Source organism: Alosa pseudoharengus, unplaced genomic scaffold, assembly GCF_046254945.1.
Source record: "Alosa pseudoharengus isolate Yale_2024_CS ecotype anadromous, Long Island Sound unplaced genomic scaffold, YU_APseudo_1.1 YU_APseudo_1.1_scf_10, whole genome shotgun sequence".
Classification (NCBI taxonomy): Eukaryota; Metazoa; Chordata; class Actinopteri; order Clupeiformes; family Clupeidae; genus Alosa; species Alosa pseudoharengus.
The window spans coordinates 39,899,569-39,971,657 of NW_027468565.1; the positions used below are offsets into that span (position 1 = coordinate 39,899,569).

General features: G+C 43.2%; 2 protein-coding genes across 2 annotated transcripts in view; both read left to right on the forward strand.

The window, feature by feature from the left end:
* The first annotated feature begins 13,511 nt into the window (after positions 1-13,511).
* Positions 13,512-56,393, forward strand: LOC143138926 (plasma membrane calcium-transporting ATPase 1-like). Its single transcript, XM_076299407.1, has 30 exons — positions 13,512-13,707; positions 18,541-18,738; positions 19,094-19,351; positions 20,120-20,245; positions 20,840-20,993; positions 25,077-25,222; positions 25,452-25,666; positions 25,856-26,098; positions 26,993-27,234; positions 36,841-37,078; positions 38,316-38,495; positions 38,582-38,669; positions 38,761-38,867; positions 39,141-39,332; positions 40,885-41,098; positions 42,892-43,103; positions 43,711-43,818; positions 43,996-44,184; positions 44,313-44,607; positions 47,188-47,250; positions 47,376-47,433; positions 47,631-48,279; positions 48,430-48,591; positions 48,992-49,163; positions 51,591-51,986; positions 52,176-52,251; positions 52,879-53,103; positions 54,338-54,647; positions 55,651-55,767; positions 55,993-56,393. Exons 1-30 carry the CDS (start codon positions 13,512-13,514, stop codon positions 56,086-56,088), a joined length of 5,925 nt encoding a protein of 1,974 aa, XP_076155522.1. The 3' UTR covers positions 56,089-56,393.
* Positions 56,394-61,455: 5,062 nt separating this feature from the next.
* The window catches only part of celsr1b (cadherin EGF LAG seven-pass G-type receptor 1b), a 61,245-nt gene continuing 50,611 nt past the window's right edge, over positions 61,456-72,089 (forward strand). The window contains exon 1 of the mRNA XM_076271752.1: positions 61,456-65,126. Coding sequence (XP_076127867.1) covers positions 61,607-65,126 — 3,520 coding nt within the window. The 5' untranslated portion in view covers positions 61,456-61,606. The remainder of the gene's footprint in view (positions 65,127-72,089) is intronic.

A 72,089-nucleotide genomic window follows, 5' to 3' on the forward strand; every position in this document is an offset into this window, starting at 1 on the left:
TGTTTTAGCATGTGTCAATGAATAGGCTAGTGTAGGCCAGTGGTTCTCAAATGGGGGTACGCGTACCCCTGGGGGTCAGTGTTGCGCGGGTTTGGTCACAAGCGGCCCGCGGTTGCCCGATATTTTAATCAACCCGACCGCAACTCGGACCGCGAATATTAATTAGGACAAAATTATACCCGACCCGCGATCCGACCCGCTTATTTACAAAATGTGTGCTTTTGGTTATAGGCTGCATGCAGTGTGACAGTAGGCCATTTCTGTAAAAACAAACTAATTTATTTACGAAACTTGATGCAGTAGAACTACACGCAGTAAGCATGCAGGACATAATGTTTGCGCAGGAGAAAGAATGAGAATAAGAGCGCAAGCACGCACGCAACGCACAAAGGATAAGAACACTAGGATAAGATTTGAAGGCCATGGACATACATCTTTCTTTCGAAAACAGAAATGGTGAGGCGAGGTAGGCAAGAGAGATACATTGCTGGTCAAAACGTTAGCGTAAGAACTGGTTTATAATGCTGAATGAAACACAAAGCTTTACTAAAGCACATCCACTGTTTAAAGTCACAAACACAACGAACTAAGGTAACTTTTATGCATGCGCGAACCTATACATACCGGTAGATATGGCTGTGTAGTCTGTGCCATAACATTTATTCCTGCAGGCTGCCCGTTTTGGCTGTCATACTTTTAAATGGCTTCGCAAGAAGTAGGCCTAGACCATAACCATAGCCTATATCGCTTTTCCTGAAGGGGTGTATTTATTATTTTAACTCGCGTCTTGCTTCTTTACTGTTGACTTTACTGTATTGATGCTTTACTGTATTGATGCTAGCTTTCTCGTGATATTTTAAGTAGGCCTATTTGTAGAAAATATATATTTAATTAATTTTAACTGACCCGCCCGCAAATGACCCGAATATCATTAAAATATTTTGTTTATGACTCATAACCGCGGGTGACCGCGGTCATCCGCGGGCGACCGCTTAATTTCGGGCAGACCGCGCAACACTGCTGGGGGTACGTGAAGGCACTCCAGGGGGTAACCCTTTTAACCTAGAAGCCGATTGACGCAAAGTGCGTCAAAAACACCCTTTCTTCTCTGTTACATTGCTCCGCAACTGTTCATAGCAGCGAGAAGCCTTTATTGTGTGACAGAGCAGAAGTGGGGCTTTCCAACGAGACCACGCACTTGTCTGTACGTTAAAGTATGAAGATTAAAAAAAAATCATGAAATTAAATCAAATTGCATCATATTTACAGTCTCTGCGTTCACCTGTGCACCCATTACTCTCTTTTAAATTACTCGCGAACCCGTGAACGCAGGGCTATCCATTGGTACCAGTATGTCGATCCTTCTGGCTTATGAAAACAGACAAAATGACTGCAAAATAATAGTCATGTACAAAAACCAACGCTGCACACCCATTACTCTCGTTTGAATTACTCGCAGACCTGTGATAGATATGCCACGCATGTCAGATGAAAGAGGAGACTGTTTTAGTGTCAATGAGTAGGCTAGTGTAGGCTACAGTATCTAAAGGTGTTTTAGCATGTGTCAATGAATAGGCCTAGTGTAGGCTTTCCTTGGTGATCAATAAAGTATCTATCTATCTATCTATCTATCTATCTATCTATCTATCTAGGCGACAGACAGAGTAGGCCTAATGTAGAACGGTCTGAGTTTAAACTGAGAAATAAATTGTGTATACAGTGGGCACACTTGGTAAATGCATTGGCTACATGTTAAATGTTTCAGAGATTGTGCGTTCAGAATCACTGTAATATATAGAACGATACATTAATGCTAAATTAATTAATCGACACAAATTAGACACAACCCAGTATCCAACATGGTACACATCTGGCCAACGCATTCAATGTTAACAAATACTTATTACTTATTGTAGCCTACTCTAAACAGCCTCACTAGATTTCTGTACTTATTGTAAGGTAATCTGTGACTTACTGATTTGTTTAGGCAACAGATGCAGGCTCATATGTTCAGGTTTCATTAGCTCTTTGATAGAGTACACTTCTACTAGGCCTACCAATAGAGTACACTTCTACTAGGCCTGCCAATAGAGTACACTTCTACTAGGCCTATCAATAGAGCACACTTCTACTTGGCCTACCAATAGAGTACACTTCTACTAGGCCTACCAATAGAGTACACTTCTACTAGGCCTATCAATAGAGCACACTTCTACTTGGCCTTCCAATAGAGTACACTTCTACTAGGCCTATCAATAGAGCACACTTCAGGCCTACCAATAGAGTACACTTCTACTAGGCCTATCAATAGAGCACACTTCTACTAGGCCTACCAATAGAGTACACTTCTACTAGGCCTATCAATAGAGCACACTTCTACTAGGCCTACCAATATACAGACATTTTCTAAAACTGTTCACTTCCACAAGGCCCATTCATTTGCAAATGAGTAAAAAGGCAAGTTGGTGGATATCGATATTTAGCTCTGTAAATATGCTTTGCTAAATGTGATCTCCAAGCCTGTTGATGTTTGCTTTTCTCTCCTCATTAAGTAAACACAGGATAATTAGGTGTTCCAGTCTATTTGCTGAGTGAGAGGCACTCTCATTAAATAATGCACTATAATCTAACCTTATTGGCTGGTAAATAATGCACTATAATCTAACCTTATTGGCTGGTAAATAATGCACTATAATCTAACCTTATTGGCTGGTAAATAATGCACTATAATATCTAATAGGGTGCATCATCCGCCTTGACATATGCAAATTAATCTGTCCCTATGCTTATTATGTTCCAGCAAAAAAACATTCCTGGTAAATTTTGAAGTAAATTGGATAATATTTCCTTGAATTTCCCCTGGGGATCAATAAAGTATCTATCTATCTATCTATCTATCTATCTATCTATCTATTTAGGTGGCCCACCATTAACCTTTATAAATGGTCGAATTTGTTGCCAAATTCAGGAAATCGCCTGGCAATATGGGGGACTATGGGGGTATATTTCACATTATTTCACTATTATCAATTTGTTAGCCAGTAGTTATTTAAATAATAACTGTATTAAGGGCATAAAGCACACAGCTCACTGGATAAACATTGGTTTTCTTTATGTTGTCATACATATTTTGGTGATTTTTCTCAGAAAAACGTCTTTTTTTTCTATTTTGAATAATGTTATTTGATGAAAAACACCTTAATGTGTATTGTATCACTTGCCATTAATCTTTTATTTTAACTGTTGTTGCTATGGTGTTATAAAAATTCCAAATCAGATATAGGCTACATGCGTGGGAATGTTTTGTTTAGTGTAGAGTAGTATTTGTATCATACAGGACTACATGAACTTACTTGCAACATGGCTTTTAGTGGAGAGTGTATTAGTAGCCTAATGCCAATCCACAGTCTTCAAAATGTACTCTGTCTACAAGACAATCGTCTTGGATATTTGGTTTGGGCAGTGGCCTTCTTCAGGATGACTCGATTATCACTGGATTATCACTAGTTCTCAGGTGCTTCATGTGGTATCTTTCGGATGGTTCATCAGAAAACAGAACAAAGTGGGAATCAGCAAATATTGTGTGAATGTGAAGTGATAATGACTGATCGGATTATAGCATAAACGGCAACTTTTAAATATGATACGTATTTTACATCGACTTGGTGGGCCACATTGTTTTCCAGCCTTCAAATTTGGTACTGGGAAAACCCATGACAGCAAGCTTTTATTGATAGTTTACTTTCATGCTGTTTATTGAAAATGCCTGGCAAAGGCAATTTTTATTGCGTCTTCCAACAACATCAACACGTTACATTTATATAGCGCTTTTCTCAACACTCAAAGTGCTTCACATGGAAAGGGGGACCTCACTAACCACCACCAATGTGTAGCACCCACCTGGGTGCACGGCAGCCATTGTGTGCCAGAATGCTCACCACACACTAGATTGAGGTGGAGAGTGAGGAAGTGAATGAGCCAATTACAGTGGGGGATGATTAGGGGGCCAGATTGAATGAGCCAGGTTGGAAATTTAGCCAGGACATCGGGGAATCCCCTACTCTTTGCGATAAGTGCCATGGCATCTTTAATGACCACAGTGAGACAGGACCTCAGTTAAACATCTGAAGGACGGCATCTCCTACAGTACAGTGTCTCCGTCACTGCACAGGGGCATTGGGATCAATCTTTTTGGCCAGAGGGAAGAGTTCACCTACTGAACACCACTTCCAGCAGCAACCTAGTTTCCCAAGGAGGTCTCCCATCCAAGTACTAACCAGGCCCACACCTGCTTAACTTCAGTAATTCAGCTAAGACAAGAAATTCGTTGGTCTGGCTGCTTCCCCCAAAATGTACACTACTGCCATATCTTAGGAAGTAATAAAGATAGAGACACACAACCCACACCAAATGATGCGGAAAGTCCATATTTATATTCAACTTCCATTGACATTATAGGGCTAGACCCATTCTTTTTGGCGTTATTTAAGAAAAAATGATATTTTCAGCCTAGATTTATATGGACATCTTTAGTTGGAAACTTCAGAGGCTCGGTGGGCCACCTAAACATCAATTGAACTCAATAACATTTCTCATGGAAGTTTTATTTGGTTAATGTAACAAAATTATTCTAGGGACAGATTGATTTTCAAATTTTTTTCAAAAAGTGAGGCGGATGATGCACCCTAATATCTAACCTTATTGGCTGGTAAAGAGTCTGTTTAATCATAGTTTCTGCACAGCATGCCAAAACTAGACCAACAGTATTTATATATTACAGTGGAATTCCTTGTTAAATGATTTTAATGAGTACATTTTCATTTCAGTGTTAAATCTGGACATTCATTTAATGTTGATTTGTTAAGGCACCCCCCCCCCCCCCCCCCAATAAGATAAATCAATACCTGGAGTGCATTTGTCTTGTGGCACACCAGTTTATCCCCCACATTGTTTGTATTGATTTTTATCATTGTGTGTGCAGCAATGCTAATACCAGTCAGATTTGGGCGTTATTACTGTAATCTCTTCAATCTCTCTGTGAATGATTCAGGTCACTTCATTTTCTGTGTGAGAGAAGCGGGAGAGGGGGGAGCATGCCCCTCCTAACCATGTCGTCCGCTGGGGACTGGGGCTAATCTGTGTGCATATGTCCTTAAAAGCACTGATGCTGTTTTCCTCTTAAATTATTAAGCTTCTTCACAGGCTTTAAGCCATTGAGAAGAAGATTAGTGAGGTTATTTTGTGCTGGTACGTGTGTGTGTGTTTGTGTGTGTGTTGCATACGCACTGTGTGTGTGTATGCAAAAATGAAAGTGTCATAGAGTGCAATGCCACAAACATGGTTCATTAGTGGAGCAGGTGAGGGGTCAAGGGGGTCCCCTGCAGAGCCTCGTCCATCTGTGGGCTCTAATTAAGCTGCACGCTGCACCTCCATCCTCTCATGCCTCCCCCTTCTGCTCCGCCTCCTCGGGGCCCACGGGAAAGGTGTAGAAATGTTAAAACACCCAACAGACTCACTTAACTTGGGACAGTCAAGTTAATTGCTGGGAGGATCAATGATCTCTTTTGATTGGCACGTTAACAAAGCCTGTGACTAAAATAGCCCGTGAGTGCAGTGGGAGAAGGTTCCCTCTCTCTGTGCCTGTGGCCGCTGTATGTTTGAGATGAACAGCACGGAACATCATCCACGCTAAAGGGATTGAAATGTTGGTCATCTTTTGTCATATCACGGACTAGGGACTGCCTCACCACCAAACATCTTTAGAGGACTATTCGCTGGTGACATTACCCTCTTCTGCCATTTCATCATCGACAACAGGTTAGTGGAAAGTATTTGCATGTCAGCATGTCCTTGCTGTCCTCTCTCTGCGTGCTCCTTATGATGACCGCTATCTCTCTCATCTGTTTGTGTTTACTTATTGTTTTTGTTATATACTTCAGTGTGATATACTGAGACATTTAAGGTTTAGAGAATAATATGATAAATAAATAATGTGCATTCCTTGTATGATCTGTGCAGGAGAGTAGCCCTTTCAGTTTGCCAAATGGTTTTGATTGGTGACAGTATCGTGTTACGTGTTTTATGCCCCGAAGTGAACCACATAAACACATGCAAAGTGTACAGCAACAGGGCTTGCCACGGTCAGCTGCCAAACATTAATGTGTCTGTGATCTATGTCTGTTATCATGTGTAGAATATAAGCAAACATATTGTATTGTGGATGCTGAGTGAATTGCATTAGTAGATAAAGCAATTCCATGTAGGCTTGCTTTTCTGTGGAGCTGTGCTGGGTCTGCACTATAATCCCGGGTGAGTGTGTGTAATCCTGCTGTCTGTATGCTGAGTGTCTGTGTAGTTAGTGTCCATCTATGCGCCACAGTAATCTCGCTGTGTCGGCGTGCATGTGCACTAGTAATCCTACAGTGTGTGTGTGTTTGTGTCTATGTGCGTGTGTGTGTGCGTGTGTGCGTGCGTGTGTGTGTGTGGAGAGATACACAGGGAAAAAGAGACCCAGGGAGAGAGAGAGAGTGTGTGTGTCCAGATTGTAATCCTCTGTTAAATTCGAGCATTTCTGCACATGAGTGAGCATGTGTGTCCACATGCTGAATGTATGATACGCAGGCTCTCATAAAGTGTGTAGTAGCCCATGAGGAATAGAATGGAAGGAGTAGCTTATGTGAGGTGAGGCTGTTTGAGCAAGACAGTTTGCCTTCCTGGCATTATGGGGTTAAGAGGGACCAAACAGGTACAGGTACAGTGTGAGGGGAACAGGTGGGTTAAGAGGGACCAAACAGGTACAGGTACAGTGTGAGGGGAACAGGTGGGTTAAGAGGGACCAAACAGGTACAGGTACAGTGTGAGGGGAACAGGTGGGTTTCCAGCAGAATGCTGCTCAGGGAGGCGTGGTTATCGGGTGGGCCTGGCGTGAGCGAGCCGGAGTCTGCCACCAGCTGAGCCGTAGCCGCAGCCCAATCGAGTGGATACGCGGCACTATTTATAGCTAATCCTGTTTTAGCGAGGTCGTGCTCTCTACCATCCTCCCTGAGACAGAGCAGCGGAGTTAAGCGTTCTCGTGCCACCAGACACAGGACAGTGGCCAGCCCGAGGCCGAGGTCCACGTCAAAGGTGCTGGCGCACCTCACATCCATACTCTATCCCCCCTAAACAAGACAACGCTCACTCAGAGACATCCTACAGATCCCAGTTTACCAACATAAAGCAAAAATATCATCATCACATTTTGGGGGAAAAAACAGATCTTGAAGACTGAAACATCAGACTAGATATTTTACTGTTTATGTTTCGTATTGTGAGCCATTGATTTTGTTCTGTGCAGAGAGAACAATGCCATCTCGTTTGGGCTTGTAAGAAGATTTTAAGATTACTTCACCTGAGCGAACCAAGTATTGAACTTTGATGCCATAGATATATTATTGTTTAAACACTTTGCTTACAGTTTAAGTTCTGCTTACAGACAGACACAGGCAGTAATTGATAAAAGTTTAGTTGATCTCAAATGATTGTGTTCTGTAATGGTTGAGGAGAACAATATAAGGCATCTCATGTCTGAATGGACATTTCTGTCTTAACCCTATTTTTTGTTTCTAATGTGAAATTAAATAACATGCAAGACGAATGTTTTTTTCAACTTGTCAACAGATGCTCTGTCCAGCAGACAGATTAGGGAAGATGAAACAGATGATAATCATAATAATGCCAATATGGAGCCATCAGGCCCCGCACATCACAATGGGATGTAATACTTGGAGCATCTGTTTTGCTATGGCATAATAAGTAATGCTGCTTTCATATTCATTCCAGTCAATGTCAAAAGTTCACATCAACAAATACCCCAAAAGCCTAGGGTGAGCATACACACACACACACACACACACACACACACACACACACACACACACACACACACACACACACACACATACACACACACACACAATACTGTCTCCTGAAAGCACCAAGATATTTTGTACCGTGTAATTTTTTTGAACTTCCCTGTATTGTATCGTGACTTTTATCAATTTAGCTAACAATGACAATATATTGATTGATTGTGTGATCTTTACTTCAAGTGAATAGTGCATATCATTCAACTACAAATGGAAAGGCTCCTTTTTCTTAATTAGGCAGGTTGCACTCCAGTGGAAGCATCAGCACATGGTTATGGTTATGGTTATGGTTATGGTTATGGTTATGGATTTAGCAGACGCCTTTGACCAGAGCGACACACAAATACAAAACAACATAATAATATTTAAAAATGAACAGGGAACAGATTAGAATGTTGGTCAAATATAATAAGGAGAATATTGATAATAAACAACACAGGAGTGTCTTTAGCACATGATCTCCTAATGTTGGGGGACAGCAATGGAGAGCTCTGCTCTGTGCCCTGGAGTTCATGTAGATACACTGTGACATGTACGCACATTCATACCCGACAGAGGCTGGTGACTCAGACTATTAGAGAGTCTAAATGTGTACTCACCTGTGTGTGTGTGTGTGTGTGTGTGTGTGTGTGTGTGTCATCAGGGTCATGTTTGCTCTGTATTCACTGCATGGAGTAAAGAAACAGATGAACCCCCAGAGAGAAGTCTCAGACTATCACGATGTCTAATGTTTGTGTCCCCTCATGAAACAAATGTATTTTAGTGTTTATATCTACAGTCAGATTTCACCTCAGGCAGTGTGCATATTTTACTGGTAGTGTATACCACATATGCACACATGCATATACCATTTATTTTAGGAGGACCATCAGGTCAGAAGTGACTGTGGGGCAAAGGATTCAAATCTCAGCTAGAATGAGCACAAGGACCTGAGGTGTAACTGGAATGTGGTAAATGTCTTGACATTTCCTTCAGGTTTCCTTGCAGTTGAGTTAAATGTTGTGTGACACATATGCCTCAGAGGTGTGGGCACACATGCATATTTATAGTTGTGGTCAAACGTATTCCAAATCACATTGCTATTCATTCATGCAGTAATGTTATTTTTGACCTACATTATTATAATTGAGCATCCTCCATTTGTTTCAAACGGTATTTTTAGCCATTTAACAACTCACTATATGAATGTTTTCAAGCTGATGTTGTGATGGTGAAGCACTAATATTGAGGAGAAAACAGACTGTATGGCGGATGTATCCGTGCCGTCGGCTACATCCACCTGTCTGAGATGACGCACCTATTCCCGTTTATAGTCGATAGACGATGTAAGCCAATGAGAGTTCTTCTGTATGCCCTAACTGTGCCCCTTGACGCAAAACACACCCCGTGGAGTGTGATGGGCGGGACCTCTCAGCCGAGTTGCACTGTGAGCTCCATAGACATAATATAGTGAGCTCCAGTTGATGAGAGGAGAGGATGCATGGGTCGCTGGAGAGCGAGGTGAGACACAATGTCTTGATTGACCTTTTAATGGGAAAGGGAGTAATACGCGCTGTTGGCTAAGCACAACTACAGAATAACCTAGAGCGCTTTGCTTTTTTGTCAAATGCCAACTTAATTTAAGCACAGAATGTTACTGCCGCAGTTTGATATTATGGAAAATATATTTCTTGTCTAGAGTAGATGCAGTTTTCTGTGAGATTTTTTGGTGACGCTTAAACGTATTTAAGTTCAGTCTTTCTAACAGGTGGTCACGACTCATAGTGCAGCTTAGACGCTACATCTCTGTTTGGGCATCCTGTAAGCAGTCTGTCTTGTCAGCGACGCACCTGGCCATTGCTTAGCTGCCAGAACAAAACAACTGGACTGAAAGAAAGAAAGAAAGAAAGAAAGAAACCGCTTATACATTTACTGGAAATTAGATGCAATCGAAGTAGGTTGTGCGTAATGGTTAAACTGAAAGGATTTCTTAAACTTAGCGTCTGACTCTTCACAGAGTGCTGTAATAATATCAGCAATATAATTTGGCCTTCAGGCTACTTTAACAAACACTGTGTGGTGCATGTTTCTTTCATAATGTTAGTAGGAACATGCTATTAGGCTAGTTAACCTGTCATAAACTGTGTTCCATTTTTAGCAGCAATGTGACGCATTGTGAAGATGCTCAGGGGTCGATTCATCGTACAGACGGTAGTAGAATGTGGAATGTCAAAATCATTTCAGACATTTCAGACATATGCATGACTTAGACTTGAGTTGGTGTAGTGGATAAATACACATGTTTTACGCATGGAACGCTAAATATTTCTTCAAGCAGATTCTAAAAGGGGTAACATACTGAACAAAATAGTGTCATTAGGTAACGATGTGTACATACAGTAGTTCACATGTAGTGTTTTGCAGCTCTTTCATTACCAAGTAGACATGTATGGCTGAAGTATGAAATATTTCCCAATTTACGCAGTGACAGTGGTAACCCAAATACAGTTTTGAGGCAGCCAGAGTGCTGTTTTTTCCAGGTAACACAAAGTGACTTGGACATGCCTTTGGTTTCCTCCACATGCCCTCAACACATGGTCTAGAAACCACTGCTGCCAGCCTGTCTGGAACCTTCTGCCCTGTATGTGTTTGTCATTTGTGGAGACATCTTGCATCATTTCAGCAACATTTCTAAAAAGCTTTGTGTGCGGTGTGATGCTGACAAATCCAGCTAGGTTAGTTAGCCTCAGCCAATACATTAAGATTGTGGCAGAGAAAATATCTGGAGTCACAGTCTTAAGCCATTTTTTATTTTCAACAGGTCAAATAGTACCCAAGCAGGATTTACAATTTCAAGTTATTTTCAAGCATGTAGGATGCCAACAGTGTCCCCCAGTGTGAATGCCTCTTGTGTGAAGTGCTGTCTGCTGCCTAGCTTAGCCGTTGCTTATCAGAAGCTGAGCTATTAGTGTAATTATATTGCATACTGTACCTATGAGAGTTTATATCACATTTAGTGCAATGAGGTTGAAGTTGCCAAGAGGAGCAGATGATTCTCTATTTGGAGCTATTGTGATATTTTGAAACTTTTATCTTTAAGATACCTGATTTATCAGGAGTCTTACAGTAACTGACATATCAGCACTTTTTGAATGGCCGTGGGTATAGGGACGTCTTATTTTATTCTTCTTGTTTTAAGTATATTTTTGGGGGCTTATTTGCCTTTATTGTAACGAACAGTGAAGAGATCGCCAGGAAGTGAGTCGGGGAAAGAGACGGGGTGGGATTGGGAAGTGACCTGGGATGGACTGACCAGGGTCCCCGTGTGTGTCTGGGATGGACTGACCAGGGTCCCCGTGTGTGTCTGGGATGGACTGACCAGGGTCCCTGTGTGTGTCTGGGATGGACTGACCAGGGTCCCCGTGTGTGTCTGGGATGGACTGACCAGGGTCCCCGTGTGTCTGGGATGGACTGTGGTACAGACACTGCAGAGCCATATAAAGGTACCTTTATATGGCTCTGGGACACTGTAGCCAGTTTAACCACAGTGGCCCTGACATTTGTTAATTGATTACAGATTTATGTTAATCATGTTATCTAGGCATCTGTACATGAAAGTAGGTAGTTTTTCATTTAGTGTCCATACACCTGCTTGTTGTCCAAGTACATTTTGACATTTTGTTGGTTCAGCAAGACATTTTTTTTTTGAGTCATAAGACTTAAGAGTTTGATACCTGAAATTTACATCTGCATGCCAACAATGGCGTTGTTTTACATTGCACATTTTATTTCTGTCAGGTTACAAAAAATGTCCAAGACTTACCTAAATGTAGGTTAACATTATCTCAGCATACATATTCGGATAGGAAATTATCTTTGTTGTTTTAGACCTGTTAGAGGTGAGATTGGGCCTTTAAGTCAGTGTACTAATGGTTGACCCTCTGGTTCTGGTCCTATGAAGCTGTGCATTATATTGACTCTTCTCTCAGGACTGAGGGGATTCTTGTGCTTGTCAGGAGCTGTATCTCACCCCTGGTGGGGCCTTTATGTGTGTGAGAATGTGTGTGTGTGTGTGTTTTATGAAAGACAGAGCCAGGTGTATGAGTATGAGTGTGTGCTGTGTGTCTCCTCTCCCCTGGCCTTGCTCCTCAGCGCCTGTAGCTGCAGCAGAAGATCTGTATCCCTCCGCGGCCACAGATTGCCTAATTAGATTAAGCAAGAGGCTTTCCTGAGATAATCATTCAGCCTTTTCCTCTAATGAAGCCAGCACTGCACTGTGGGCAGACCGTGCGCTGAAGGTCAAATCTTTTTCTACAGGGGCGCTCTTTGTTCGTAACCCCGTAAACGGAACGTCTTGGGGCTCCCTCCATTCCGATGCCCCAGGGCTACAGCAGGCCTGTTTGGACTGATTGTTCCTAAGGGGGGTGCCAGGCTTCTGTGGAGTAACCGGAGGGTTACTGCCACCATCCCTGTGGATTACACGGCCATAGCTACCAGTGTTTGCCTCCTGTTGCTGTGTGATAGGCAATGAAGACGTCTGGTGTAAGTACTACTGTGGGGGTTGTGTTTTAGTCACCAGGAAGCACCATAACGTTTATGCCAGAATGGGACAGATGGCCATGTCTTCCACATGACATACCGGTTAAATCTAATTGGGTCGTAGACTGTTAGTTTGTGGTTTGTGTGTGTGTTATTACCTTCTTTTAGAAACACACAGATTGTGTGAATCGATTCTGTTGGTTTTAGACACACCATGTCCCTCTCCTCTGAGCAGATTTAACATTAGAGGGTATGGACCCACTTATCTTGGCTGTCAGTCAGCCTCGGAGCCGTAGAGAGGCCACGGAGGGTGCTCTTGACCTCTTAACTCACTTTGCATTTGACTGTCTTTAGGCGTCTTCTGAGTGTGTGCGCTTCAGAACACAATTCATCATGGTAGCGCTTACTAATGGTGTTCTGTATCACCCCATGAAACTGAGTTCTTCACAAGCTGCTACTGCCCTGGGGAATCTGTTAAAATTGGAATCAAATTGTTTCCCTTCCAGATATACTTTTCTCTTGCCAAAACAGGAGTTCTGAGTCAAGCGAGCTTATAGCCTCCTCCATGGCAGCTCTATGTAACAGAGCTAATTTTAGCTTTTCTTGTCGGAAGGAGTCCTTGTAGATATTCCCCCTGGTAGAGCCAGTGTACAACCGACCTGTCACTGTGTGATTCATGGTTGAGTGACAGACATGCTGCCTGCAGATGATACCCATCAGCTTGACTCCATCATTAGGTTCTTGACTGATGTGAAGCTGCAGATTGGACAGGCATAAAAGTATGTAAACAAATAAACAGAAACAAACAGCCATTCACCCCCTAACTGCTTTTATTTACAGATGTAGTCCATTCCAGGCAGAACCTTACAGGTCTTCAATCAAACTCCCGACTGAAGATGACTAAGTAAAGACTCTGGAATCTAAAAGAAATGGACGCCTGTTTGCTCAAGTTCCTGGAGTCTCGCAGCACATGCCCCTGAGGAGCCGCAGAGGTTTATGGGAAATCCGGGACTCTGCCACTGAGGATTGTGTCGGCCTTAAGGGAGGCCTTCTTTCCACCACTGCGTGGTGTGCCGCCGTGAGACCATGGCCAAAAACTCATATCGGGGATCAAAGCACGCCAAGGCGGCGGAGGCCAACCATGACGTGGATTTTGGCTGCTCGCTCAAGGAGCTGCGCTCTCTCATGGAACTCAGAGGGCCGGAGGGCTTGCAGAGGGTCCAGGAGACCTACGGAGATGTGCACGGACTCTGCAGCCGCTTGAAAACCTCCCCCGTAGATGGTAAATATGCTTCACTTGTCATATACCTGCAAACATTACACAGCCACTACTGAAAGGCCAATCAGAAGGTATTCTGTCAGATGGATTAGTGACACATACACTTCTACATAGTGCATATTATTTGTTTGGTTGATATAGTGGAACACCTCCCTTGAACTGTATGGCATTTCGTATTAGCTCACATTGCATTCCATTCTGAGAGTGTCACCCTTGGCTCTGTCATGTTTCTGAATCAGCCTCCCATGGATTTGCAGACTGTATCAGGTGCATAGCGTGAATTGTTACCGGAAATGGCAGCCAGATGGAGTGGATGGCAATGGCTGGAAGTACTTTAGACTGGGCAGACAATACTTTTGATTGTTGAAGCAGTAGGAGATAGGAAATGGTCTTTAGAGGTTTTGGTGAAGCATAACAAGGTTAGTCTACACTCTTCAGGTTGCTAGTCAGAAAACAACTTTATGAAGAGTAAAGTCATTTCTGAATCAATAATTACAGTTATTACTCATTACACCCATTATCATCTTACTGATACATGTTTACTAATAGTAAATGGACAGCAATATCAACTCTAACACACTGTGCAGGAATGGTAGATGGTTTGGTTCTTTGTATCTTTTATAAAGTCTTTTTCAAACAAGAACATAATCCAATTTTAAAATAATTGTTAAAAACAACAACGTTCAGGGTACATTTAGCTGAAAAAAGGATTGTCTTGATGTGGTACTAGAGTAAATGCTGTGTTGTTGTTGTGTGGTAGGCTACCAGAGTAAATGTTGTGTTGTTGTGTGGTACCAGAGTAAATGCTGTGTTGTTGTGTGGTACCAGAGTAAATGCTGTGTTGTTGTGTGGTACTAGAGTAAATGCATTATACTGAATGTAGGGCCAAATATATTGACTCATGTTTTGATGTGGCACCCAATTGTTCACCATTATATTGCAAATATTGGCACATAGTTTTTGTTATATAGTTTGCGTATTTGGGTTTATTATGGACCCAGTTGAAAGCACAATAAGTGTGCAATAAATATTGTTTGATAAATAGTATGCTATACACAGTCTATAGCGCAGTGAAGCTAATGTTACTGTGCTGCAGTCTATAGCGCAGTGAAGCTAATGTTACTGTGCTGCAGTCTATAGCGCAGTGAAGCTAATGTGACTGTGCTGCAGTCTATAGCGCAGTGAAGCTAATGTGACTGTGCTGCAGTCTATAGCGCAGTGAAGCTAATGTGACTGTGCTGCAGTTCGCTGCTTCCATTTTGTCACCTTTAAAAAGTGTCCTCTTGAGGTAGCCAGACAGCTGTTTAAAAAGCGTCCTCTTGAGGTAGCCACACAGCTGTTTAAAAAGCGTCCTCTTGAGGTAGCCAGACAGTTTTAAATGTCAGTGTGTCTCCAAGGCATGTCATAGCCCCAGTCTCGTTTTTGGTGGTTATTTGTATGGTTATCACAAAGAATTGAGGATCTAGAAATGGCACTCTAATTATGTACTTTAGGATGCACAGTAATGCTTGGATAGAGTTTATGTTTTATCAAATAATGGTTTAGACACGTATGTTGTATAACCAGATATAACCAGTTCATTATTGGACCAAAACAGTATATTTTGTTATTTGACCAAAGATATTTCCACAGTAATATCAGACAAACCCCAGCTGAGCATAAAACCAGCCTTACTCATAAAATGTGTAATTCTAGTGCTGTTATATGTAAAGTAGTGGTGTTGTAGCACAGCCCTTTGGGTCAACACACACATGCATTCCCTAGCAGTAGCTCTAATTCAAATGGTGAAGTCATATCCGTGAGGTCAAGCTAGTTTGTCAGTGAGATGTTCTTGCTTATTCATACTATCACATCTGAGCCATTATGTTTGTGGAACTGTAGGATAAATCACATGTGGATTTCCAGTCATTTGAATTCTTCTAAGAGAGCAGTTTTGGCGCAACTTCACTTTCAAGGTGCTTGGTCAGGGTAGATATAGGGATGAACTGAATAAGAAAACCGAGGTTTTTGTTGTTAATTATATCCTTTAGTAAAATGTAAACAAAAATATACGTAAAAAGACTGAACCATTTGTAAGTGTTACAGGCCTTCATAGCTCCATCTTATAATGTCCTGGTCAGCACACCTACTGTAGTGCAAAACTGATAACATAACAGCTAAACATCAGCCACTGCCATCAGTAAATGTCATGTCAGATATCAATCAACAAGGCCGATATCAATCAACAAGGCCGACATTGGCCAATACCAATGTTGATGATATATCGGTGCATCTCTTAAAACAGGATTCAAAGGGAAATCCAGCAAAACTTGTGGATAAAAATGTCAATATTTTCTAAATGTATTTACATATTAAAAAAACATTAATATTTACATATATTTGGCCATTTTTTATCCACAAGTGTTGCTGGATTTCCCTTTGAATCCTGTCATGATGTTTCCTGGTTGGTTTGACACGTCTCTTACTGTGGCAGCAGTAATACGGTGGCAGGTGGGAGCAGATCGATTTACCTCGTGTAATCCCACTCACCTTAAACCTCAAAGCAGGCACTTCATTGCTCCGTTTGGTACTAATCTCTCTTGCTCATGCACTGTTGCTGGAACGTTTTTGATGTTGCTTAATCTGACTGACTCTGAAGTTTAGAACAGAGACGTTTGAGTGAAATTACTACATGTAGCTCAAGGTTTGCTGGAGAGGGCCTCAATTGGTGGAGTGGAGGTCATGTGTTACGCATGCCATGTTAGTCAGGCCCGGAGTGAAAGCTTAGGGAGAGGTGAGGACCAGTGTTGCTTAGAGAGGACTTAGTGGGAATAAGCGTGCTAACAAAGCACTACAGGTCAAGAGGCCTCGCCACAACCAGGCTCCCCTCCCCCTCACCATCATTCAGTGACTAGTATCTTTGTAACCTCTGAAAGTACATCACTGTTGTCTTACATCAACTCAGTGAAAAAATAGCTAAATCTGTGAAAGAATTTGATCTACGTAGTTTGTGAAATTGAAATGAGGCGTTGTGAATTGTGAAGTAGCAGTCTCCATTTAAAGCAAACCTAGGACAGTCCTTTAGAAGAACCCAGGCACACATGTGGTCAAGTCAAGTATAGTCACGTCATGTTTATTTATGTAGCGCATTTCATACACAGAGGTCATTAAATGTGCTTTACATAAACAAAAGCAAACAGTAATAACAAATAAAAGCATAGAAGGGCAATATAGTCAAAGAATAGTTTAAAAGGTAATGATCATAATAAAAAGCATAAAACATAAAACGCACAAGGTAAAATCATTTAAACATAAACAATAATTAATAAGACAAAATAAAAGCAAAAGTAATAATATGATGGAATCTTACATTTTGTTGACAGTGCAGATGTTTTTTTAACTCAATATGGAGGGTTTTTTGTAACAAATACATCTTTCAACTGTTTATTACAAAACTTTGTATTTCATGATCTCAGACTGAGTATGACTCATTTGAAGAAGTTTATATTTAGAGATTTATTGAAGGTTAGAATGAAGGATTTTAGAGTTGGGTTACTTCGGAAACATTGTAGAATATAATAAAAATTATAGTTTCTGCTTATTTGTTGCCAAGGTTGCTTAAAAAAGACTTGTGGGGTATACTACGAAGCACGTTAGACATATCTAGGCTATGTAGACATATCGAGGCTTGACAAAGCCTTGACTCAGGGGTATACGTTAAGTGATACTACGATAGCAGTTATGTGATATATTTGTCAAACTAGGCTTTCAGCTCAGATCTGTGCGCGTTCTCGGTGTTGGGATGACGTTGGCCAATCGTGAAACGTGGAGACGCACAAGACCGCCTCTATTTAAAAACAATTACTTCCGCATTCATGAGCGATAGCTTAATCTACACTGCGGTAATTTTTTGTGTCTAACCTATAACATCAAATAAATCAATTGTCATCAGTTGTTGTATGGTATGCACGTCCATAGTGGGATATTTGCACGCACAGCACTATTAAAGCGCATTCGAGATCCAAAATGTTAGTAGAGGCAGAGCTCCACCTGTAAGATATATGACAGAATCCTACACGTTAGATAACTTCGTTTTTAAGACAATTGATTGGTCAGAGGGCGGTAGATTACACGATTTGAGCTATAACTTAGCACATAACCTCCTCCCGACCAGGTTTGGTTGACAGCATAAGATACCATGGTGATATAGCGACACTAAAACAAATCCACTTTCGTGTCATAACATACCTCGCTAACCCACTAATCGAGATTCGTAGTATAGCCCATTGGTCAGCTATCAACATGGACTCAGATGTTTGTGTTGGTGGATTTTTTAGATAGGCATAGTGTTCCCCTTTAAGTGGCGTAGTGTTCCCCTTTAAGTGGCGTAGTGTTCCCCTTTAAGCATTGTAGGTGTCAGCAGAGCTACAGGCCTGCAGAACCAGCAGACCAATCAGAACAACCCTAATTTGCACATTAGAATCCTTCAATATATCATTCAGTGCATAGAGGTGAATGTGTAAGACATAGATTGTTATATTGACATATACAAGATGTGCTTCATACTAAGGTAACAACTGTAATGTCTGTTGAGTCCATTCATAACTGATGTTCATTTAAAACTAATGAAGGGTTTCTGTTTTGTCTTCGGCAGTAAAGGTGTTTTTTTTTTAACTGAACTTTAACTGAGTAGGATCCATCGAGTCATAGTAACATGATAAAGACTCCATTTGTGTCTGTCCACCTATGTTGAGATCATACCAAAGTTAAAGAAAGAGGCTTGGAATAAACTTGATTTGGTATGTTATGTACATTATGTAACTTGAAGGGTCTAAATGATGTTCTATTTCCTCATAGGGTTAACTGGAAATGCGGAGGATATCAATAGAAGAATAGAAGAATTTGGGAAGAACTTCATACCTCCTAAAAAGCCAAAAACGTTCCTTCAGTTAGTATGGGAAGCATTGCAAGATGTGACTTTAATTATTCTAGAAGTGGCAGCCATCATTTCACTAGGCCTTTCATTCTATCGACCTCCTGATGCAGAAAGAGAACGTAAGTAAGCACTTTCACATTCTACAATTCAGTTGTATTTCCATTGACCTAATTTCAGTGTTTATCTGTAAATGGCTGTGAAGTAATGTATGGATTTGTATTGATACACACACTCAGCTGTAAATAACTCAAGTAATGTGTCATGCTCATGTCCTTACTCATGCGTGAGCTTTGTGTTATTCTTATTCTATTCTCCTGTATGTATTATTCGTATTATTTATCATTTCTTAAACATGATCCACTGTTGAAGTTGATTTGGGTCGCACTGCTGTTGTCCTTCTGCTGCTGAGTGCAATGTTGTGATGCTGCAGACTGTTGTCCTTCTGCTGCTGAGTGCAATGTTGTGATGCTGCAGATTGTGGGAAGGCGGCCGGAGGGGTCGAGGACGAGGGGGAGGCCGATGCAGGCTGGATCGAGGGGGCCGCCATCCTCCTGTCCGTCTGTGTGGTGGTGCTGGTGACCGCCTTCAACGATTGGAGCAAAGAGAAGCAGTTTCGCGGCCTCCAGAGCCGCATCGAGCAGGAACAGCGCTTCACGGTCGTCCGGGGAGGACAGGTCATCCAGATCCTAGTGGCTGACATCATAGTCGGCGACATAGCACAAATCAAATACGGTAATAGTTTAGTTTAGTTTATTAGTTTAGTTGACAGGGACCATGTACAGAACTAGTTCTATACCAGAGTTAGCTAGTTAGCTAATTTGCATCTATGGTCCCTGGGCAGGAGTTAAAAAGACAATAAAATACATACAAAACATTACAGACAGTATCAGCAACAAGACAACAACAGCAACAACAACATTACAGATATAACATCATACAAATCACATAATACATTTGGTGTTCTGTGTACAGGTTCAATGATCGCATCATTGAGTCTTCAAAAAAGTTTTAAAACTGTTCAGAGTTGCACAATTCCTAATATGTAGTGGAATTGAGTTCCATTTTCCAGTAGCTTGGAATGAGAATGCTGATTGCCCAAAAGTGGCCTACTATTGTGGACTAGCATGGCTCGATTTTCAGTGTCCTAGTGCTTCCTCAAATATTTACTTTATAATTGACAGAAAAGAAAGCAATCATTTGGACAATCATTCGTAGCCTTTAATTGTGTATGTCAGAATGGGTCTGTCAATTGGAGAAAACTCTTGGCAACCTCCACTGACTCTATACTGTTTGAGTTGTCATTAGTACTGTGTTATTATTTCTTTTCTTTTTTTTCATTTTTAAGCTTTAATTTTAAATTGTCTGTTGCATGACCTGCTTAATGTGCTACTGTGTTGCATGACCTGCTTAATGTACTACTGTGTTGCATGACCTGCTTAATGTGCTACTGTGTTGTGCAAATGTGAACACCTGCGTCTCCTGTCTGGTGCTTGTTTCCAGGTGACCTGCTTCCTGCGGACGGAGTGCTAATCCAGGGCAACGATCTAAAGATCGATGAAAGCTCTCTTACTGGAGAATCAGACCATGTGAAGAAGACACTCGATAAAGACCCCATGTTGCTCTCAGGTGATGCAGCCCTGTCATTTTGCTAAATCCCTCTTTCCATGCCATAATAATTTGTGCCATAATGGCTGTAAGGCTAAGCTACACCATACCGAGCTACCGAAATGAGAGACCCCTCTCATCCAAACCTCCAGCTTGTTCCAGCTTCTCTGGAAGACGTAGATGCTCCAGACATTTGTTTTGACAAGATCATACCTCAGTGAAGATATTACATTATAGATCGGTTGGTTGGTACACAATGCCAGGGTGTGTGTAGATATGTTGCAGAGCACAAGAATAAGGCGTCTCATTGGTCTTGTTTTAGGTCTCGCTCTGCTCAGCTCTGCTCAATTGCTGCCAAAACGTGCTTACTGAGTCGCTGCTCACAATTTATCTATAGCTATCCTGCAGTAACGTGTCAGGTGTAATATATGAACAGCGTCTGGAAATATGTGTTGGAATGGTTCACAGAAATGGAACAGAATGTTCCCAGAGACGGAATGATGGAGAACACCTACGCCTGAGTCTGAGGAGGAAATGATAATTGTCTCAGTTCTTCTATGTTTGGAACAATTTTGCATCCAGTGTGTCTGACTTCAGCTGATTTGTCTCTTCCAGGCACCCATGTCATGGAGGGCTCAGGGAAAATGGTTGTGACAGCTGTGGGTGTCAACTCCCAAACAGGCATCATTTTCACCCTGCTCGGGGCAGGAGATGATGATGATGATGATGATGATGATGAGGAGAAGGAGAGGAAAAAGAAAGAGAAAGAAGAGAAAAAGAAGGAGAAAGAGAGGAAAAAGAAGGAAAAGAAAGATAAGAAAAGTAAGATTTCCCTGGTTAGCCTCTCGCTAAATCCTCTTGTGAACAGAGAATCGTGCTGGTGCAGACTCAGATATTGTTGGAATGGAGAAACATGAAAGATCACAATGACCTTGAGAATAATAAAAAAATCACAATGACCTTGAGAATGATAAAAGATCACAATGACCTTGAGAATGATGGTTTGATGCATTAGATGTGATGGGAACATCAGAGACGAGATGAGCAGCACTTAGCTGAGTCCATGCTGCTGTGCCACTGATGACTCGGCTCCTTTTCTCTGCACATTTGCCAAAGTGAAGACTTTTCTCAGACTGTACCATCTTCTGTTTCTCACAGGCAAAAAGAATGAAGGCGGGGAGAGGAAGAAAGGTGAGTTGGTTGAGCCTCACCCTGTGTTGCCTGTAGTTATGACTTCTGGAACAACCCGGAGTGTGTGTGGCTAATCGGGCCTCTTGGGGCAAGCGGCCAGAAAAGGCTCAGACACACACAGCTGGGAGCTGAACTCTGATACCAGCTGTGTGACGCAGGTCCACTCCAAATTACGGCCTCCCGGTCCACTCCCAACCCCACACACTCTATTACGGCCTCCCGGTCCACTCCAAACCTCACACACTCCATTACGGCCTCCTGTGTGCACGCGGTCTCGGTGGAGTCACTTTGTCAGTTGAGGTGTACCGTGTTGAGAGATCGTGCAATGAGTTGAATTTAGCTGTGAGTGGGAAAAGAATATTAGAGATGCTATATGTTATCTTTTCTGTCCAAAATTTAAATGAAATATACGTCCTACTCACTGTTCAGGAAAATATGCCCTGCTCACTGTTTTTATACAGTTAAATCACTATTAAATCGTTATCATCCACGTACATACTGTGAAAGTTTATGATGAAATCATACAGCACTTATCAGTTCATATTTAAACACATGTAAACCTTATAGAGGGACCGATTAGACACAGCCAGTGACAAGAGCCAAGGTGTTGATAGTAAAGTACCAGTAGTTGGCTCCCTACTGTGATCTGTGTTTCTTTACCCCCATATGGTGCGGTGTGTTGCACTGGTCAGGCGCTCCATATGGTCAGGCGTGTGTGCTGGCGGGATGAGTGGCAGGTGCTCTTGCCTCTGTTCACAGCGATTAGCGCCGAGAAGCTTAAAGCCCGTGAGCACGGCTGCTCTTCTTTTAGTCCCTCTATTTTCCTGCCCTCAGCTGGCAGACATACATGTACACACACAAAACACCCACCCACCTGCATGCAAACACACACACAAACACACACACACACACATGCACATACACAAATATGCATATGCAGGCAAATACACACATGCATGCATGCACTTATGCAAACACGTTCACTAGACACACACACACACACACACACACACACACACACACACACACACACACACACACACACACACACACACACGCACACACACACACACACACACACACACGCGCGCACACGTACATATACCCAAACAATACGTACGGGGCCTGCAGCTCTAACAATAGTGCAGGTGTGGCTTATGACTGTGGCTTATTCATTTATGCTGGCGCTTGTTTTTGCCTTGCAATGAGTCTGCTGTGAGAGATAATCCTCCAACCAGGATTACAGACCACTACTGATATCATCACCAGCAGACCACTACTGACATCATCACCAGCATACCACTACTGACATCATCTCCAGCAGACCACTACTGACATCATCACCAGCAGACCACTACTGACATCATCACCAGCAGACCACTACTGATATCATCTCCAGCAGACCACTACTGACATCATCACCAGCAGACCACTACTGATATCATCTCCAGCAGACCACTACTGATATCATCACCAGCAGACCACTACTGATATCATCACCAGCAGACCACTACTGATATCATCACCAGCAGACCTTACTCCACCCATCAGCAGTCCACTGCATTGTAAATATAATCATTTCAAAGCATTATATACATAATGGAATACAACCAGGAAGGGACAATCATGTGAAAGTACCTGATGTGAGAGGAAGAGTGAAACCAGAGGTCAAAGTGTTGCATGTGCACTCATCTATAGGTTAGGATGGTGTTGCATGTGCACTCATCTATAGGTTAGAGTGGTGTTGAGATGCATGTGCACTCTATAGGTTAGGATGGTGTTGCATGTGCACTCTATAGGTTAGGATGGTGTTGCATGTGCACTCTATAGGTTAGGATGGTGTTGAGATGCATGTGCACTCATCTATAGGTTAGGATGGTGTTGTGTTGCATGTGCACTCATCTATAGGTTAGGATGGTGTTGAGATACATGTGCACTCCTCTATAGGTTAGGATGGTGTTGAGATGCATGTGCACTCTATAGGTTAGGATGGTGTTGCATGTGCACTCTATAGGTTAGGATGGTGTTGAGATGCATGTGCACTCATCTATAGGTTAGGATGGTGTTGTGTTGCATGTGCACTCATCTATAGGTTAGGATGGTGTTGAGATGCATGTGCACTCCTCTATAGGTTAGGATGGTGTTGAGATGCATGTGCACTCTATAGGTTAGGATGGTGTTGTGTTGCATGTGCACTCTATAGGTTAGGATGGTGTTGAGATGCATGTGCACTCTATAGGTTAGGATGGTGTTGAGATGCATGTGCACTCTATAGGTTAGGATGGTGTTGAGATGCATGTGCACTCATCTATAGGTTAGGATGGTGTTGCATGTGCACTCTATAGGTACGAGTGGTGTTGAGATGCATGTGCACTCTATAGGTTAGGATGGTGTTGAGATGCATGTGCACTCTATAGGTTAGGATGGTGTTGAGATGCATGTGCACTCATCTATAGGTTAGGATGGTGTTGCATGTGCACTCTATAGGTACGAGTGGTGTTGAGATGCATGTGCACTCTATAGGTTAGGATGGTGTTGAGATGCATGTGCACTCTATAGGTTAGGATGGTGTTGAGATGCATGTGCACTCTATAGGTTAGGATGGTGTTGCATGTGCACTCCTCTATAGGTTAGGATGGTGTTGAGATGCATGTGCACTCTATAAGTTAGGATGGTGTTGAGATGCATGTGCACTCTATAGGTTAGGATGGTGTTGCATGTGCACTCCTCTATAGGTTAGGATGGTGTTGAGATGCATGTGCACTCTATAGGTTAGGATGGTGTTGAGATGCATGTGCACTCTATAGGTTAGGATGGTGTTGCATGTGCACTCCTCTATAGGTTAGGATGGTGTTGAGATGCATGTGCACTCTATAGGTTAGGATGGTGTTGAGATGCATGTGCACTCTATAGGTAAGAGTGGTGTTGAGATGCATGTGCACTCTATAGGTTAGGATGGTGTTGAGATGCATGTGCACTCCTCTATAGGTAAGAGTGGTGTTGTGTTGCATGTGCACTCCTCTATAGGTTAGGATGGTGTTGTATGTGCACTCTATAGGTTAGGATGGTGTTGAGATGCATGTGCACTCCTCTATAGGTAAGAGTGGTGTTGTGTTGCATGTGCACTCCTCTATAGGTTAGGATGGTGTTGAGATGCATGTGCACTCCTCTATAGGTAAGAGTGGTGTTGTGTTGCATGTGCACTCCTCTATAGGTTAGGATGGTGTTGAGATGCATGTGCACTCCTCTATAGGTAAGAGTGGTGTTGTGTTGCATGTGCACTCCTCTATAGGTTAGGATGGTGTTGCATGTGCACTCTATAGGTTAGGATGGTGTTGCATGTGCACTTCTCTATAGGTTAGGATGGTGTTGAGATGCATGTGCACTCCTCTATAGGTTAGGATGGTGTTGCATGTGCACTCTATAGGTTAGGATGGTGTTGCATGTGCACTCTATAGGTTAGGATGGTGTTGCATGTGCACTCTATAGGTAAGAGTGGTGTTGTGTTGCATGTGCACTCCTCTATAGGTTAGGATGGTGTTGAGATGCATGTGCACTCCTCTATAGGTTAGGATGGTGTTGCATGTGCACTCCTCCACAGGTTAGGATGGTGTTGAGATGCATGTGCACTTCTCCATATTTAAGGATGGTGTTCCTCCACAGGTAAGGATGGTGTTGAGATGCAGCCCCTCAACAGTGACGATGGAGCAGAAGCCGAGGAGAAAAAGAAAGCCAACATACCAAAGAAAGAGAAGTCTGTGCTACAAGGGAAACTAACCAAATTAGCAGTACAAATCGGCAAAGCGGGTATGTTTTGATCAGTTTTCTTCATCAATATTAAAAGGATTGTTTTATATGAATGGTAATTAAACCCATGCATATGCATGTATGTGCGTGCGTGCGTGCGTGCGTGCATGCGTGTGTGTGTGTGTCTGTGCGTGCGTGTGTGGGTGTGTGTGTGTGTGTCTGTGTGTCTGTGCGTGCGTGCGTGCGTGCGTGCATACGTGTGTGTGTGCGTGTGTGTGTGTGTATCTAGGCCTTTTGATGTCAGCCGTCACGGTCATCATCCTAGTGGTGCTCTTCGTGGTGGACACCTTCTGGGTCCAGGGCCTGCCGTGGATCAAAGACTGCACTCCCATTTATATTCAGTTTGTGGTCAAGTTCTTCATCATCGGCGTCACTGTGCTGGTGGTGGCCGTGCCTGAAGGACTCCCACTAGCCGTCACCATCTCACTGGCCTACTCTGTCAAAGTGAGTCATTTGCATACAACGCAGAATTTAAATATTACTATTTTAAAGCCATTTTGTGGTTGATGTAAAATATTACATTTAATAAAACATAGACAAATAGATCAATATAAAATGTTTAGGTATAGGTGATCCACTGTTGATGATCTACTCCACTCTGGGATTGAGAATGTTATACTTTTGTACTTCCAGAAAATGATGAAGGATAATAATCTTGTGAGACATTTGGATGCCTGCGAAACCATGGGCAATGCCACTGCTATATGCTCGGACAAGACTGGAACCTTGACCATGAACAGGATGACAGTGGTGCAGATTAATATTGCAGACAGACATTACAGAAAGGTCCCAGAGCCAGATCTCATTCCTGGAAAAATCATGGACCTACTCATAACAGGCATCGGCATCAACTGTGCATATACCACCAAAATTATGGTAGGATAATTGTTTTCTGTCTTTCAGGTTTTGGTGTTCCACCTGTTTTTACACGAGCAACACAAGCATTAGTTGTCCTGACTCCTGAGCAGCCATTTGAAAAACAAAGCAGTGGAGCAGTAAATGGCCTGCTATGTGTGTGTGCCCCCTGGTATGGCCCTGTGTGTGCCCCTTGGTATGGCCTGCTATGTGTGTGTGCTCCTTGGTATGGCCTGCTATGTGTGTGTGCTCCTGGGTATGGCCTGCTATGTGTGTGTGCCCCTTGGTATGGCCTGCTATGTGTGTGTGCTCCTGGGTATGGCCTGCTATGTGTGTGTGCCCCTTGGTATGGCCTGCTATGTGTGTGTGCTCCTGGGTATGGCCTGCTATGTGTGTGTGCCCCTTGGTATGGCCTGCTATGTGTGTGTGCTCCTGGGTATAGCCTGCTATGTGTGTGTGCTCCTGGGTATGGCCTGCTATGTGTGTGTGCCCCTTGGTATGGCCTGCTATGTGTGTGTGCTCCTGGGTATGGCCTGCTATGTGTGTGTGCCCCTTGGTATGGCCTGCTATGTGTGTGTGCTCCTGGGTATGGCCTGCTATGTGTGTGTGCTCCTGGGTATGGCCTGCTATGTGTGTGTGCTCCTGGGTATGGCCTGCTATGTGTGTGTGCCCCTTGGTATGGCCTGCTATGTGTGTGTGCTCCTGGGTATGGCCTGCTATGTGTGTGTGCTCCTGGGTATGGCCTGCTATGTGTGTGTGCTCCTGGGTATGGCCTGCTATGTGTGTGTGCTCCTGGGTATGGCCTGCTATGTGTGTGTGCTCCTGGGTATGGCCTGCTATGTGTGTGTGCTCCTGGGTATGGCCTGCTATGGGGTCGGTGGTAAATGGAAGTGCTGTTTGTTTGTTTGTCACCAGTCTCCTGAGAAGGAGGGCGGATTACCGCGCCAAGTGGGCAACAAGACCGAATGTGCCTTGCTGGGGCTCGTCATGGACCTGCGCCGAGACTACCAGGCCGTCCGGAACGAGTACCCCGAGGAGAAGCTCTACAAAGTCTACACTTTCAACTCCGTCCGCAAGTCCATGAGCACCGTCATTAAGAAATATGACGGAGGATACCGCATGTTTAGCAAGGGAGCGTCGGAAATCCTTCTGAAAAAGTAAGAAAATCACTATAGACATCACAGTCACTATAGCATCACTATAGCCATCACAGTCACTATAGCCATCACAGTAACTATAGCCGTCACAGTCACTATAGCATCACTATAGCCATCACAGTCACTATAGCATCCACAGTCACTATAGCCGTCACAGTCACTATAGCATCACTATAGCCATCACAGTCACTATAGCATCACTATAGCCATCACAGTCACTATAGCCATCACAGTAACTATAGCCGTCACAGTCACTATAGCATCACTATAGCCATCACAGTCACTATAGCCATCACAGTAACTATAGCCGTCACAGTCACTATAGCATCACTATAGCCATCACAGTCACTATAGCATCCACAGTCACTATAGCCGTCACAGTCACTATAGCATCACTATAGCCATCACAGTCACTATAGCATCACTATAGCCATCACAGTCACTATAGCATCACTATAGCAGCCACAGTCACTATAGCAGCCACACTCACTATAGCCGTCACAGTCACTATAGCATCACTATAGCCGTCACAATCACTATAGCCGTCACAGTCACTATAGCATCACTATAGCCATCACAGTCACTATAGCCATCACAGTCACTATAGCATCACTATAGCAGCCACAGTCACTATAGCCATCACAGTCACTATAGCCTCACTATAGCCGTCACAGTCACTATAGCATCACTATAGCCGTCACAGTCACTATAGCATCACTATAGCCATCACAGTCACTATAGCCGTCACAGTCACTATAGCATCACTATAGCCGTCACAGTCACTATAGCATCACTATAGCCGTCACAGTCACTATAGCATCACTATAGCCATCACAGTCACTATAGCCATCACAGTCACTATAGCCGTCACTATAGCAGCCACAGTCACTATAGCCGTCACAGTCACTATAGCATCACTATAGCCGTCACAGTCACTATAGCATCACTATAACCGTCACAATCACTATAGCCGTCACAGTCACTATAGCATCACTATAGCCATCACAGTCACTACAGCAATCACAGTCACTATAGCATCACTATAGCCATCACAGTCACTATAGCCGTCACAGTCACTATAGCATCACTATAGCCGTCACAGTCACTATAGCCATCACAGTCACTATAGCCGTCACAGTCACTATAGCATCACTATAGCCGTCACAGTCACTATAGCATCACTATAGCAGCCACAGTCACTATAGCAGCCACAGTCACTATAGCCGTCACAGTCACTATAGCATCACTATAGCAGCCACAGTCACTATAGCAGCCACAGTCACTATAGCCGTCACAGTCACTATAGCATCACTATAGCCGTCACAGTCACTATAGCATCACTATAGCAGCCACAGTCACTATAGCATCACTATAGCAGCCACAGTCACTATAGCAGCCACAGTCACTATAGCCGTCACAGTCACTATAGCATCACTATAGCCGTCACAGTCACTATAGCATCACTATAGCCGTCACAGTCACTATAGCATCACTATAGCCGTCACAGTCACTATAGCCGTCACAGTCACTATAGCATCACTGTAGCCATCACAGTCACTATAGCATCACTATAGCCATCACAGTCACTATAGTATCACTATAGCCATCACAGTCACTATAGCCGTCACAGTCACTATAGCATCACTATAGCCGTCACAGTCACTATAGCATCACTATAGGAGCCACAGTCACTATAGCAGCCACAGTCACTATAGCCGTCACAGTCACTATAGCATCACTATAGCCGTCACAGTCACTATAGCCATCACAGTCACTATAGCCGTCACAGTCACTATAGCATCACTATAGCCGTCACAATCACTATAGCCGTCACAGTCACTATAGCATCACTATAGCCGTCACAGTCACTATAGCATCACTATAGCCGTCACAGTCACTATAGCCGCAAGGATTAAAGTTCTCCGTCGTACGACGGATTTCCGTCAATTTGATTTTAGAAATGTCATATTTGAGATCGATGCAGATCCGATGAGAAAAAAAAAATAGGAGGGGGGGGGGGCTATCACCTTTTCTTTTCCTTTTTTTAAGGAATTAATGTGTGTGATGGTAAATGTTTAAAGACCTAATAGTGTTCTTGAGAACTTTCTGTGTCTCAATCAGTGACGGCTCAAGAAGATAGCCTAGCCCAGGGGTTCCCAAACTTTTCCATGACAAGGCCCCCCAAATACCACTAGGTTCTGGCCAAGGACCCCCTTAATGTGTTATTAAACCCATAGACAATAGTACGGCAAATGAAAAAATACATTAAGATAATCCTAATAATTATTTTAGCCACAAGCACTTCGCAATGGAGAATACAGTGTGTAAACATTGCATTTGGAGCTTTCTGCTATATGAGAGCTATCACTCTACTATTATTCCCAGTCATTATAATGTTCATATGCACCAAATTATTATAATGACATTGTATAACAACTCTCATAGTAATAGGTATATTTCAAATGTATTTATTTGTTGCTTTTATTTTTCCTTCCAATTTGCTGAGGCCCCCCTGGCACCCCCTTGCGGCCCCCCAGGGGGCCCCGGCCCCCACTTTGAAAACCACTGGCCTAGCCTACCTCAGCCATGAGTTCCGCTTTGTTTATGTTGTAGCTACACACTTGTCTCATTGGCCTGGGGCGTTTGCTTAAAAAAAAGAACACATATGGAGGACTAATAACGGTCTAAAAGTTGGATTATAGTGACACAATGCATGACAAATGCAGCTGATGAGGTTGGCAAATCCGTTTAACTTTTTTGGATATGATATTGTGAGCTCTATGTGCGAATTCGGAGAAGAAGCGTAGGCTGTGTTCTTTCCGTTCATCAATGTAGACAATTTCTTACTATCGCGAACTCTTGTCAGGGGAGGTCATTCATTTTGGGTGTCACCTATGACTTGAACAGATAGCCTGCTATGCCACCCCATGTAGGCTACTATTATTGTTACAGTTTTTAATCAATGCAACTAACATTATGTGTAAAGCGACGCAATATAAACCGTATGCAATGTATTATCCCGTCTGTTATGACATGTACAACAACGTTTTTCACAATTTGCAACGGAAGGTTTTGACTGAGCGTGTTAACATAAAATAATAATAATATTGTCATCATCGCGAACTGTTTAGTAAGGGGGTCAGTCGTGTTTGTGACGCACAGACAGCCTTGTAGCCTATTTTGCTTTAGGCCTCACTTTTAACGACAGTAGGTTGTGAGTGTATGTTGACAAAAAATAACCATGCAATCAAAATAGTCAACTTAAAACTTTGCTATAAAATATTATTAATTTATAGCACAAAACCATAACCAGTATGCCTACCAGAACCTCGCATATTAGCGTCATTTGTGTGCGTCTATTTGGCAAGGCCACTAGCTGTCATGGATGCGTTGTTGCTAAAGGAAGGCAGGTGTCAAAAGTTAAAAAATAAATGGAGATGGGCAGCTGTTGGAAATAGGGGAGAACTAACAAGCCATGGTGTAAAGAAATGAAAGTGCCAGGGGCAGTGTTGGGCAAGTTACTTCAAAATCGTAATGTATTATGTATTACTGTCATTTCAAAGTAATTTGTTACATTATAATATTACTGTCTCTGAATTGTAAGGCATTACATTACTATTGTATTACTTTTAAGTTACTTTTACCAAAATATCTAGAAATATGGATTTGGAATTCTAAATGCAGTTTATTATGCTCAATGCAGCTCATTGCACTTCTAATGGAGGGCGATGTGGTATAACATAATGACTGAGCTAGGCTTAAGGCTAACAACAGTAGAATGCAATAGGCGCAGTGATGGCTCATGATGCAATACAAGGAACAATCATAGCCAGAATTTTGTTAAAAGCAGACAAAAGGTCGAAGTCTGGTCAATTGTGCTAGAAATGCTGTAACTTTAGGCTTAGGCCTACTCATTAAACTCAACAGAGAGCCACTACCTGTATATTGTAACCCAGAACTGGTCAAGACAGGCTACACAGTGCCGCTGCTGGCCATTTTGGTGCCCTAACTGGTGAAATACAGTATTAACCCAAGTATGTCATCATATGGTCAACTATAAAGATGTAGGCTAATCTGCCTGTTCCCAGGGATGGGTAGTATTTCTGAAACATGTAATATGTATTTCAAATACAAAATAGTATTTTGTCATTTGTATTTTATTGGGTTGAAGGAAATGGCTCTGTATTTTGTATCAAAATACTTTATTGGTGTGTATTTTTGTATTTTAGAAATACTGCAAAATACTATATGTGAAACACACTAAAAAAAGTAGATACTACACACAGGTGTAATGAATAATTGGTAATTAGGCAACAATGGTTTATTTTTATCGCAATCAGCTAATGTGAGAACAGCTGTGTTCAAAGACACTAACAGCTTTTCAGTGACGGCTATTGTTGAAGCATCAGCTCTGGTCTGAAGCACTGGTGTGAAGTCGTACGCAAGTAAAGATGAGCAAGTTTACCTGTGCAAGTTCACATAAGGACACCGACAAAGGCAACCATGTCCTATTGTCTCCATGCCAATCTTTAACAGAAAAAATGTCAGATATCTCAATGAACCACAATGACATCAATAGATGGTAAGGTGTTGAGTGTGTTTGAATTCCCTTCCTTGTAGCATCCATTTCTGCATTCTACAGTGGGGACAAGTTCACCTTGTTTAATTAAATAACAATTCTATTTCCTTATTAGCTGCATACTTGAGGTTGGAGATATTAAGGCATATCAAGTTTCTCACATACTGGAACTTCAAGATACATAGCCTTATGATTTTCTTATTCAGTTCTGCACTGGACTTGAATTACGACACGCTAACCATCGCAAAGTGTTCTGATGCTGGGAACAGGCAGGGATGGGCAAAAATACATCAGAATGTATTTCAAAATAAAATACCTAATACCCTCATTTTTAATGTATCAAAATAAACTACAAAATACAGTAACCATATTATGTATCAAAATAAAATACTGTATTTTTGTATTTAGAAAATACTCAAAATACTTTTTTCAAGGAAGTATGAAAGCACTGCAAAAAAAGCTTTTTAATATCCCAAACATTTAGCCTATTAAAACTATATAGTAAAAAACAATACAATTTGGCCCGTCATACCAAATAGTATACCGTATGCAAGTTCATGTAGTGTGATCAGAAGAATAATTCAAGAATTTACATTTACATTTAGTCATCTAGCTGATGCTTATCCAAAACGACTGACAGAGCTTTCAATTAACCACATTATAATCAATAGGCCAAAATCATAATTGTGTATCTGTGCCGAATTTCGTAATTCAAGTCCAGTGCAGAACTGAATAAGAAAATCATAAGGCTATGTATCTTGAAGTTCCAGTATGTGAGAAACTTGATATGCCTTAATATCTCCAACCTCAAGTATGCAGCTAATAAGGAAATAGAATTGTTATTTAATTAAACAAGGTGAACTTGTCCCCACTGTAGAATGCAGAAATGGATGCTACAAGGAAGGGAATTCAAACACACTCAACACCTTACCATCTATTGATGTCATTGTGGTTCATTGAGATATCTTTTCTGTTAATGATTGGCATGGAGACAAATGGCGTTTTACAAACGGAAGTTCGGGAGGAGCGTGACAGAATTTGCCATGCCTCCTTCAATCAGTCAGGTTATTTATTTATTATGCTTTTGTCTTTATGCAAATTCAGGAATGTGAACTAGTGAATAGGACATGGTTGCCTTTGTCGGTGTCCTTATGTGAACTTGCACAGGTAAACTTGCTCATCTTTACTTGCGTACGACTTCACACCAGTGCTTCAGACCAGAGCTGATGCTTCAACAATAGCCGTCACTGAAAAGCTGTTAGTGTCTTTGAACACAGCTGTTCTCACATTAGCTGATTGCGATAAAAATAAACCATTGTTGCCTAATTACCAATTATTCATTACACCTGTGTGTAGTATCTACTTTTTTTAGTGTGTTTCACATATAGTATTTTGCAGTATTTCTAAAATACAAAAATACACACCAATAAAGTATTTTGATACAAAATACAGAGCCATTTCCTTCAACCCAATAAAATACAAATGACAAAATACTATTTTGTATTTGAAATACATATTACATGTTTCAGAAATACTACCCATCCCTGGGAACAGGCAGATTAGCCTACATCTTTATAGTTGACCATATGATGACATACTTGGGTTAATACTGTATTTCACCAGTTAGGGCACCACAATGGCCAGCAGCGGCACTGTGTAGCCTGTCTTGACCAGTTCTGGGTTACAATATACAGGTAGTGGCTCTCTGTTGAGTTTAATGAGTAGGCCTAAGCCTAAAGTTACAGCATTTCTATCACAATTGACCAGACTTCGACCTTTTGTCTGCTTTTAACAACATTATGGCTATGATTGTTCCTTGTATTGCATCATGAGCCATCACTGCGCCTATTGCATTCTACTGTTGTTAGCCTTAAGCCTAGCTCAGTCATTATGTTATACCACATCGCCCTCCATTAGAAGTGCAATGAGCTGCATTGAGCATAATAAACTGCATTTAGAATTCCAAATCCATATTTCTAGATATTTTGGTAAAAGTAACTTAAAAGTAATACAATAGTAGTGTAATGCCTTACAATTCAGAGACAGTAATATTATAATGTAACAAATTACTTTGACGATTTTGAAGTAACTTGCCCAACACTGCCTGTAGGTGGCATTAATTATATAGTAAGTGTACCCTGTAGCCTCGTTTTGGTTTAAACAATGTTAAACGTGTGAATAAGGCGAATACTCCCTTTAAAGAAAATTTCAATTTATTTGCTTAGGGGGATAGCCCCTTGAGATAAGATATCTCGTTTTCGAGGGGGTCCCCAGGACAAACAGTACAGTACAAAAACAAAAACAGAACACTGAACAGGACAACACTTTCACACATACAGTACATTCACACAAAATCTCCCCCACTCCCACCCCAACGTCACCACCCTTGAGGAAAATAACAATAGGTCATAGCATGGCAGTATTCAGCCTACACATTTACAAAATATATTCAGTATAGGTGTTACGGAGAATAGTACTCAGCACATTACCAATATACATATACAGACACCTAATCATAATTATTCAAAAACATTTACATGTGGAGTTCGCCTGTAAGTAGGTCAGAATGGAAAATTTGAATGAGTGAAGGCAGACTATGGATCTGATATGCCTCGGCAGACTATTCCAGTCGTAGGGCGCTCTAAATTTAAATGCCCGTCTACCAATCTCCTTTGTAATATTTGGCACCGTGAACGTGGGGTGTTCAGTGTGCCGCAATCTGTGGCTAGGTCTGGGTGGAATTAGATAGTCTTTAAGGTATTGGGGGAAGTCAAGGTACACACATTTAAAGATGAACTGATACCAATGAAACTGTCTTCTGGCTTTTGGTGATAGTAAGTTCAGGGAGTCATACAATACACAGTGATGGGTCATAAACAGACATCTTAGAACAAATCTACACAGGTTATTAAATGCTACAGTTAAAGGTTTCAGGTTTGAGTCTGAGGTGTTTTGATAAACAACGTCCGCGTAGTCTAACAGTGGGAATATTAGTGATTTAACAATTCTCAGCCGCGTTGGTTGAGAGAAACAGTTTACTGATCGATACAAGAAACGTAGGCAATTGTTTTTTTTTACTTTGCTGTTTGCATCTTTTTGTACATTAAAAACCAATAGGTCGCGACCGCAAAAGGGGTGCTATCTCTATAGGTAGATATGAAGAACGTATGACTTATGGCCTGAAAAAAGTTCAGTCAAACGATTTTTTTTCACTTTAATCCCTGTAGCCGTCACAGTCACTATAGCATCACTATAGCCGTCACAGTCACTATAGCATCACTATAGCAGCCACAGTCACTATAGCAGCCACAGTCACTATAGCCGTCACAGTCACTATAGCATCACTATAGCAGCCACAGTCACTATAGCAGCCACAGTCACTATAGCCGTCACAGTCACTATAGCCATCACAGTCACTATAGCCGTCACAGTCACTATAGCATCACTATAGCCGTCACAGTCACTATAGCCGTCACAGTCACTATAGCATCACTATAGCCATCACAGTCACTATAGCATCACTATAGCCGTCACTGTCACTATAGCCGTCACAGTCACTATAGCATCACTATAGCCGTCACAGTCACTATAGCCGTCACAGTCACTATAGCATCACTATAGCCATCACAGTCACTATAGCCGTCACAGTCACTATAGCATCACTATAGCCGTCACAGTCACTATAGCCGTCACAGTCACTATAGCATCACAATAGCCATCACAGTCACTATAGCATCACTATAGCCATCACAGTCACTATAGCATCACTATAGCCATCACAGTCACTATAGCCATCACAGTCACTATAGCATCACTATAGCCGTCACAGTCACTATAGCATCACAATAGCCATCACAGTCACTATAGCATCACTATAGCCATCACAGTCACTATAGCATCACTATAGCCATCACAGTCACTATAGCATCACTATAGCCATCACAGTCACTATAGCCGTCACAGTCACTATAGCATCACTATAGCCGTCACAGTCACTATAGCATCACTATAGCCGTCACAGTCACTATAGCATCACTATAGCCGTCACAGTCACTATAGCCGTCACAGTCACTATAGCATCACTATAGCCATCACAGTCACTATAGCCATTACAGTCACTATAGCATCACTATAGCAGCCACAGTCACTATAGCCATCACAGTCACTATAGCCATCACAGTCACTATAGCCATCACAGTCACTATAGCCATCACTATAGCAGCCACAGTTACTATAGCCATCACAGTCACTATAGCATCACTATAGCCATCACAGTCACTATAGCATCACTATAGCCATCACAGTCACTATAGCCATCACAGTCACTATAGCATCACTATAGCAGCCACAGTCACTATAGCCATCACAGTCACTATAGCCGTCACAGTCACTATAGCATCACTATAGCCGTCACAGTCACTATAGCATCACTATAGCCGTCACAGTCACTATAGCCGTCACAGTCACTATAGCCATCACAGTCACTATAGCCATCACTATAGCAGCCACAGTCACTATAGCCATCACAGTCACTATAGCCATCACTATAGCAGCCACAGTCACTATAGCATCACTATAGCCGTCACTATAGCATCACTATAGCCGTCACTATAGCCATCACAGTCACTATAGCCATCACAGTCACTATAGCCATCACAGTCACTAGTTTCTGGGAGAGCTGGTAATGTTGACTGAAATAGTTGTACTTTACAATAAGGCTTGTCTGGTCATTTAAACAGACACAGAATAGTAAAGATCGATGCATCATCACAAACCTACCGTGAATCAGAAACACAGTTGTTTCCTCCATGGATAACATTTCGGACATTGAAATGACCACTAAAAAACACAGCCAACACAATGGGTCATTTTATTCCCCAGCCTAATTCTAGCTTTGTAAATTGGCTTGTAAATAGCATCTGAGCATGTTTGTGACGGACCAAAGTTGCATACCTACAGAGAACAAGGTAAAACACACGTTCATGCATAAAAAAAACAAAAGCCTGACATGTCAATCATTTGTTCAGGTGTTGCAGAGTGTTGACAGGCACAGGTGAGGCCAAAGCGTTCAAGCCCAGGGATCGAGACGACATGATGCAGCAGGTCATCGAGCCCATGGCGTCCGAAGGCCTGCGCACCATCTGCCTGGCCTACAGGGACTTCCCCACCTCGGACGGAGAGCCCGACTGGGACAACGAGACCGACATCCTCACTGCCCTCACCTGCATCTGTGTAGTGGGCATCGAGGACCCAGTGAGGCCAGAGGTGAGGCAGTTGCCTCTCACAGTGCTTTACACTCCCATGATGGACCGAACCACTTCACCTCACTATTACTTATTTTTGGAAACTTGTGACTTTTACTCCACTACATTTGAAAGACAAATACTGTACTTTTGACTACACTACATTTGAACTATGAGCTTGAAGTACTCGTTACTTTTAACCACATTTAATTCTTTAAATGCAATAATACGATAGACCATTTTGAAGTTCATTTTTTCAATAGTTCTATTTGAACTTGGCTGAATTGGCTTTGGTAATGATGGTGACAACAGATTCTTCATCAGAACATCCTCCATGTAGCCTGGGAGAACCTAGACGAACCTGTTAGCAATTGAGATTTGAGAAGTGGTATGGTGTTAACCAAGCTATCCTCCATGATCATTCCGAAATTGGAATGAAATTAGACAATCACCTGACATTCACCACATAGCTAGATCTTTACCCTACATTATTAAATGATAAATAATCTACTCATAATTGAGTTTTCTGGTTTTGTATTCGGCAGTGAAAATGTTTTAGATTTGTGAACAGAGAATGAATAATGATTAAAATTATATTATTGCATCCATTTGAACAGTTGCAAAGTTATGAAAATAGGTCAAATGTTTTTGTTGGATGTATGGAGCTAAAGGTCTCTTCAAGTCCTATGACCGACCAAAGGATGTATACCCTATTAATGACCAAATAAACATTACATTACAATACTGTTAAAAAGGCCAAATAGTGATTAAAAAGGAAAAATACTTCTGAATACTTACCGGTAAGTATTAAAAAGCAAGTACCGGTACTTCTGTACTTCAACTTAAGTAAAAATCTGACTTAGCAACTTTCACTTGTATTGGAGTAATATTTGACATGGTGTATCTATACTTTCACTTAAGTAAAGGAATTGTGTAGGCTACTTCGTCCACCTCTGCTGTTGTATGATCTAATGCAAATATGTTAGTGGGTTGGACAGTGTACAGGGCCATTTTGGTGACAGTTGTGCTTGTTTAGATGCCCCTCCAGCACAGCTACCCTCAGGTGAGCCCTGTGTGGGCCTGATTCCTGCTGTCTTAATGAAGAGGCCTGTGTGGTCCTGATTCCTGCTGTCTTAATGAAGAGGCCTGTGTGGGCCTGATTCCTGCTGTCTTAATGAAGAGGCCTGTGTGGGCCTGATTCCTGCTGTTTTAATGAAGAGGCCTGTGTGGGTGGGTGGGGGTCCGTTTGTCCTGATTAGGTCCCTGACGCCATTAAGAAGTGTCAGCGAGCTGGTATCACCGTGCGCATGGTGACCGGGGACAACATCAACACTGCGCGGGCCATCGCCAGCAAGTGTGGCATCCTGCATCCAGGAGATGACTTCCTGTGCATTGAGGGCAAAGAATTTAACAGGCGGATTCGGAATGAATTAGGGGAGGTTAGTACAGCCTTTGCTTTGCATCTCCATTCCTCTGCTTATCCTATGTCACTGGGGTCAAGCGTGATCTTTTTATTCCATTGTAGATCGAGCAGGAGCGCATTGATAAGATATGGCCAAAGCTACGAGTACTGGCCAGGTCCTCACCCACAGATAAACACACTCTTGTTAAGGGTAAGTCTTACTGTGTTTAAAGGGGCTTACAGTTGAGCTCAAGCACATTTTGCAGTTGTTGAAAAATTCTCTCTTGTGATATTCTGTACAGGTATAATTGATAGCACAGTTCTTGAGCAAAGGCAAGTTGTGGCTGTAACAGGAGATGGAACCAATGATGGCCCTGCACTGAAAAAAGCTGATGTTGGATTTGCAATGGTATGTATCGTCAAAAATGTGTTTTGTCAATAACAAAGTCTTATACTCTGAATTTAACATCGAATGTAGTCCAGATCTAAATTAGAGGACCCCATCAATAACACATTTGATTGTTTTTTGAACGATTTACAATGACGGGTCATATCACAAAACTGTCTTCTTGTCAGGGTTGATGTATATTGAAATGACTTGACTCCTGAAGGAATGCTTGATCTTGATAGCACTGGTCTCCTTTGGCTATTACTTCATCCTGATATGACTGTCTCTCTTCAGGGCATTGCTGGAACAGACGTGGCCAAAGAAGCCTCGGACATCATTTTGACAGATGATAACTTCTCCAGTATCGTCAAGGCTGTGATGTGGGGGAGGAACGTCTATGACAGCATCTCCAAATTTCTGCAGTTCCAGCTCACAGTCAATGTGGTGGCTGTGATAGTAGCCTTCACAGGAGCCTGCATCACACAGGTGAGCCTTCACATGAGCCTGCATCACACAGGTGAGCTGAGATAGTAGCCTTCACAGGAGCCTGCATCACACAGGTGAACTGAATTGGAAAATACTCCTTTACTAATAAAACAGGATGGTAATAAAACAAATCATGCAATGGGTTTGCTCTCCAGTTTGGAGACCACCTCACCCTGCTGGTGATAATGTAATAATGACTCTTATGCATGAATGTTGCCTTAAACATGACACATAGCTAAAACCTTTTGTGTAATGTGTAATCTTTTGAGAATAGTTCATTTGTCATTCTATATCTGTTGACACCCCTAAGTGTGGCATATCCTAACTGGCTTATGGGAAAAGTCTTTGTAAGGACCAATTTTATACAATAGACCTTTTTTATGGTCAACTACATACAGATCTTTTATATTGTTTTAATTTGATCAATTTTGATCAATTTTTATATTGTTTTAATTTGATTAATCTTGAATCAAAGGATGTAATTACATTTTACACAGACATTCCATGAAATCTGTAGTTGTGTGACTGAGCATTACACAATCAGGTGAAGTCACAATGCACAATATAGCTAAAGAATGCCTTGAGCATGACACAATCAGGTGAAGTCACAATGCACAATACAGCTAAAGAATCTCTTGAGCATGACACAATCAGGTGAAGTCACAATGCACAATACTATGCTAAAGAATGCCTTGAGCATGACACAATCAGGTGAAGTCACAATGCACAATACAGCTAAAGAATCTCTTGAGCATGACACAATCAGGTGAAGTCACAATGCACAATACTATGCTAAAGAATGCCTTGAGCATGACACAATCAGGTGAAGTCACAATGCACAATACTATGCTAAAGAATGCCTTGAGCATGACACAATCAGGTGAGGTCACAATGCACAATACTATGCTAAAGAATGCCTTGAGCATGACACAATCAGGTGAGGTCACAATGCACAATACTATGCTAAAGAATGCCTTGAGCATGACACAATCAGGTGAGGTCACAATGCACAATACTATGCTAAAGAATGCCTTGAGCATGACACAATCAGGTGAGGTCACAATGCACAATACTATGCTAAAGAATGGCTGGCGCCCCCTGCTGCTGTCACTCCGTCATTAAGAAAAATAATGATAAAAACTAAATGCAATACATGTTTCATAAATGCAGATTTTGTTGTGGGATATAGATTTAATTTCATATCACTAATCTTTCACTCAGTAACATTTCTGCTTACTCATGTTCTCCCAATTGTGGAAGAGCAGTGATAATGTCACCGATAACTGGTCGGCCTGAGTTCGTTCCCCGAACCCACTTTGGGAAAAGCCTTTGGCTATGGGAAAAGCCTTTGTAAGGACCAATTTATACAATAGAATAGACCTTTTGCTGATGCTATCTGAACAGCAGTGTTTTCCTTTCTTTCATTTCTTCAGTTTCACCACTTTCATATCTATCACTCATGCCATCCAATCCTATTTTTCCCAGTCTGATTTAACAAAGTTAAATGAGTAGGAAGAAGGCCGTTAACACTGCAGTCTCTCTCCTCCTGTAGGATTCCCCACTGAAAGCCGTCCAGATGCTGTGGGTCAACCTCATCATGGACACGTTTGCCTCTCTGGCTCTGGCCACAGAGCCGCCCACGGAAGCCCTGCTGCTGAGGAAGCCCTACGGCCGCAACAAGCCTCTGATCTCCCGCACCATGATGAAGAACATCCTGGGCCACGCTGTCTACCAGCTCACCATCATCTTCACTCTGCTGTTTGCTGGTGAGTAAAACAGAATGGCCAACTACATACAGATCTTTTATATCTTTTTTTTATAAAAGTTATATTTTTTGGCTTTAGTGGACAGGAAATGACCACTGGATGAGAAAATGCGTGTGAGGCATTTTGGACGAGAAAATGTGTGTGAGGTGCCCATGGACACTGGGTCTGCGTGTGAGGTGCTGTGGTGCTGGGTCTGTGTGTGAGGTTTCCATGGGTGCTGGGTCTGTGTGTGAGGTGCTGTGGTGCTGGGCTCTGACGCTACCACTGGTTCATGGCTCAGCCCTACTCTAACGTTTTGTAGATTTGTAGTCTCACAGCCATTTGTATAATACAGTATGCATCTCACAAAGCCATTTGTATAATACAGTATGCATCTGTATGCATCTGGAGACAATGATATAGCAATTTGGTGTGTATGCGCTCAAAACATGTTAAGATTTAATTGTCTGCTGCCTTATGGAGGAGGAGTTTAAAGTTGCTGTGAAAATTAAGGCCTTTGTCAACTTTTGGGCAGTTTTTAGGAAGGTAGACCGTAGCTAGGGTGGGACATTGGCTCTAATGGGAATTCCCTAACACAATTTTAAGGAGTTGTCTCCCAAATGTGTATTTTTGTTATAGTAGTGAATTCTCTGTGATAACAGCAGATTTGCAGTTCATACTGTGGTGTTGAAGATCCAAAAGGAACACTGCTTTACCATGCTTTAGGCCAGGACATGCAAAAAGACAGTGATATTGTAGTGGTGTATAATCAGTGTTGGAATCAAACTCCTTTTCATAAACAAATACATTTTTACTTTCATGTCAATCTAAACAACTGAATTGCCTAATAGGTCTGTTCCTTTGAGTCTGTACAGCTCCTGTTTGTGTCTATGGCTTCATCATTCTGGTGCCCTCTGGTTTGCATTGATCAGATGTCTGATTGGCTGTTCGATGGGTCCATTAAGTATTTATCTGATCTATACACACTGAGCATTGTTAAATTCTCCCTGAAATACAGCCCTTCTTTGCTGGCCAAGTCATGTATGAACCAATACATGCTCAGTGTTATCAGTAGGAAGGGTGGGAGGAATCGAGAGGGGCTGAATAGAATCATTTGATCCTTGAAGTAATTAAATTTTACACAGACATTTCATGAAATCTGTAGTTTTGTGTGCCTTGAGCATGACACATTCAGGTGAGGTCACAATGCACAATACTATGCTAAAGAATGCCTTGAGCATGACACATTCAGGTGAGGTCACAATGCACAATACTATGCTAAAGAATGCCTTGAGCATGACACAATCAGGTGAGGTCACAATGCACAATACTATGCTAAAGAATGCCTTGAGCATGACACAATCAGGTGAGGTCACAATGCACAATACTATACTAAAGAATGCCTTGAGCATGACACAATCAGGTGAGGTCACAATGCACAATACTATGCTAAAGAATGCCTTGAGCATGACACAATCAGGTGAGGTCACAATGCACAATACTATGCTAAAGAATGGCTGGCGCCCCCTGCTGCTGTCACTCCGTCATTAAGAAAAATAATGATAAAAACGAAATGCAATACATGTTTCATAAATGCAGATTTTGTCGTGGGATATAGATTTCATTTCATATCACTAATATTTTACTCAGTAACATTTCTGCTTACTCATGTTCTCCCAATCGTGGAGGAGCAGTGGTAATGTCACCGATAACTGGTCGGCCTGAGTTCGTTTCCTGAACCCAACACTAAAATTAAAATTTCTGCTAAATTCCAATCAATTTTAACTTTAACTTTCTCTTTTGTATCTTCCCAGGTGAGCATATCTTTGACATCGACAACGGCCGAAACGCTCCCCTACATGCGCCACCCTCAGAACACTACACCATCGTGTTCAACACCTTCGTCATGATGCAGCTCTTCAATGAGATAAATGCCCGCAAGATCCATGGCGAACGCAACGTCTTTGAAGGAATATTCAACAATATGATCTTCTGCTCCATCGTCTTTGGCACATTTGTCATCCAGGTATAGAACCAGCTGTGTGCTATTTCATATTTACATTAACATCCAGCTGTGTGCTATAAATTTACATTAACGTCCAGCTGTGTTCTATTTCATATTTACATTAACAGATAGATAGATAGATAGATAGATAGATAGATAGATAGATACTTTATTGATCCCCAAGGGGAACATCCAGCTGTGTGCTATAAATTTACATTAACATCCAGCTGTGTTCTATTTCATATTTACATTAACTTCCAGCTGTGTGCTGTTTCACATTTACATTAACAAAGCTTAGGTACATAGTCTGACCTTCTTTGAGAATTACCACAAATGTTTCAAAGAAATGTTGTTCACAAATAAAAAACTAACAGTAATTGACAGTGACATTTCTGTACTATAAATTGTGAGAAGAGTATGTGAGGGCGATGCGCTGCTCCACAGATGACTCTCATCATTCTCTCACCTTTGTTGTTTCACAGATTCTCTCACCTTTGTTGTTTCACAGATTGTGATGTCATCATTCTCTCACCTTTGTTGTTTCCCAAATTGTGATGTCATCATTCTCTCACCTTTGTTGTTTCCCAGATTGTGATGTCATCATTCTCTCACCTTTGTTGTTTCCCAGATTGTGATAGTGCAGTTTGGAGGGAAGCCGTTCAGCTGTGTGCGCCTGAGTGTAGAGCAGTGGCTGTGGTGTGTCTTCCTGGGCTTTGGTTGCCTCCTCTGGGGTCAGGTTAGTCCACTGTCTGGCCGTTCTCTTCCATGGATGATCCATCCAATACCCAACACGCTACATTACATGCTCAAAGCAGGATGTAGCCTAAGCACTCTCCTGTACAATAGTAAGAATTGTTAAGTTAACAATCATAATGGAGATGTACTTTGTATAATCTGTGGTCCTCGCTTGCAGGTGATATCCACCATTCCCACGAGTCGGTTGAAGTTCCTGATGACGGCAGGCCATGGCACACAGAAGGATGATATTCCTGAGGAGGAGTTGGAGGAACTGGAGGACCAGGATGAGATTGACCACGCCGAGATGGAAATGCGGCGAGGTCAGGTGCTGTGGTGCAGAGGCCTGAACAGAATCCAGACCCAGGTACAGCATAACTCCTCTACCTATGACTATGAGGATACTGAAGTTCTTCTTGATAATGATGTTAAAGAATTAATTTTGCATATAAAATGGACAAAAAATGTATCTGTATCTCTCTCTTCCCCTGTCAGATCCGTGTTGTCAACGCATTCCGTGACAACATGTCTCCATATGAGGGTCTGGAGACTCCAGAGTCCCGCAGCTCCATCCACAACTTCATGACCACCCCCGACTTCCGCATCGAGGACTCGGAGCCACAGATTCCACTGATCGACGACATCACCCTGGAGGAGGACTCCGCTCCGACCAAGCGCAACGCTGTGCCTCCCCTGCCCAAGCTGCCCACCTCACCCAACCAGAACAATAACGCCACAGAGCGGCTACCGCACCTCTACAAGGACGCTGCCGTCCCCCCGACACCTGGCAGTCCCTTGCACAGCCTCGAGACTTCACTCTGAACCAGGACACATACACACACAGGAAGCCTCTCCTCGAACCCCACTGCATTCCACAAGAGGACGTCTGGGGAACATTTTAGAGGCTATGTTTGATTTCTGCACTAAGCACATATTTCACACTGAACCCTCTGTCTGTGTTTGTGCAGCAGTTGTGATAACCGTTGTTTATTTTTCACAGTTTTCCTTCACAAAGCTTTCCACAGATCTCACATATACCCCAGGATCATTAATGCTTACAAAAATCTATTGTCTCCTCAGTTTGGATTTCAGTGGAGTCAGACTTGGAGGGAAACGATAGATAATAAAAGGTGCATGCAATATCAGATTTTTATACAGCACATACCGCATATAGTGAAAAAAGGTTTACCAAATATGTTCGGAAATGAAGACATGAAATACAAAAACAAAACCTGCTAACAAAAGAGTGATTTATTGAACACATTCCATGAATTGGATAAATTGTTGAGTGCAGAAAAATCATGCCCTTTGTATAGTTCTTAAATGGGGTTTGATTTTCTATTGACTGTTCATTGTTCATCATATTTCAAGTTTGTTTACATGAATATAGATATTTTTTCATTGTCAGTGGAACATGATGTACAAATATGGTGTAACGTGAAGATTAGGTCAGTATTTTAGAAAACCGCTGTATTTTAGGGAAACAGACATCTGCACTACTTTGCCTATAAGATGTATTTGATATTTATTTTATAGATTTATACGGTAGCACCAGTACGGTAGTGGTGACCAATAACGATGTGATCTGTTAAAACATAACTGGAAAAAATGTTAGTGCCCTCTCTCTAAACAAAAGTATATTTTAGTAGACTACTTTTAAGTTTGAAAATTCATAAAGTGAAGGAATTGTTTAATTGAGTGTTCATATATCTTAAGGAAATGACCAATTCAAATTCAAATTCCTCTGTGATACTAAAACCCCACAAAGAAATCCATGCCATCGGGAAGAGAGGGTCAATACTGGACAAGTCATGTTTGTTTGATGACTTTCAAACTAGTGATTTTTCTTTTGGGAATTTGGGCAAAGCTGTCAGTAACAAAGAAAAACAAAATTACTTCTGTACTCCTCTTACTCTAAAGATAGACACCTGAAATGAATGCGCCACAAAGATCTGATTCTGATTCAGTAAAGGTGTAAAGGTATTTGGCTGCATAAAGGCACCCTTGGATGGCCTCCGCACAGATGAATGTGTGAAACGCATGCTTTATATTTTTGTAGAAACACCAACACTATTCATATTTCTGTTCGTAAGCAGGGCCTAGTCTCTGTGAGACAGTTATGAAGCACAGGTCTCTGCATCCAAACATTAGCTCAATTGCGTTTAGACCATTGACCACTATTTTAAATTTTAGAGGGCTTTTTGTGCAAGCCCTATTTGCAACAACATTTTGTATGATTCTCTTCAGGGGAAAGTTTCAGAAGGTCCACAAAGAAAGGAAAGGAAGACATCTATGGGTCATTTTTTTTGTTGTCTTTTAGTAGTTTCATTTCTGTTCAAGAAATGAATGTTTATCCATCTGTTCATGGGTTGATCTTTTTTTTATTAAGTAATATTTGGTAAGTGAGTAATTCATGTCTGTTTCATGAGAAATGGAAATGGTTTTTGTGATTCAGTTTACAGTTGGAAGTTGTTCAGTTGTGTATGTTTTTTGGAAATAAAATATTCATATTTAGCTCATACAAATTGCTATGTTTTCTTTATCAGAATAACTATTAGATTGATGTTAGTAGTAAGGGAAAATCGATTAGTTTTCTTCATGCTTTGTAGGCCTGTCCTGTCCTTCTCATGGTCCTTCCCTGACACAAACAAGACGTAAACGTCATGTGAACACGTGATGATCTAAAGCGGAAGAAAATAATTTTCTACCAATAAGATCTCAAGATTTGCGTCATGTGACCCTTGGGCGACAGTCACGAAATTTGAAATGTGGATTGCTGTCGATAACCTAAGAAAACAAAGTCTGCTGGATAAATTGTCGCAGCCAGTATTTGCTGCTTTTAAAAATAAATTGTGCTCCTGCCGTAGCACGTTACTAACAACCTACGTAAGTAGACCAAAGTTAGTTTGCACGACCTCTTTTCGAAACGGTTCATAAGATTGTTCAAAATGATTTCAGTTCAGTTAGGTCCTAGCTACATTTCGTACCGTGCCAGTAGCAGCTAGCTAAAGCGAGCTACCAGCTAACTTAACGTTAACTGTGTTCGGTCGTGGTGAGTCAGCTGTTGCATACAACTGAGACATATCTCATATTGACCTCACTAATGTAAAAAAAGTATTTCAAGGACCGCTACGGTAAGGTTGCATTGCATTCACAGTTGTGTGCTTGAGTTTAGATGCCTCCGGCGACTGGTGGCTTGTAAGTTACCGTTAAAGTTAACATGTAGACCTAGAAGTTGGACTGAGCTAGCCTTATCGTTACTTGTTGCGTTGGTTAACTATCTGGCTACCAGTTGCGGTCTCAATAATTAAAAGAAAATGATCACACTTTCGTTGTTAAGCCAGCTGTTCATCTGTTCGGTTCATTTTAGGCTGCCTTTCTTTTCGACCTTTGGCTGTTTTCCATCGGGTTATGGCTGCGTTGGATGAGCAAGGTGGGTAACGTTAGTTATGGTGAAATTAGTAAACGTCTTTCTTTATTAGTTGAAAATGTAACCGCTGAATAATATACACGTTTTGGAAGTATGCAGATATGTTGACTTTCACTCTTTCTTCTCAGACTTTGTGTCCGTGGCCGATGAGAAGTTTGACTTTGACATTTCACTTTCACCTGCGAGGTATTCCTTTCTATCCATCCATAACTAATGCAGTAGCCTACATAACAGTACATCTATTAGAACATGTATTAACAATGATCGTGGTAATGAAAAAAGTTTTATAACCTACAAAGTTGGCAACGTGGTTGTTCTTCTGTGTATGAATACTTTTGCACATGAATCAGGCCATGGAAGAATACTTTGCTTTTCTTTTCCAGTTCTAAAGGAGAAGAGGATGAAGATGAAGTCTTTGTTGGTCCAGTCCAGCACAAGGAGCGCTGCATTGCCGTGGGCGTGGAGGCGCAGCTGAAGGACAGCATCAGCAGTGGTCCATCGGTGGGGGAAGAGTCCAGCTGGAGTCCCCTCACAGTGGACAACTTTGACGAGATCAGCAAGGAGGCCCAGCTGGTGGTCAGCCACTTGGACAGCAGCCTGCATGGGTCGTCCAGATCCCAGGAGGCTTGCCTCGAGAAGGAGGCCGAATTCACTCCAGCTAGGGAGAGATTTGCAGCGGAAAGTGCTGCCAAACGGAGGCTCAGCCCCATCAAAAGGGAGACATTTTGTATTCAGGACAGTCCGCTGAAGCAGCTCCCGCCTGCCATCCAGCAGCGTCTGATGAAGGTGAAGGGGTCCGGGGCTGGTGCCGGGGCTGCAACTGGCCCTGGCAAACCTCGCCTCAGCACGTCCAGCCCCATCAGGCAGCCTGGCGCTGCAGCCCTGCCCAGGATGGCGCTCAGGAGCAAGACCGCGCTGGCAGGGCCTCGGAGCGTGCTGCCCAGCAGACCTACTGTCCCAGCGGCCACACAGACGCCTGTTAAAATGAGGCCTGCTCCACCAGACAAACACAAGCTGCAACCTCCAGCCAGAGTAGGAGCTCTAATGTCATCAACTATTTGATTAACTGACTGTAGTGGATATGATCATGAAGTTTGCCTGTGAACATGTATATTATATTTTGTATATATATAATATATGTATATATATTATATGTTTTGAGTGTGTGCGTTGTTGTTCTAGGGTAACTTGGGCCCAAGACGCAGCCTGAGCTGCAGAGCGTCCACCAGAATGGGCTCCACTGAAGATCTTCTTTCAGACTCCGCTAGCGTCACCTCAGATGTCAGCGACACCTCACTCAACACCAGCCTGACTGGGAAGAGAAGTATCTGTCCGCCCTGCAAGGTACTCTATCCTTACGCAATGCCAACTTGAAGTGTTTACTTTCTTATTGATCTCTATCCTTACGCAATGCCAACTTGAAGTGTTCACTTTCTTATTGATCTCTATCCTTACACAATGCCAGCTTGAAGTGTTCACTTTCTTATTGATGACTTATTCATCCCAAGTGAGCATGCCATGCGTTTTCACAATCAAGCTGGGAAATCTACCATTACAAAAGGAGCCAATCATTTTTTGACAAGTAAATGTTTGGAATTGTTATCGAGTTATGTTTAAAATGCCAGTGGTTTAGATTGGTAATGAAGGCCTCCTGGATCTATAATTATGGCATCACATTAATGTGCAATTAAAACATTCTGTATGCGTTTAGATTGACCACATGTAATGCTTCATATTCTTTTAGCCTGCACTCAGAAGACCGTCCTCAGTCAGGGCTCCTGTTGCTCAGACGCAGAGGGCGGTGGACAGAAGGAGGAACACGTCATCCTCCTCTTCCTCGGTGTCCAGCATCAACTCCAGCATCACTGCGTCTCCCATGCCCAAAGGTAGCATCACTGCGTCTCCCATGCCCAAAGGTAGCACGCCCCCCATTTATGCTGCTCCTCACCTCTATGGCTCATACCAGCAGGAAAGAATGACCTCTACCTAACATTAGCTCTCTCTGGAATATACACTCCATGCTATGCTATGAGACAGTGGATTAGCTAAGGGCGGTGAGCTAAACGCTTCCCAAATAGCATTTTTTAACCATTAATATAGTTCAAAACAGCACCAAACCTCTTCAGTAGCTTGCTCAGGGTTCCTACACATAAAACGAAGCACCGACAACGTAGTTACAGAAGACTGTTAAGAACACTTACCAACTGTCCTCCCACCAGCTTCTCCAACCCAGTATGTTACAGAAGACTGTTAAGAACACTTAACAACTGTCCTCCCACCAGCTTCTCCAACCCAGTATGTTACAGAAGACTGTTAAGAACACTTAACAACTGTCCTCCCACCAGCTTCTCCAACCCAGTATGTTACAGAAGACTGTTAAGAACACTTACCAACTGTCCTCCCACCAGCTTCTCCAACCCAGTATGTTACAGAAGACTGTTAAGAACACTTACCAACTGTCCTCCCACCAGCTTCTCCAACCCAGTATGTTACAGAAGACTGTTAAGAACACTTACCAACTGTCCTCCCACCAGCTTCTCCAACCCAGTATGTTACAGAAGACTGTTAAGAACACTTAACAACTGTCCTCCCACCAGCTTCTCCAACCCAGTATGTTACAGAAGACTGTTAAGAACACTTAACAACTGTCCTCCCACCAGCTTCTCCAACCCAGTATGTTACAGAAGACTGTTAAGAACACTTAACAACTGTCCTCCCACCAGCTTCTCCAACCCAGTATGTTACAGAAGACTGTTAAGAACACTTACCAACTGTCCTCCCACCAGCTTCTCCAACCCAGTATGTTACAGAAGACTGTTAAGAACACTTAACAACTGTCCTCCCACCAGCTTGTCCAACCCAGTATGTTACAGAAGACTGTTAAGAACACTTACCAACTGTCCTCCCACCAGCTTCTCCAACCCAGTATGTTACAGAAGACTGTTAAGAACACTTACCAACTGTCCTCCCACCAGCTTCTCCAACCCAGTATGTTACAGAAGACTGTTAAGAACACTTACCAACTGTCCTCCCACCAGCTTCTCCAACCCAGTATGTTACAGAAGACTGTTAAGAACACTTACCAACTGTCCTCCCACCAGCTTCTCCAACCCAGTATGTTACAGAAGACTGTTAAGAACACTTACCAACTGTCCTCCCACCAGCTTCTCCAACCCAGTATGTTACAGAAGACTGTTAAGAACACTTACCAACTGTCCTCCCACCAGCTTCTCCAACCCAGTATGTTACAGAAGACTGTTAAGAACACTTACCAACTGTCCTCCCACCAGCTTCTCCAACCCAGTATGTTACAGAAGACTGTTAAGAACACTTACCAACTGTCCTCCCACCAGCTTCTCCAACCCAGTATGTTACAGAAGACTGTTAAGAACACTTAACAACTGTCCTCCCACCAGCTTCTCCAACCCAGTATGTTACAGAAGACTGTTAAGAACACTTAACAACTGTCCTCCCACCAGCTTCTCCAACCCAGTATGTTACAGAAGACTGTTAAGAACACTTAACAACTGTCCTCCCACCAGCTTCTCCAACCCAGTATGTTACAGAAGACTGTTAAGAACACTTAACAACTGTCCTCCCACCAGCTTCTCCAACCCAGTATGTTACAGAAGACTGTTAAGAACACTTAACAACTGTCCTCCCACCAGCTTCTCCAACCCAGTATGTTACAGAAGACTGTTAAGAACACTTAACAACTGTCCTCCCACCAGCTTCTCCAACCCAGTATGTTACAGAAGACTGTTAAGAACACTTAACAGCTGTCCTCCCACCAGCTTCTCCAACCCAGTATGGCAAGGATTGGTTGTACTGTCGCGTTTGGTTAATCTATTCTCCGTGCTGGGGTTGGGGGAGCTGGTAGGGGGACAGTTGGTAAGTGTTGTTAACAGTCTTCTGTAATAAACTCCGGGTTCACTAACTGCGTTGTTGGTGCTTCGTTTTATGTGTAGGGACCCTGAGCAAGCTACTGACGAGCTTTGGTGTTGTTTTGAACAAAACATCTGTATCCATCTGGAATGACCTGCATATTAGAACAGGCTTTATGAATGTGAGACAGAATCTCAAGTAATGTGCCAATAAGAGGATTGGGTCTGTATGTGTGTGTGTATGGGGCCAGCGTGGTCATTGTTGCTGCCGTGTGTGTGTTCCTTTCTCATCGTGTGTGTGTGTGTGTGTGTGTTCCTTTCTCATCGTGTGTGTGTGTGTGTGTGTTCCTTTCTCATCGTGCTGCCGTGTCTGTTATTTTCTCATCGTGTGTGTGTGTGTGTGTGTGTGTGTGTGTGTGTGTTCCTTTCTCATCGTGTGTGTGTGTGTTCCTTTCTCAGCGAAGCTGAATTCCTCACTGAACTCTAGTGGCCTCTGTGTCCCTGCTGTCCCTGCCGCCGCCGCTAAGTCCCGTCGCTCATCAGTCATGAGTCGAGCCCCAGAGCTGCCCACAGCCGGCCGCAGGTCCATCTCCGTCCAGAGCCGGAAGCCCTCGGAACCGCTTACCCGACCTGTCAAGTCCACTCCCTGCAAGAAACCTGACCCCACCCCTGTCCCCACCCCCCGCCAGACTCCAGCACGGCGCAGCATCGCGCACGCGTCCAGCGTCTCCAGAGCGGAGAGTGCGGTCAAAGGCAGCTCCAGAGCTGAGAGTGCGGTCAAAGGCAGCTCCAGACTGAATGGTCTCATCAGCGCAACGCCCACAAATCCCTCAAAAGGACCCAATCGATCGGAAGGTGACCAATTTGGGTCCTCTAAATAATGCTTCACTTTATGGAATAATATATTCTCACCGTTTGTTGAGTGAAATGTCTATAAAACCTAGTTCACAGAATGTGCATATGGGCAAGCAGTGGTGCTGGTTACTGGGCTTGTTTGTTAGATTTATGTGTGTGGTTGTCATTGATTTCTGCTCTGTTTTGTAGTTCCAGCATTTGCATCTCCGGATGGCCCACGGATCATGAAGCCAAAACGGTTAATGTCAGCTTGCAGTATGGAAAAGTACATTTGATTTTACAGACTTATGCATCTAACACACATACACTACATGTTCTATGGGCTTTGTAAGCAGGGTTACCACCAACATGGGAATTTAGTGTATTCATAGAAGTTTATAACATAAGATAAGAAATACTTTATTCGTTCATTTGAAGTTTGACTGTCACAGGACCACCTTCCTGTGCATGTAAACAACTAGACATAAAAAGTAAAAATAAGTAAAATAAAAATTAACTTTTACATTTCTAACTGTACTCCACCTCCTATGCCATAGCTGGCTCTCTTAAGAAGCCTGTTTAGTCTGTTAGCATCCCTTAGGCTCATGTGGTAGCCCCCCCCACCACCACCACCACCACCACCCCCACCACCACTACCACCACGTAAAACATGGGCCCAGATTTCACACACTGGGAATTGACTTCGCTACAGAAATGCAGAAATGCAACATTTCATATGACCCAGACAGAGCCTGAAGGCTGATCTCATGACCCTGGCCAATATAATGCACAATACTGTGTTTGAGTAATGTACTGTAAGTGAGTGGAAACTCTGTCCTCAGTTTAGCACAATATAATGCACAATACTGTGTTTGAGTAATGTACTGTAAGTGAGTGGAAACTCTGTCCTCAGTTTAGCACTGAAACCAGGACACCCTGCTGGACTCCAGACGCCCTCTGCTGGCAGAGATAAGTTATTGCCTCCGTCCAAGATGAGAAGACTGTCTGCACTGCCCACCCCAAGCGGCCGCCATGTCTCTGCTGCCCCAATACAGACGCCCAAGAGTGCTGCCCAGCCCCGACTTCTCCAGAGAACAGAGTCCTTACACGCCCCCTCCAGGAAGGCCCTCTTAAAGAGGTGGGTACCAGGGGCACCACCATTACACTGCACTTGTTCTCACAGTGTGTTGAAATGGATTGTAATGGTGCTAGTCATTAGCTGGCCACCACCACTACCTCTGTTAATAGCCTGACTGGCATAATGCCTAGAAGAAAGCAAGGCACATAGTCTCCCTTTTCATCAAGAAGTTGAACATATAAGTACACGTGAACACGCGTTGATTTGATAGTGTGTTGAATTGATTCTGCACGTGTGTTGATTTGATAGTGTGTTGAATTGATACTGCACGTGTGTTGAATTGATTCTGCACGTGTGTTGATTTGATAGTGTGTTGAATTGATACTGCACGTGTGTTGAATTGATTCTGCACGTGTGTTGAATTGATTCTGCACGTGTGTTAATTGACACTGCATGTGTGTTGATTTGATAGTGTGTTGATTTGACACTGCATGTAGGCCTGTCACGATAACAAATTTTACTGGACGATAAATTGTCTCAGAAATTATTGCGATAAGCGATAATATTGTCTTTCTGAGAATTTTCCTCGGGAAGAGGAAGACGGCCCACTTGTTGTGTTTTTTTTTTCCCCAACTGGGAAAACTGCAGCGGATGATTGTGTTTTAGATGCATATGCATGTTTGTTGTGTTGCCGCTTTTAATTGCGACTGTTTTCCAACAAATGCGACACACCGACTCGCACACGTTCAGTGGTTCACCACGGGCATTCGGTTTAAATCCGAAATGCTCCCACACTGCAGCTGTCGCGTTAGGCTTAGAAACCAATTCCATCTTTTTTGTCTTTATTAGGCGTAGCCTACTCGAACTCGCAACTAGCTTTCTCTCTGCCTAGTGCCTACCGGCTCTTTAGCTGCACTCTGTGGTAGGCTACGCCAGTAGTCCCGCCTCCCCACACACCATGCGACTGATAAGTGACTGACATGAGGGTTCACTCATCGTTACTCTAAGGACCCGAGAGAGAGAGAGGGAGAGAGAGAGACGAGGAAAACAAACAAGCATGCAAATGGCATTTATCGCGGCCAGAAAAATTATCGAGCTAATTTTAATTATCATGCGATTAATTGATTTATTGAATATCGCGACAGGCCTAACTGCACGTGTGTTGATTTGACACTGCACGTGTTGTCATATGCATCAATCTAACACCGTCTGCCACTCTGCCCCATTAGCAGTCCGCATGTCATTTTATTTGTAGAGTGAGGTCACATCCCTTTGGTTTCTTACATCTCCACAGTCCATCACAAGCGGAGGAGATTCCGCTCGGCCCCCAGGAGGCTATGGAGGCGGAGTCCAGTGATGACCCTGCTGGTGTGGACCGGCCAGAGCCCGGCGGCTCCCTCATCTTCTCCCTGGAGACGGACGCCGAGTCCCAGACAGCGCCGCCCTCTGACCCGGCCCCAGAGGTCCCTGAGCCGGTCAGCGAGCCGGTCAGCGAGCCGGTTGAGCCGCTTCTGGTGAACATTGAGCCCCAGTCAGTCCCAGAGGAGGAGAAGACCAGTGACCAGACTCAGCTGGACGTAACCCAGGGCCAGAAGATGACTGAGGTATTGCACAACTTCCCACCAACATTATTAAAGGAATTATCCGGAGTAAAATGCACTTTGGATCAATTTACGGATGATTGGGGGTACATACGTTGAGTTGACATCAAAATCATGTCATTCGGATGTGTTTTGAGAAAGTTCGATTTTACCGTTTTTAGTCAAAACTCGTTAGCCTGGAAGTGACCCGGGCATGTCATATCGCCGCTACAAAACGCTATTTTTATACCTCTTCTACAGTTCCAAACAACATTACACTTACGTGGTAGTGAGTAGAGGGTCCCTAAAGCCAAACCGAAGTATCCCGAGGTCTTTATGTGGTCGGATAGATAGTCCAGAATGAATTTCATCAAGCCAGTACCTTTCCGGAAATGTTGCTGCTGCAGCTGCCATCTTTAGGGGAAAGTCCGTAGGAGTCGATTGCCGAGTGTGGAGTAACACGCTCTGGAAATTCACAATTTCGTCGCCGTTTTTAAAAAAAAAAAAACATAGTCCAGTATTTCTTTCTAAATTGAAATGAAGTTGTATGCAACAGCAAACCCTAGCTTACTAACGGGTTGGAATTTTGATGTTTTTTCTTTCCTGCTCTTCTCTGCTGCTCAATCAGAGCCTCTTCCGTCAACAGGAGGCTACCTCACGCGAGACATCACGTCACGTGACATTTCAAAATTCCAACCTGTTAGTAAGCTAGGGTTTGCTGTTGCATACAACCTCATTTCAATTTCGAAAGAAATACTGGACTATGTTTTAAAAAAAAAAAAAAAAACGGCGACGAAATTGTGAATTTGTACTCCCAATCATCCGTAAATTGATCTAAAGTGCATTTTACTCCGGATAATTCCTTTAAGTTATTTGTGCCACTGAAAATCGAAAAAAACTATGTAACAGATTTCAATATATTTTTTAGTATTTGCCATGAGTCCTTATCTTGGCATCTCGGCCTAGTTGGGCATGTCGGAGTATTGAGTTTTTCATTCTATCAGTGAAGTAAATTTATTTGGTGTAGGTCCTACTGATGGATCTGCCGGCTCCTACACTGACCCCTGATGAGAAGCTCCTCATTGACCTGTCCAACACCCCCGACCTCATCAGAACAACCTCCATCAAGGCCACTGGACATCAGGTGGGTGGGATTGACTCCTCTACACGATTCAAAAACATCTCTCGTATGGTTTCAGTGAACTCGGGCATAGACAGCCTGCCTAATTCAGGGTCTGTGCTTTCACCATAGCAGTGTGGCATATGTGGTTTGTAGGTCCCATGTCAGTGTCCAGTACTAGTATGCACTGCTGCAGTGCCTTTCACTGTCTCTGCTGATTGATCTCACTGTCACTCCTTTCCTTTCCAGTTAATTGACCTCAGCTCACCGCTCATAAAATGGAGTCCTGATGACAAGAAGGAAAATGTGGTGAATGAAGCTCCGCTGATAGACTTGTCCTTCTAACTGGCGCATGAGGCGCGGCTGATAGACTTGTCCCTCTAATTGGCGCATGTGATGCAAAGAGCTCTTAGTTGATCAAGATATTCTGGAAAAAAGATACAGTATGAAGATGCAGTGGCTTTTAGTTTGACACCATGTGGTTCACCTTTTAATGAAAATGCATATTACTGTACTGTCAGTGCAATATTTTACTGTGAGCAATTTCCAATATTATTGCAGGTACAGCCTTTTGATTTATTTGTCTGTGTGTCTGTTTATGTCTCTGTGCTGGTTGCCTTGATTTCTCTGAATGTGCAAATAAATGTTAAAATATCCGTAAAGGCTCCATGGTCTTCGTGTTTACTGCAACAGGGATGTTCTCCATATTTGCCTCTGTTAGTATTCAGACACCTTAAAAAAAAAATTTTTTTTTAAATGAAATAAGAAAAATAATGGAATTAAACAGGGATACCTTTCATCTTATGCTACATTACTTGCAGGTTAAGAAAATATGAAAAAATGGTGATTAGGGTTACTGAAGAACCCAAGCAAGGCCATCTCCCAAATCTGCCTGTGGCCACACTTGCATAGGGAGATCTCTTCATCCCAGGGGAAGATGGGTACAAGGATTAAAGTTCTCCGTCAAAGGACTGATTTATGTCAATTTGATTTTAGAAATGTCATATTTGAGATCGATGCAGATCCGATGAGAAAAAAAATAGGATGGGGGGGGACTATCACCTTTGCTTTTCCAAAGAACACGTATGGAGGACTATAACGGTCTAAAAGTTGGATTATAGTGACACATTAGATACAGCTGATGAGGTTGGCCAATCCGTTTAACTTTTTTGATATTATGATATTGTGAGCTCTATGTGCGAATTTGGAGAAGAAGCGTGTTCTTTCCGTGCATCAATGTAGACAATTTCTTACTATCGCGAACTCTTGTCAGGGGAGGTCATTCATTTTATGACTTGAACAGATAGCCTTCTATGCCACCCGATGTAGGCTACTATTATTGTTACAGTTTTTAATCAATGCAACTAACATTATGTGTAAAGCGACGCAATATAAACCGTAGCCTATGCAATTTATTATCCCGTCTGTTATGACATGTACAACAATGTTTTTCACAATTTGCGACGGAAGGTTTTGACTGAGCGTGAAAAAAATATCACTGTCATCATCGCGAACTGTTGAGGAAGGGGGTCAGTCTGTGACTCACAGACAGCCTTGTAGCCTATTTTGCTTAGGCCTCACTTTTAAGGACAGTAGGTTGTGAGTGTATGTTGACAAAAAATAACCATACAATTAAAATAGTCAACTTAAAACTTTGCTATAAAATATTATTAATTTATAGCACAAAACCATAACCAGTAGGCCTACCAGAACCTCGCATATTGGCGTCATGATTTGTGTGCGTCTATTTGGGAAGGCCACTAGCTGTCATGGATGCGTTGTTGCTAAAGGAAGGCAGGTGTCAAAAGTTAAAAATTAAATGGAGATGGGCAGCTGTTGGAAATAGGGGAGAACTAACAAGCCATGGTGTAAAGAAATTAAAGTGCCAGGGGTTTGCTTTTGCGCGGTTCGCTGCAAGAAAATTGTTTATGGATGCAATAGGAAAACGTTTTAGCACGCCACCAATCAGAAGACCGCCATAAGGTTAACGTTCGTGCACTTCAGGACATCTTCCCTACCTGGTGCAACTAGCCACCACGACAGAGGTAGGCTACGTTTATCTATGGCTGGCCGTTTTTACGTTTAGAAAGTAGGCTACGCATGTTCTTTCATAGCGCAACACGACCTGTCCCTCACCATATCGCAACCTCTTGTCAACCTTATACAATCTGTTGCTGAAGACAAAAGCACCGTCTCCAGATTGTCGTTATCAAATGCGCAGACCTCCTGCATGAGCACACACAGTATTGCTGCTCATTGGAAAACTGAGTTGTCTGTAAAACTCAAAATTACCATGTTTTCATTAAATGCGGATGAGGCAACAAATGGAAATATGAACAATATCTAGAATGTTCTGATTCGTTACTTTGATGAGGAAATGGGAAGTCTTGCAAACTTGATTTTATAGATTTTACTTGGTGTTAAATTGCATATTAACAAGAAAAAAATCTCCCCTTTAAACACTTTTGGCCTGAAGTAATTAAATAAGAGTGTGTTAAAGCCTTTCTACAATATTGCTGCAGTAGAAAAGAACAGCAATGGCTAATCAGCAATGGTCAGGGATGGTACTAAAATATATTTTTGTTCATCAGGAAAACTCAATCTCAATCAAGAACACTCTCAATTCGCCTTATTCACATGGCGGCCATTGGCGGCTAAACGAACCTACAGGGTACACAAACCATAGGATTGTTATGTTATGCATTCACCTGTAGGTGGCATTAATTATATAGTAAGTGTACCCTGTAGCCTCGTTTTGGTTTAAACAATGGCCGCGAATAAGGCGAATACTCCCTTTACTTTGCTGTTTGCATCTTTTTGTACATTAAAAACCAATAGGTCGCGACCGCAAAAGGGGTGCTATCTCTATAGGTAGATAAGAACAACGTATGACTTAGCCTATGGCCTGAAAAGCGGCTTGTCATGTCACATATCAAATCCATTCTCCCCCCCACCCTGGACCCCTTCCAGTTTGCATACCGAGCCAAACGGTCTACAGAGGATGCAATCTGCTCTGCCCTCCACCCAGCCCTCACCCACCTGGAAAAAAGAGACTCATATGTGAGATTGCTCTTTATAGACTTCAGTTCTGCATTCAACACCATAATACCACAACAACTCATCTGCAAACTTGACAAACTGGGACTCAGTACCTACCTCTGCAACTGGCTACTGGACTTCCTCTGTCAGAGGCCTCAAGTAGTACGTGTTGGCAACAATACCTCAAGCAGCATCACACTGAGCACAGGGGCCCCCCAAGGCTGCGTGCTCAGTCCGCTGCTCTTCACCCTGCTGACGCATGACTGCACTGCAACCTACAGCAACAATCACATAGTGAAATTTGCTGACGACACAACTCTGGTGGGTCTCATCACCAAGGGCGACGAGACTCAATACAGGTTGGAGGTCGACCATCTGACCACGTGGTGCAGGGACAACAACCTCCTGCTGAACGTCAGCAAGACCAAAGAGATTGTTGTTGACTTCCGGAGAGGTCACACCCAACACCTGCCACTGACCATCGACGGTGCTGTGGTGGAGAGAGCGAGCAGCACCAAATTCCTGGGGGTGCACATCAGTGAAGACCTCTCCTGGACCACCAACACTGCATCACTGGCGAAGAGAGCTCAGCGCCGCCTGTACTTCCTGCGGAAACTCAGGCGAGCAAGTGCTCCACCAGCCATCATGACCACATTCTACCGAGGCACCATTGAGAGCATCCTCTCCAGCTGTATCGCTGTGTGGGGCGGAAGCTGCACTGAATACAACAGGAAAGCCCTGCAGCGCATAGTGAACACAGCTGGAAGGATTATTGGTGCTTCACTCCCCTCCCTGAAGGACATTTACACCACCCACCTCACCCGCAAGGCGACCAAAATTGTGAGTGATGCAAGTCACCCCGCTCACAATCTGTTTGATCGATCTACTGCCCTCTGGGAAGAGGTACAGAAGCCTGCGCTCCCGCACTACCAGACTCACCAACAGCTTCATACACCAAGCTGTTAGGATGCTGAACTCTCTCCCTCCTCTCCCCCCTCCACCCTCAGCTACATAACATCCTGGACATTGGACCCACAATGGCCGCCTGCACCACTCCACTTGCACACTTGTACACTTTGCAACTTGTTGTTGTTGTCCTGAAAACACAACACTTCTGCTGCTCTTACATAACTTGCACCACTATGCCACTTTATTTCTTACTTAGGTCAAACAGAACTACCTCAGCCTTTTATTGGCCTGACTTTGCACTAGTATTTTATTGACTGTCTATGCACAATTTCAACCAAATTTTGCTGCTCTTATTTTTTCATTATATGTGCCCTCTTATTTACTTATTTACTTACTTTTTTGTTTACTTGAATGTTATGTTTGTCTGTGGACTTAAAATTGGTAAAATATGTCTTGTCTCCACCGTGGGATAGTGAGAAACATAATTTCGATCTCTTTGTATGTCTGGAACATGTGAAGAAATTGACAATAAAGCTGACTTTGACTTTGACTTTGACTTTTGAAAAAAGTTCAGTCAAACGATTTTTTTTCACTTTAATCCCTGTGGGTACCCAGTAGGGTAGCCACTAATGGAAACATTACTAATTGAATTCCTAATGTACATTCTCACGGCATTGACATTTAAAACCCTATTTTCCAGGTTTGGGAGAATCATGAATTTGGGTAAATTTGTTGAAAAGGCTTTTGGAAAATTCATTACATTTATTCAATATCCATGGACAATGTTTTGCTGTGAAAGGGCAAATATTTCAGTAAATATGCCCGATCTAAATTCATATTGGGGTCCTTTTAAGTCATGTAAACGTTTTAAAACACAGTTAGACTGTTTATTTTTATTTTTACAGCTGTCATTTTGCCAGACAGCCTTTGGATTCCTTACAGAAAAGGACTCTGTCAGAATAAGTTCCCAGGTCATTCATGGGTTAGCATGTTATTTACTGTGGGCCTATAGCCATAGATATAAGCGGTATCTAGGTGTCTGTCTATGGGTATTAACTACTATCACCACTGAAATAGATCTGAACTAGTTTCGTGTCATATGGGCTGGAACAGTATGCCTCAGGATCAAATGTCACTTTTAGCAGGTTTAAAAGATGTCCACAAGAGGGGGACGTAGGCGTAAGATTGTGCAAACAGGTGCTTTTAAAAGCTCTCTCGCATTTTCTGTAGCCAGTAGTACGGTGCTGAACAACAATATTGTGCAAGCGAATACTAACTGCTTTATGAATCAATTCAGTTGTAGGTCAACTTGAATAGGCTACTTTGGCTAAATCCCGATTTGTTTCATTGTGTCACCTTTGGCCTAATCTCTACAACATTGTTTGTGTTAACCCTTTCAATACATAAATTACATAAGTTACAGTTTAGTCGATAAGCTAACTCAAATTATTATTATTTGGATAATATCTCATACAGGCTAGTCTACCGACCATTTACCAAAATTATAGGCTATTATTGTGTAGCCTAATGAAGTGCATTATAAATTAGATAAAATTGTTCGTGGAACTATCCAAGACCACTGGCACCAACCCTAATCAAATCTTAAAAATTAAATCTCTCCATATCTAGTCACTTATATATCTTCGTCGACCGGCTCCAAAAGGTGAGCAGTTTCACGCACAGTTCACAAGAGACCACAAGCAGGTTCATGCAAATTGCGCCTGGGGGAGTGGAGATACGGAGCCATTTTGGACTGATTTAAAACTTAACGGGGGAAGAATGTGACGACGCTCACAGATTTGTCCCGTCGGCTTCTCATTCAGCCTCCAGCATGGAGCAGGACTGCACAGAGCGATGCGGAATACGAAGATAAACGCAACGGTTACATGTATGAAGACTTCATGAAGCTAAAACCATGGGATTACAAACGAAGTGGTTATGGTTGAGTTTTTTTCTCCAAGTAACTTTATGTGGATGTTTTGATTTACACATCTCAGAGACTTTACAAGCGGGGACCTTGGTGGCTAATTTATCTCTTGGACCTGGATGGAGTTACAAACTTGTCAGAACATTGACTCCGAGATATGTTTCGCACTTTTTGAAATTAGGGCGAAATGATGGAATATTAACTCTTTCGAAAAAAGTTGCTTGTGCGCGCTTGCAGAAGAACCCAGCGCCTTTGTATTTTCAGATCACTTCTTTATCATCTGAAAACTTCGTGTTAACCCACTTCAATGCGTATGTGCATGGACAGGATTGTTTTATCAAGTATAAAAGAAAGAACCTGACGCCTGACGCGTTTATGTCTTTCGGATTGGAAGGATGGACTTCCCCATGCTTTACAATAAGTGATTTGCTTTTGGATATAAGCAAACATGTTCCTGTGGCTAATCGAGGCTTTCACTCACCTCATTCTGTATGTTTGGAAAAAAACGTAAAACCCATCAATAAAGTAAGCAGTGGACAAGATAGCGGGGATATCTGTGTCCATAATAAGGAGCGTAGAGAATTGGACCTTTTCTGTAACGTGCGTAACTCCATGAACACTGAGTTTTTCGTGCGTTTAAAATTAAGACTTCGATCTAAACCGAAGCATGGATTGTTTATGGACGCTGCTCAGGAAGATCTATGGACCAAACGTAAGAAGAGAAATGTGAACACTGCTCCACAGTTTCAACTGCCGAACTACCAGGTGTCTGTCCCGGAGAACGAACCATCGGGAACGCGTGTGATAACTTTGAAAGCACTAGATACAGATGATGGAGATGCGGGGAAAGTTGACTATGATATGGAGGCCCTTTTTTACAGTAGGTCTAATGACTACTTTCAAATTAACACAGAGACCGGTAGTGTGACAACTTTGCAACCCCTGGACCGAGAGGTAAAAGATACACATGTTTTCAAAGTCACTGCAACTGATTCTGGTGTTCCCAAAAGATCCGCCACTGCCTATCTGACTATCACAGTTAGCGATACGAACGATCATAGTCCTGTGTTTGAACAGTCCGAGTACAGGGTCAGCATCCGTGAAAATGTTGAGGTGGGGTTTGAGGTCATGACAATTAGGGCAACAGATGGTGACGCGCCGTCAAACGCGAATATGGTTTATAAGATTGTGAACGAGGAAAGCTTGGGGGGAGGATTTGAAATCGACCCCAGGAATGGACTGGTTAAAACAACAATTCGTCCAGATCGAGAAATCATGTCCCAGTATAAGCTAATAGTCGTGGCAAATGATCAGGGAAGAGACCCGGGACCGCGCAGTGCCACAGCCACAGTGCACATCACGGTGGAGGACGAGAATGACAACTATCCCCAGTTCACTGAGAAACGCTATGTTGTACACGTGCAAGAAAACATACCGGTGAACTCCCAAGTGGCTCTTGTGAAAGCCACCGATAATGATAAAGGAAATAATGCTAAAGTGCACTACAGCATCATCAGTGGCAACGTGAGGGGACAGTTTTACATCCACTCTCCAACAGGGGCCATAGATGTGACTAGTGCTCTGGATTACGAGACCATGAGAGAGTATACCTTACGCGTAAAGGCACAAGACGGGGGGCGGCCACCGCTTATTAACAGCACCGGTCTGGTTGTGGTTCAAGTGGTGGATGTCAATGATAATGCTCCCATGTTTGTGAGTACACCATTCCAAGCTTCTGTGTTGGAGAATGTGGCCATTGGCTACTCTGTGATTCACATTCAGGCCATTGATGGAGACTCAGGGAGTAATGCCCAGCTGGAGTACAGACTGACCGACATGCAGCCTGGCTTCCCGTTCACCATCAACAACAGCACAGGCTGGATCACCGTGTGCGTGGAACTGGACCGCGAGACCACCGAGTTCTACACATTTGGCGTGGAAGCGAGAGATCACGGGGTGCCCGTCATGTCCTCCTCTGCCAGCGTGAGCGTGACCGTGCTGGACGTGAACGACAACGTCCCCACGTTCACGCAGAAAGTGTACTCTCTGAAGATCAACGAGGACGCAGTGGTGGGGACCAGCGTGGTGACCGTGATGGCCATTGACCGGGACGTGAACAGTGTGGTGACCTATCAGATCTCCAGTGGGAACACGAGGAACAGGTTCGCCATCATCAGCCAGAGCGGCGGCGGCCTCATCTCACTGGCCCTGCCCCTGGACTACAAGCAGGAGCGGCAGTACGTCTTGACCGTGACTGCGTCTGACGGCACGCGCCAAGACACATCGCAAGTGTTCATCAACGTCACGGACGCAAACACTCACCGGCCCGTGTTTCAGAGCGCAAACTACCAAGTCCTGGTCAGCGAGGACCGGCCTGTGGGCTCCACGGTGGTCGTGATCAGTGCCACGGATGAGGACACGGGGGAGAACGCTCGCATCACCTACGTCATGGAGGACAACGTGCCGCAGTTTAAGATCCACCCCGACACAGGGGCCATCACCACCCTGACAGAGATCGACTATGAAGACCAGGCGTCGTACACACTGGCCATCATTGCTCGGGACAACGGCATTCCCCAGAAGTCGGACACAACCTATGTGGAGATCATTGTGCTGGACGCCAATGACAATGCGCCACAGTTTGTGCGGGACCTGTACCAGGGCACGGTGTTAGAGGATGCTCCCGTTTACACTAGTGTTCTCCAGGTGTCTGCCTCAGACAGGGACTCGGGGTCCAACGGGAGGGTCAGCTACACCTTCCAGGGTGGAGAGGATGGAGATGGAGATTTCTTCATTGAGCCTTACTCGGGTATCATCCGAACGGCACGCAAGCTGGACAGAGAGAACGTGCCTGTGTACAGCCTGAAAGCCTTCGCTGTGGATAAAGGAGTTCCACCCCTGAAGGCAGCTGTGGACGTGCAGATATCGGTGCAGGACATTAATGACAACGCACCCGTGTTTGAGAAAGACGAGTTGTTCATATTCGTGAAGGAGAACAGTCCTGTGGGGTCCACAGTGGCGAGGATCACAGCCACAGATCCTGACGAGGGGACCAACGCCCAGATCCTGTACCAGATCGTGGAGGGGAACGTCCCAGAGGTGTTTCAGCTGGACATATTCAGCGGAGATCTGATTGCGCTGACCGATCTGGATTATGAATCCAAGATGGAGTACGTGATCGTGGTGCAGGCCACCTCTGCACCTCTCGTAAGCCGGGCCATCGTGCACATCCGTCTGCTGGACATCAACGACAACACCCCCGTGCTGCAGAACTTCGAGATCATTTTCAACAACTACGTCACCAACAAGTCCAACAGTTTCCCCTCGGGAGTTATCGGAAGGGTCCCCGCGCACGACCCCGACGTGTCTGACAAGCTGCTCTACACATTTGTGGATGGGAATGAGCTGAGTCTGCTGCTTCTAGACCAGGCCACCGGGGAGCTCAAGCTGAGCAGAGATCTGGACAACAACCGGCCTCTGGAGGCTACAATGCAGGTGTCTGTGACGGGTGAGAACTCTCTTATCACAGTGATTTACATGCTGTTCTAACGGCCCACTCAGAGTTTGAATGGATGCTTATTTGATGCTGTCTTGTCTTGGTATGTAATGTGTGTCATGCCCTCAGCATTTAGGTCAGATGCCACATCTGGATGTCAGCCAGTTAACTCTTAAGTTCTTTTTAACTCCTGATCCTGGGGAAGAAATAAGTTGTAAAGTGGTCAGTACGGTTTGGGAATATCTGGACTGACGAGCTGTTGTCTGCCTTGTCTTGTGTTTCGGTTGTTAGAGCTTTGACCAGTCTTTGATGCAGGTGATTGGTCATGTCCCGCCCGTCCCCTGGCTACCAGGGGTCATCACCAGACTACTTTACAGCACTTCTACAGCTTCTCTCAGAAAGCCCAGAGCAGTTACTCTCACTTGTAGAGCACAAGCGTGACCACACTAACAAAGCCCGAGTGGTTTAATAGGTCAGCGAATTTAATTGGCTATTGAGACAGATTTATGGTGTGGTTGACTTTAGTTACTGTGGAAAAGAGACAAAAGTCATTGACTGTAATGGCTACGTCTGTTTAATTGCACTGCAATGCCAAGAGTGCTTTCATGTGATGTACATTAGAAATGTTAAAACATGAGTGTTTTGCTTTAGGTGAAAATTAATAATGTAAGAAGTTGTTGTGGTTTTACAAAATCATAGTAGTCACCCTACTCCCTGAAGCAGGGGAATACAGCGTAAAGCAAATCTTTTACCTCCTCACAGATGGATATGAAAGCCTGTGATCTGCAGCATTTTACAAGACATCGCCTGCAGCTTTAACTTTAGATCTGTGTGCGTAGTGATTGATAATCTGTCGGACCGAATTCTCTTCCCAAATTGCCATTTCCAGTATATTTCAGACCCTATCGTGCACAAAAGCTCAGAACGTGTCTTAGCATGCCAAGTCTTTCCCAGCTAATTGTTCAAGCACAGTTTGGGGCAGATCTGCCCTTGACAGCATGTAACTCTAGCCTGTGACTCAGGATTGATTGATTGCTAGCTCTACGATTAGATGAAAATGACTGAAGATTTGTGTGCATCCTCCACGTATTTAATGAAATGACTGATAGGACTTTATCCGGGTGTTTCTGACACACTAGTGATTCAGTAGGTACATAGTGACACAGTGTAAACTCTCCAGGACAGCTGTGGGAATAGGTGGGAGTAGGTGATTTCACTCCATCTGTGGTGCTACCTGCGTGAAGGTTGCAGTAGATGAACAGGCCGGCTGTTACAATCCCGCACTTTATTCCCCCAGAGTTGTCCATGCCGCTACCCCCCATAATCTAATTTGAGGGAATAACCAATGGCATGTGCTGCTGCTTAGCAGACAAATAGCCTCCACGGCCTCAAGTGCTCGGAGAAGAAGCTCCATTAAGAGGATATTCTGGGCACATCCTTGTGTATTGTGTTATCTTCAGCTAAGTATTTGTATTTGCTCATACATTGCAAATTGTATGGTATGTATGGCAGTGTAAAATGGCATGATGTTGGTCATCATAAGGATCCCTTGTGTGTCCGCTTGTTTATGTCTGTAAGATGCACTCTGTCAATGGACTTGACTTGACCACCCCCAAATGCTTATAACAACCAACTACATTTACACTAAGATACATAGTTTTATTGTATACGCTATACTGTACATTTACACTAAGATACATAGTTTTATTGTATACGCTATACTGTACATTTACACTAAGATACATAGTTTTATTGTATACGCTACATATACTGTACGTGTGTATGTCTGTGCAGAGCATCATTAGCAGATAAGAGATGAACAGAGATAAGTGATGAACAGTCTGAAATGTGAGATCTATAAGTTGGGTCACCTGAGCTCGGGCCCCTGAGAGTTACCTGAGGCATGCACGTCTCCACCTCTGTTATTCAGGTAGCTGTCATTGGCCCTCAGGTTCTGTTAGGAGATGGTGACATGCTCTGAGCATCAAAGGAGTGTCTGACATGCAGTACATATGAATAGACTGAGATGAGGTGACTGGAATAAGAATGCAAGTTCTGGATTGTGCAAAAGTGTAAGGATTGCATTAGGGAATCCCAAATAGTTCCCATTCTGGCAGACGCATAACGGGTTAATATTTTTAAAATCATCTTACTTCTTATCCATTATAGCTACATGGCGATATCATATTTAAACCATCAAGCAAAGTCATTCAGGAAAGATAAACAGAATATTTGATAATATTCTGGAAAATGTAATGAAAACCTGACCTTCACGGTAACAGGCTGCCCCTCTAAGAGGCGCTGCAGCTAACAGTGATGGATGGATGCTGGCTGTTATCACATGGGTATCACAGGTTACGGAAATATTTACATGTAGCTGGGCCAACTGTAACATAAAAGCATGAATCATCCTATGTGTCTACAATATCAGCATGTGTGCTTGTTTTTGTGGAGGTTTCGCACAATAATACTTTTTAACCTGTTGTTGTGTGTCAGGCCACGGTGAGGCTCACTGTGCCAATTATGAATGAATCTGTGCCTTGGCCTCCAGCACTGATACATTCCATACTAAAGCTTTTTGGAACAGCTGCCGTGTGCCCATCTTAATGAAAAGGGATGGTGTGCCAAATACCACCCCCCCAAACCCCCCACCCACCCCAAACCCTGCACACACTCCTTGCTCTTCCTGTTAGCTCATACACACACACACTCTCAGCCCCCTCTCTCTTTCTCTCTCTTTCTCTCTCTCTCAGCCCCCCCTCTCTTTCTCTCTCTCTCTCTGCCCCCCCTCTCTCCCTCCCTCTCTTTCTCTCTCTCTCTCAGCCCCCCTCTCTTTCTCTCTCTCTCAGCCCCCCCTCTCTCTCTCAGCCCCCTCTCTCTCTCTCTCTTTCTCTCAGCCCCCCCCCTCTCTCTCTCCCTCCCTCTCTTTCTCTCTCTGCCCCCTCTCTCTATCCCCTGTGCATACACACCCTAGAGGTCCTCTGTCCTCTCCACCGTCCGGTACTTCTGTCGTGAGTCGAGACCTGTGCTCACCGTCGTGAGTCGAGACCTGTGCTCACCGTCATGAGTCGAGACCTGTGCTCACCATCGTGAGTCGAGACTTGTGCTTCTGGCTGGGCAGCTTGTCCACTGAGGGTTTGAAGCATACAAATGAGTCCAAGTGTTTGAAGCGTACAAATAAGTCCAAGTGTTTGAAGCGTACAAAGTGAAATGCTTTGCTGTAAAATACTGTGAGTTGTCCTCAGATAACCACTCAATTGCATCACTGAGTATTTGGTTAAAGATTAAATATTAATTGTAGGTTGGTGTAGTGTCTGTTGGTGTGTAGACACTGTTATCTCCTATAGGGTCTGCTTAGTGTTTACTTTAATCCTGAAGTCAGTGAAGTAGATCTAGACTTGACCCCAGACTAGCGTAGGCATGAGTCTCCATTCCTTCCTCAGAGATGCATGCCCCCAGACTAGCGTAGGCATGAGTCTCCATTCCTTCCCCAGAGATGCATGCCAGGTACAACTCCAAGTCACGGGATTCCCCTTTTGGCTGGGTGCATTTTTCTCCTCCATAGTTTTCTTTGTCACTCACCGCATATGAATCGCTCATTATTGTTGATGTGGTGTGACTTGGGTTTTTACAGTCAGTTTCGGTGCTCTTGCATTCCCTAGCCTAGAAATCTAGACGCACACTAGCGGCAACAAATTACATTTGCTGCCAGGGCTAGTCTAGCAACTCTCCGTTGGCTTGTGAGCTCGAAAAATTAAACTTCTATCAGGCCAATCAAATCGTGTATAGAGTCGTTAGGCGGGCTTAACATAATGATTGATGGCAGAGTTGCAACGGTTTGGCTTGAATTCCCTGCTACTTGAAAACAAATAAGATAATGTTGCTGTTGGCGAACAGTGTGACTCGTTAAGCTTTTATTAAGTTGGCAAAAGTTTGAACTAGCCTAGTTTGAACTGTCCTATTGCGTGCAGAGGGAATTTGAAAGACAACCGATTATCCCGCCCCTCGGACTGAGCACTGCGAACGGTGAGTGCCCAGACCCTACATTTTAATGTGGGTCTGGCTCGTCAGGCTATGCATTCCCGCCATTCTACAGACAACCTGCACTTTCAGTGCTTAGACTTCTGATTTAGATCGGTTGTAAACTTTTTCACTGACCACATTTTATGTGTGCTGGTTGATATTAGTTACGCAAATCATATACTGTACATACAGTAAGTGTTTCTTCAACTCAGCTTGTGGATCAGGCTGCTAACAACAGTCTTGTGGTGGGCTTCAGTCCTGCGGAACACACATTCTGATGAAATACATGTCTTATCTGGACAGGAAGTTGCTTTGAATTTGCAGTGTGTGCTTTAGTTTGGTGAAAATGGCCAGATATGGTCAATACCCCCAATAATGAGCACAGCAAAAGTTTCCTCCCTGAAAACCGATAGCAACACAAAATACATAGCAACGACAAAAAAGCGTTTGATTGGACACTGAAGTGATGACTGACTGGGGCACTGGGCCCACACCAGCCTGCTGGACCACACTGGGCCCCATTTCAATCACGAGTCAGAGGGGCCACGCTCATTTCCTCTCCTGGAGTTTGGGGGGACAGAGAAAGTGTCCATCAGAACTGGTCGGAGTCTGACTCAAGGACACAAGCATGTGGAAAGCAGGGGGTAAGAATGAGAGAGTTTTGGATCTCATCTCCAGTCGTCATGGCGACCGTAAGCTCGCTTAGGCCCCTCCGACTTTCTGAGGAGGAGTAGGAGGAGTGCAGCGCGGGCCCTTTGTGCTGTCGGGGGTGCTGTGGGAGAGGGGTGCAGCAGAGAGAGGGAGAGAAAGGGGGGGGGTGCAGCAGAGAGAGCGAGAGAAAGGGGGGGGGGGTGCAGCAGAGAGAGGGAGAGAAAGGGGGGGGTGCAGCAGAGAGGGGGGGGGGCTCTTTTAATAGGAGAAGCTGCAGAGTCATTGTCCTCATGCAGATTTTTGTCAAAAAACCCACAAAAGCTGTTTGTGTGTCAGAGAGCACGTAGTAAGGAGGCACAACTTCTTTCATTTCTCATTGGAGGCGGCAGCTCCCGGCTCAGACATGGATCTGCAACCTGGCTCTTCTTTTGCACTGGACCATGAGAAGAGTTCAGGGAGGTTTTCATTCCACATGCTCCTTTTTGGCATCCACCCATTCACCTCCCCATATCATCCCAAGTAATAGTGTTAAAAAAACACTAACAACGACAAGAACTCTACAAATCACTGATAAACTTTTCGACATTCTCCTGGTTCAGATTTGGTTCTTAATCTCTTTCTCTCTTTCCCATTGTTGTTGATCACCAGGTTGGGTTGCGGCCTTTGTTCTTTCTGAGTTAGCCATTAGTCCCAAGCTAAGCTGCCCTCCCTCTGAATGGCTGCTTTTAATTTTCCCATGGAGAAGGCTGGTTGCCATGGGAAACCAAAAATAGTCTGGATAAAGAAAGCGTGATCGTTACATTGAGCTTTTTTTTTTTTACTTAAGATCACTCACAAATGCTAAAAGAGGCATCTGCCTCAGTCATCTCTGAAATTTTGATGAGCTCAGACCCGAACCCTGCAAGGTCCATTCTAGGTCATTGAAATGTTGTGGGTCTTAATTGAGAATTCCTTGTCCTTTGTAGTGCAGGGACAAACAGAGGATATTCAGCTGAAGGAAGAGGCGTCCCTGTGCTGTGGATGAAAACACATGCTTGTCATTCCTGTGAACCTCTAGAGAAGAATGAAGAACTATGTACTTCAATTAAATAGTTGGTAACCATGTGGGTCAGAACATAGGACTGTACTCCAGCATGGAAGCCTTTATTCAAAGATGTAACATTGTACACAGTTGAGCCCTAACCCCAGACTAACTACCGAGAGCCTCTAATTGTGGAGTTGTGGCAAAGGATTGCTTTGTTCTGTTTACAGTATTGCTCAACCTTACACCAGCATTGTCATACTTTGAATGTTCATGTATTAATGGGCCAACTTGAACTCCTGGAGATATTTCAGGAACCCCTGTAAAGATTTTGGCAGACCCTGCTAGGGTTGCAAAGGGGCGGAAAATTTCCAGAAACTTACCATGGGAAGTTAAGCTGGGGAATTTTGAAAATATTCCAAATTGGAAACTTTCATGGAATTAAAGGAAATTATGGGAATTTACGGGAATTAACTGGGAATTTTGGGTAATTCATACAAACTGTTTCATATACAAACATTTTGTTTCGTAATAAGCAATATGATTTGTATGTTCGTATTTTCGCTTAGCTTAGCATACAAAGCTAGCTAGCATGCTAGCGGGAATCCCATTCTCTGCCTATGGTTTACTAGCGTGCTAAACTAGCAACACTGAACTGCCCAAGATACACCACACCACACCACTCAACAACAAAATCCGATTGGTTGGAAAAAATTTTCACCATAGGTTTCCTTTATGTCTAGCAGCCTATGCCGATTGCTGTGTGCATGTGATTGACATATGTGCAGGGTAGAAATTTGACTGAAATTGCATTAAATCAGGTTGTTTTAACTAATATTAAACTGCAAGATGGGGTTTTGTCCATTACATTTAAGTTCCCTGTTATAGACTAACTTGCCATATTAAAAATTCCCAGTTTATTCCCATTAATTCCCGTTTATTCCTGTTAATTCCCATGGAAAGTTTCCAACTTTGAAAATTCCCGGAATTTTGCAACCCTAGACCCTGCTAGGCCTACATCAGGGCCACCTGATACCGTTTATATTTTGCTGTAGGCCTGGAGTGGTGCACTGATGTAGATGGAGGTGTAGGTTCCACATTGGAAGTGGACTCTGTGTGTGTTGTTGCTGTTAGTGTAGATGTAGGTAGGTCAACACTTTCCCTTTACCAGACTCCTGCCCTTCACCTCACCTGCGGTTGCCTCGAGTTTGGACAGAGATTTGATGTGCCATGTCTCCCTAGACTTTCCCTTTCATCCCCTCAGGAGTTGAGTTTTCAGC

Bases quoted from the DNA above. Each gene is read 5' to 3' on its own strand.
- LOC143138926 (XM_076299407.1), top strand. From the start codon at position 13,512: ATGGCCAAAAACTCATATCGGGGATCAAAGCACGCCAAGGCGGCGGAG. The intron at 20,994-25,076 runs AGAGAAAAAGAA...GTGTTCCTCCAC, and splicing joins AGGAAAAAGAAAGAGAAAGA to AGGTAAGGATGGTGTTGAGA. The intron at 25,667-25,855 runs GTGAGTCATTTG...TTGTACTTCCAG, and splicing joins CACTGGCCTACTCTGTCAAA to AAAATGATGAAGGATAATAA.